The sequence below is a fragment of the Triticum dicoccoides genome, chromosome 4A (genome assembly GCF_002162155.2).
Source record: "Triticum dicoccoides isolate Atlit2015 ecotype Zavitan chromosome 4A, WEW_v2.0, whole genome shotgun sequence".
In the NCBI taxonomy this organism is placed as follows: Eukaryota; Viridiplantae; Streptophyta; class Magnoliopsida; order Poales; family Poaceae; genus Triticum; species Triticum dicoccoides.
This window is the reverse complement of record NC_041386.1, coordinates 91,104,875-91,176,963: the sequence shown is the minus strand read 5'-3', so window position 1 is coordinate 91,176,963 and position 72,089 is coordinate 91,104,875.

Below are 72,089 nucleotides of genomic sequence, written 5' to 3'. Positions count from 1 at the left end.
CTGGTTGTGGAGGAGGGTTGTTTATCTCCTTTACAGCCTGGCGCAGCTCCTGCGATGAAATCGCTAGACTGAATACTTAACTATGGGAATACGAAACGAATGGGCGAGAAAAGTCTCCGCTTACCTAGCTCGGAGGATTGTACATAGAAAATCACCCTGCGGGTTGACACAAAGGAATTCCTCCTCTTCTCCCTTGTACAAAGTGGATAAGATCTTTATTAGATCAGCAGCCGATCCCGGCCCTTTGCAGCCGTGGCGGGTGGCGTCATCCTCCCCGTTGAAATCCCACATGGGGCGGCCTCTATATTGAAGTCGCTGCACCCCCCGCATAATACATATGGCCATGACCTCGATCATGGTCAATCCGGATCGAGCTAAAAAACTTATCCGGCTCATCAGGTAAAGGACGTCCCTGTCATCTTCCTCCAGGGAGCTCCATGGACGCCAGCTCCGGCGCTTCTTCAAAGGGGCGTTGTCGAACTCAGGAAGGCTGATTCTAATAGGATCCGGGAGGGGGATGTCTTCTATATAAAACCATTCCGAAGGCCAGTCTTCGGACATCTTCTTTGGGGTTCCGGACAGGAATCCGGTCCCGGCAATACGCCACACTTCGGCTCTGCCCACTTGATATATTGACCCCTTCTGAGAACGCGGCACAAGGCAGAACAGCTTCCTCCACAGAGCGAAATGAGCCTCACAGCCGAAAAACAACTCACAAAGGGCTACGAATCCCGTGATATGCAGCATGGAGGCAGGTGTAAGGTTATGCAACTGGAGGCCGTAGAACTCCAGGAACCCCGAAGAAACGGATGAATTGGAAATCCAAGCCCTCTTACCGAATAAGGGACAAGGCATACCCGCTCTCCCTTGGAGGGATTGGGAAGGCTCTCCACTTGCTCTCTGCCATTATAGGTGGCAAGCCCGGCTCGAACAGGCCATGAAGGGCTTTATAGTCCGGCTGTGGCCTGGCGACGCCCTTCCGAACAGCTACTTCGGCCTGGTGAGGCAGCTTGTAGACGCCTGCCCACGGCTGGAGGTCGTCAAGCGGTCTGTCTGCATCGAAGGTGCACGCCGGGCTTTCGCCCGCGTGAAGGTGCAATGGGCCAAGCTAGACGCCGTGAAGCTGATCAAGGAGGGACCGCCGCAGGGAAAGGAGCATCGACCCCCGAAATTTATTATGAGGGTGTCCTGAAGGGTGCCCGTCTTGTAGCGAACGAATGTTTTCAAAGGATGTAATATTTGAGTAAACTTGCTCGTGTGATTGAGGGAGTCCTGGATTAGGGGGTCTCCGGACAGCCGGACTATCTCCATTGGCCGGACTGTTAGACTATGAAGATACAAGATTGAAGACTTTGTCTCGTGTCCGGATGGGACTCTACTTGGCATGGAAGGCAAGCTAGGCAATACGGATATGGATATCTCCTCCTTTGTAACCGACCTTATGTAACCCTAACCCTCTCCGGTGCCTATATAAACCAAAGGGTTTTAGTCCGTAGGACAACAACCACAACATACAATCATACCATAGGCTAGCTTCTAGGGTTTAGCCTCTCCGATCTCGTGGTAGATCTACTCTTGTACTACCCATATCATCAATATTAATCAAGCAGGACGTAGGGTTTTACCTCCATCAAGAGGGCCCGAACCTGGGTAAAACATTGTGTCCCCTGCCTCCTGTTACCATCCGGCCTAGGCGCACAGTTCGGGACCCCCTACCTAAGATCCGCCGGTTTTGACACCGACAGTGATCCTGTATGATGAAAACTTGTTTCATGTGCGCTATGCAACGCTTGTTTGAATTTAAAATATTACCTTCTGTTTGGCTGTTTATCCAATCTGAGAGATGGCTAGTCCTCAGCTTCTGCCCCCATGCCGCGAGTGCTAGGGTGTTTGGGATAAATCTGAGCACTCTTGTTCCCATTGTTGGGTCCTTCGAGGGAGGTGCTCAGCACAGCGAACGAGGCAACCGGACTAATAATGCTTTATCACTCTCACTTAGCCATAGAATTCTATAATTTTAAATTTCGGCGAAGCCCCTGGTATTCGGAAGGCCGAATTCGGGGCGCGATACACGCCTTTAAGACGGACAGGACCGGCTCCTCGCTCTAAGCGGCATAAGTCTTTAGGGACTCGAAACCTCGCCGAACAGCGACCAGTCTCTCGCCTTATCATGACAGTCAGTTTTAGGTTTCTCTACTGAGGTGCTTAGCACGGCAGAACCAGGGCACAATCATAGTAGTTCTCCTAGCGCTACCTTAGCCGATAGAGCGGAACGTAAGGTACCAAAACATAGGAGCCGGGCAAACCCAACATTTGACCAAAGACATGATTCGGAGCTGATGCATATAATGCTATAAGTTTGGGGTGCCGCACTTGTGAAAGTGTTCGGACTTCTCACACCATATTGTGGGGTACTTAAGCCCCTGGTGTGTTGGCCGTACCAAAGTGTACAGTTGCAAGGCATCATTAATGAACACATATATATAATAATAATGCCATAATAGTCATAATGTTATGCGTTGTTTATTCAAAGAGGTGCGTTAAAGCAGAATGATACAAATAGTGCGATAAGCAAAAAGTAGGACTATGTCCCTTCCAAGGGCAAGCTAAGGAATAGTATTAAAGCAAATATTTCACTTGTTATCGTAATCCACCTGGGAGTTCCATGGTGCGGCGTAGCTTTCTGCCTCTCTTGGTTGTTGCATCATGTGTTCGGCAATCATGCTGTCGGACATGGTTTCCAGAGATTAAAGTCCTGAAAGAGAAAAATAACAAAGCGGGAAGCCCCTAGTGCGGTTTAGGCCGCGTCTTGGAGCGTGCCGTAGTTGTGCCCCCCTCCCCACCTGTGCCCATGGTATTTTTAATGCGTAATTATGTACGCGTGGCACAAATTTCTCTGTTTGGCTTGGGCCGGGGTGGGGGCCGCATTGCTACGCGAGCTCAGACCGTGCCAGGCGGTCTAGTTGCCGATTACTCCGAGCGCATTTAAAGGTGTCCGGGTCTTGAAACGCCGAACTGGTGGATTGCCTTGGGAGGCTGCTTTGCGCTTCTGCTGCGAGGGCCGCAGTGTGCTCCTCCGTGCGAAGAGAGCGCTCTGTGTTTCCGTTAACTGTGATGACCCCCCGGGGTCCTGGCATCTTGAGCTTGAGGTATGCATAATGCGGTACCGCATTGAATCTCGCAAATGCGGTTCGCCCGAGCAGTGCATGATAGCCACTACGGAACGGGACTATATCGAAGATTAATTCTTCGCTTCGGAAGTTATACGGGGATCCAAAGACCACTTCCAGTGTAATTGAGCCTGTGCAATGGGCCTCTACACCTGGAATGACGACTTTAAATGTCGTTTTTGTGGGTTTGATCCTTGAGGGGTCTATACCCATTTTGCACACTGTGTCCTGGTAAAGCAGGTTCAGGCTGTTGCCGCCATCCATAAGGACTCGAGTGAGGTGAAATCCATCAATGATTGGGTCTAAGACCAGTGCGGCGAATCCGCCGTGACGGATACTAGTGGGGTGGTCCCTGCGATCGAAGGTGATCGGGCAGGAGGACCATGGGTTGAACTTTGGGGCGACTGGCTCCAACGCATATACGTCCCTTAGCACACGCTTCTGCTCCCTTTTGGGGATGTGGGTTGCGTATATCATGTTCACCGTCCGCACTTGTGGGGGGAACCTCTTCTGTCCTCCGGTGATCGCCTACCGGGGCTCCTCTTCGTCATCGTTGTGTGTCCCCTTATCTTTATCTTCGGCAATTAACTTGTCGGCCTGCTTGAACACCCAGCATTCCCTGTTGATGTGGTTGGCTGGCTTGTCAGGGGTACTGTGTATTTGACAGGAGCGATCGAGTATGCGGTCCAAACTGGACGGGCTCAGAGTGCTTCTTTTGAATGGCTTTTTCCGCTGACCGGGTTTAGAGCCTTTAAATCCGGCATTGACTATCGTATCCTCAGTATTATCGCTGTTAATGCGGCGCTTATGTTTGTTGCGACGTGACCTGCTATTGCCGTCCTTGGTATTCGAAGTACCATGGTTTTTTGATATGTTGTTACTGCAAGCCAGCTAGGTGTGTTCTCCCGCACAAAAGCGGGTCATGAGTGTCGTGAGGGCTGCCATAGATTTCGGCTTTTCCTGTCCAAGGTGCCGGGCAAGCCACTCATCGCGGATGTTATGCTTGAAGGCTGCGAGGGCCTCTGCATACGAACAAGCGACGATTTGATTTTTCTTTGTTAGGAACCGTGTCTAGAATTGCCTGGCTGATTCTTCTGGCTGCTGAATTATGTGGCTCAAGTCATTGGCGTCTGGTGGTCGCACATAAGTGCCCTGAAAGTTGTCGAGGAATGCGGCTTCCAGATCTTCCCAACAGCTAATGGACTCTGCTGGCAAGCTGTTAAGCCAATGTCGTGCTGGTCCTTTGAGATTTAGTGGGAGGTATTTGATGGTGTGTAAGTCATCGCCACGGGCCATGTGGATGTGGAGGAGGAAATCCTCGATCCATACTGCAGGATCTGTTGTGTCGTCATATGATTCAATATTTATGGGTTTGAAACCCTTTGGGATTTGATGATCCATTACTTCATCTGTGAATCATTGGGGGTGTGCGGCGCCTCTGTATTGGGCTATATCACGACGCAGCTCGAATGGGTCTTGCCCGCTGTGTTCGGCCCGGCCGGATTGACTTTTACTGTATCTGGTGTGACGTTTATCGTCTTGCATAGTGGCGCGCCCTCGTGATCCGTAGATCGATCTTGCATGTTTTGCTTTGTCCTCCAATACGTCTCGCAGGTCTGGCGTATTTCCCCATGCCTTTTTATTTGAATGGCGTCGGGGTGCAGGCTGAGTTTTTGGCTGGAATGCCTCTCTATCGCGGCCACGAGGTGGCTGATCAGCCGCGTCATATGCTTCTTCCTCCAGTCGGGGTAGCAACCTGCATTTTGGGTAACTCTTGGAGGGGCGCTCGGGTTTATATTCCTCGGCCGCGAGGACTTCAGTCCATCTGTCAGCTAGTAGATCTTGATCAGCTTGAAGCTGCTGCTGCTTTTTCTTAAGGCTATTCGCTGTGGCTATAAGCCGGTGCTTGAAGCGCTCTTGTTCGACGGGATCCTCTAGCACGGCGAATTCGTCATCGCTGAGGCTTGCCTCGTCTTCGGAGGGGGGAATGTAATTATCATCCTCCGCTTCTCCATCTGCCGCTCTCTCAGGAGGGCTGGCTCCTCCATCCTCCTGCCCTAAATCTTGCTGGAGGGGATTGTTGTTATCTTCGGCACTATCCGGAGTGTTATTATCTCCTATGCTGGTATCACCACTTTTGCTTTGGCGGGACTTAGAGCGGCGCCACTGACATTGGCGCTTGGGTTGCTTATTGGAGGGGTCATCCACTGCTGTCTCGTCGCCGTTGCCTTCTTTGGGTGTGTCCACCATGTATATGTCGTATGATGAGGTGGCTGTCCAGTGCCCTGCGGGCAGTGGTTCATCTTCGTCTCCCGCATCGTCGTCCATACCGTCGATGTATTCGGAGTCAAAGTCGAGCATGTCGGTTAAGTCATCGACAGTGGCTACTAAGTGGGTGGTGGGTGGGCCGCGAATTTCTTCGTTGTCCGCATCCCAATCCTGCCGGACATAGTTCGGCCAGGATCCTCCTGACAAGGAGCGAGACCTTAACGAGTTCAGTATGTCACCAAAGGGGGAGTGCTGAAAAATATCCGCGGAGGTAAACTCCATGATCGGAGCCCAATCGGATTCGCTAGGAATGGGCGCACGCGGTTCGGAGTCCGTGGCCGGAGAGAGATCCGGCAGTTTGTCAACACGGCTCTTGTGTAGAGTAAGGTCGATGTTCGGCTCGATCGCTGATGAGGGTAAGGCCTCCGTGGCGGGGTCCATCCACCCGTCCATGGATGGCGCAACTGGCTCCAAATTGAGGGTCGGAGCGGCTGCCGGTGTGATCTCCTGAACACTGTCGGATGGTAGAGCTAAATCGTACTCATCATGACCGCGTGACGCACAAGGTAGAGGCTCGAATCCGTCGAAGAACAAGTATCCGCGGATATCGGCCGTGTAGCTTAAGCTTCCAAACCTGACCTGATGGCCAGGGGCGTAGCTTTCAATCTGCTCCAGATGGCCAAGTGAATTGGCCCGCAGTGCAAAGCCACCGAATACAAAAATCTGTCCGGGGAGAAAAGTCTCACCCTGGACTGCATCGCTAACGATGATAGAAGGAGCCATCAAGCCTAACGGCGACGACACAGAGGAACTCTCAATGAAAGCACCAATGTCGGTGTCAAAACTGGCGGATCTCGGGTAGGGGGTCCCAAACTGTGCGTCTAGGCGGATGGTAACAGGAGGCAGGGGACACGAAGTTTTACCCAGGTTCGGGCCCTCTTGATGGAGGTAAAACCCTACGTCCTACTTGATTAATACTGACGATATGGGTAGTACAAGAGTAGATCTACCACGAGATCAGAAAGGCTAAACCCTAGAAGCTAGCCTATGGTATGATTGTATGTTGTCCTACGGACTAAAACCCTCCAGTTTATATAGACACCGGAGAGGGCTAGGGTTACACAAGGTCGGTTACAAAAGAGGAGATATACATATCCATATTGCCTAGCTTGCTTTCCACGCCAAGTAAAGTCCCATCCGGACACGAGACGAAGTCTTCAATCTTGTATCTTCATAGTCTAATAGTCCGGCCAAAGGATATAATCCCGCTGTCCGGAGACCCCCTAATCCAGGACTCCCTCAACCCCCTCAAGAAAACCTCCTTCAAAAATAGAATCTAAAACTTGCTTGAATGAAGAGGGTAAGCCAACATAAAAGCTTTTTAGGTATATCTCAATTTGATATTGGGGCACATAGCTAGCTCGGATCCTCAATAACCTATCCCAAGCGTCTTTCAAAGACTCGTCAAGCAAATAACGAAAAATTTCCATGATCATCTTCATCGAAATTATCCAAACTCTCATTGATAACCCCGGTAGGTCTTTCCATAGCATCATTATCTATGAGCTTAGAAAGGACAGAGGGTCTATCCAAAGTACTAGAACTCAGGAGAGAACCCTTACCCCTTTTCGATTTGGCCATGGTGAAAGAAAGGCAAACGGGAAAGAGGCAAATAAAACAGCAAGGTTGAAGTGGGGGAGAGGAAAACGAGAGGCAAATGGCAAATAATGTAATGCGAGGGATAAGAGTTTGTGAAGGGTACTTGGTATGTCTTGACTTGAGTGTAGATCTCCCCGGCAACGGCGCCAGAAATCCTTCTTGCTACCACTTGAGCATGCGTTGGTTTTCCCTCGAAGAGGAACGGGTGATGCAACAAAGTAATGTAAGTATTTCCCTCAGTTTTTGAGCACCAAGGTATAAATCCAGTAGGAGACTACACGCAAGTCGCCTAGTACCTGCACAAACAAATAAGTACCTTGCAACCAACGCGATAAAGGGGTTATCAATCCCTTCACGGACACTTGCAAAAGTGAGATCTGATAAAGATAATAAGATAACTATTGTTGGTATTTTTGTTGTATAGATTAGAAAATAAAGATTGCAAAATAAACAGTAAACTAGAATTGGAAATTGGAAACTTATATGATGTAAAGTAGACCCGGGGGCCATAGGTTTCGCTAGTGGCTTCTCTCAAGATAGCATATATTACGGTGGGTGAACAAATTATTGCCGACCAATTGATAGAAGAGCGCATAGTTATGATGATATCTAGGCATGATCATGAACATAGGCATCACGTATGTGTCAAGTAGAGAAACGATTCTGCATCTACTACTATTACTCCACACATCGACCGCTATCCAGCATGCATCTAGAGTATTAAGTTCATAAGAATAGAGTAACGCATTAGGCAAGATGACATGATGTAGAGGGATAAACTCAAGCAATATGATATAAAACCCCATCTTTTTATCCTCGATGTCAACAATACTATACGTGCCTTGCTGCCCCTGCTGTCACTGGGAAAGGACACCACAAGATTGAACCCAAAGCTAAGCACTTCTCCCATTGCAAGAAAGATCAATCTAGTAGGCCAAACCAAATTGATAATTCAAAGAGACTTGCAAAGATATCAAATCATGCATATAAGAATTCACAGAAGAATCAAATATTGTTCATAGATAATCTTAATCATAAGCCCACAATTCATCGGATCTCGACAAACACACCGCAAAAAGAATTACATCGAATAGATCTCCAAGAACATCAAGGAGAACTTTGTATTGAGATCCAAATAGAGAGAAGAAGCCATCTAGCTAATAACTATGGACCCGAAGGTTTGTGGTAAACTACTCACACATCATCGGAGAGGCTATGGTGTTGATGTAGAAGCCCTCTGTGATCGAATCCCCCTCCGGTAGATTGCTGGAAAAGGTCCCTAGATGGGATCTCATGGGTAGAGAAGGTTGCAGCAGTGGAAAAGTGGTTTCATGGCTCCCCTGGATGTTTTCAGTGTATAAGTGTATATATAGGCGAAGGAAGTAGGTCGCTGGAGCTACGAGGGGCCCACGAGGGTGGGGGGCGCGCCGCTCTACCTCGTGGCCGCCTCGTTGCTTCTTTGACCTCCACTCCAAGTCTCCTGGATTGCGTTTGTTCCAAAAAAGATCCTCGCGAAGGTTTCTTTCCGTTTGATATTCCGTTTCTGCGAAACACTAAAATAGGAAAAAAACATCAACTGGCATTGGGCTTCCGGTTAATAGGTTAGTCCCAAAAATAATATAAAAGTGCATATTAAAGCCCATTAAACATCCAAAACAGATAATATAATAGCATGGAACAATCGAAAATTATAGATATGTTTGATCTCTCTCTCTCTCTCTCTCTCGTGTTGTTGATTCAGCATGATCTTGATGTATCACGAGCTTTGCTATTCTAGTTGGATCTTATGATGTTTCTCCCCCTCTACTCTCTTGTAATGGATTGAGTTTTCCCTTTGAAGTTATCTTATCGGATTGAGCCTGATAACCCACAAGTATAGGGGATCGCAACAATTTTCGAGGGTTGAGTATTCAACCCAAATTTATTGATTCGACACAAGGGGAGCCAAAGAATATTCTCAAGTATTAACAATTAAGTTGTCAATTCAACCACACCTGAAAGACTTAATATCTGCAGCAAAGTATTTAGTAGCAAAGTAATATGGAAGCAGCGGTAATGGTGGCAAAAGTAATAGTATTGGTTTTGTAGTGATTGTAACAGTGGCAATGGAAAAGTAACTAAGCAAAGATCAATATGTGAAAAGCTCGTAGGCAATGGATCAGTGATGGATAATTATGTCGGATACGATTCCTCATGCAACAGTTATAACATAGGGTGACACAGAACTAGCTCCAGTTCATCAATGTAATGTAGGCATGTATTCCGAATATAGTCATACGTGCTTATGGAAAAGAACTTGCATGACATATTTTGTCCTACCCTCCCATTGCAGCGGGGTCCTACTGGAAACTTATGGAAAACTAACTCGATTACATGATAAATCTCATCCAACCCATCATCGTCCAGCAAGCCTATGATGGAATTACTCACGCACGGCGGTGAGCATCATGAAATTGGTGATGGAGGAAGGTTGATGATGACGATGGCAACGGATTCCCCTCTCCGAAGCCCCGAACGGACTCTAGATCAGCCCTCCCGAGAGAGATTAGGACTTGGTGGCGGCTCCGTATCGTAAAACACGATGAATCCTTCTCCCTGATTATTTTTCTCGTGAACGTGAATATATAGAGTTGGAATTGACGTTGGTGGAGCCTCAGGGGGCCCACGAGGCAGGGGGCGCGCCCTGGACCCTCATGGACAGGGTGTGGGCCCCCTGGTGTTGATTCTTTCGCCAGTATTTTTTATTTATTCCAAAACGTGTCTCCGTTGATTTTTAGGTCATTCTGAGAACTTTTATTTCTGCATAAAAATAACACCATGGCAATTCTGCTGAAAATAGCGCCAGTCCAGGTTAGTTCCATTCAAATCATGCAAGTTAGAGTCCAAAACAAGGTCAAAAGTGTTTGGAAAAGTAGATATGTTGGAGACGTATCAACTCCCCCAAGCTTAAACCTTTGCTTGTCCTCAAGCAATTCAGTTGACATACTGAAAGTGATAAAGAAAAACTTTTACAAACTCTGTTTGATCTTGTTGTTGCAAATATGTAAAGCCAGCATTCAAGGTTTCAGCAAAGATGATGAACTAACCAGATTCACAATAACATTTAGATCTCATGTTTACTCATATCAATGGCATAATCAACCAGCGAGCAATAATAATAAATCTTGGATGACAGCACTTTCTCCAAAAAATCATAACATGATTAAACAAGATGGTATCTTCCTAGCCCTTTCTGAGACCGCAAAACATAAATGCAGAGCACCCCTGAAGATCAAGGACTGACTAGACATTGTAATTCATGGTAAAAGAGATGCAGTCACAATCATACTCAATGTAAATTAATAGCAATGCATGCAAATGACAGCGGTGCTCTCCAACTGGTGCTTTTTAATAAGAGGATGATGACTCAACATAAAAGTAAATAGATAGTCCCTTCGCAGAAGGAAGCAGGGATTTGCAGAGGTGCGAGGGCTCGAGTTTTGAAACAGAGATAAATAATATTTTTAGTGGCATACTGTCATTGTCAACATAACAACTGTTGGGGATATGACTACCAGATATGACCCGCCCAGGAGGGGCCGGGTCAACCACAATGGCGGTTTACCTAAATGAAGCCCAACAGTATATAAGATGACGGTTCACAGTTAGGCTTATAATAGGCCCAAGCCCAGAGGCGGCTTGAGGCCCGTAGGTATAAACCGCCATGTATGAATAGACTTGTAATGTAAGGCATGTAAGATACGTCACCGAGCCGGACACGTTGTATGAGCCGGTCGGGACTCTGTAGGCCGCAGGGCTTCAACCCGTGTATATAAGGGGACGACCCGACAGCGGCTTAGGACAAGAAACAACAGATCGAGAGCCAGGTTAAGCGTATTCGCTCCTTGGTCATCGAAACCTAGCAATATCATCTCAACTGGACTAGGCGTTTACCTTCACTGCAAGGGGCCGAACCAGTATAAACCTCTCATGTCCTTTGTCCCGTTTAACCCCTTTAAGCTTCCTAGTTGCGATGGCTCCACGATTAAGTCCTTTCACCATGACATCTGCCGTGACAATTCCACGACAGTTGGCGCCCACTGTGGGGCCAGCGCATGGTGGATTTGAGTTCTTGAAGGGCAGCTTCGAAGGGCTCAAGGGATACGCTGTGGGTCGGATGACCAAGAGTCGTCGCGGCAAGCTCTACATCAACGACGCAGGCTGGGGCCCCGATGCCGGCTCAATTGAGTACGGGTATCGGGTCCCCTTCAGCGGGATCCACGTCTTCATCGGCCGGATTGGCGAGCCGGGCCCTGAGCAGGACATCTGCACCGACATCGTCGAGACGGCTCAGCGTGCGAGACCCGCCCGGGCTCAGCGTGCGAGACCCGCCCAGGCTCAGCCGGCCGTGAAGCGTGCCTTCATGGGATGCATCCATGGAGGGGAATTTTCTGAAAGATTTGTGTCTGGTGGTGAGACGGCCGTCCAATCTGATGGCGAGTCATCCACGGGTGAGACAGATTCATTGTATCAACTGCAACATGGTGGGCTTGGGGGCTGTTCCGATGGCAGCAGTATTCCGGACCCCTTTGATCCGCCGAGCAGAGCAGGGATCTTCATGACTGGCATGCAGCCCATTCAAAACTCTACGGCTGCGGCAGCGATAACCACCGGGTCAGCAGCGGCCGAGGCAGGAGGCCCTGCGCACCCGTCGACTCAGGTGTTGATGGATCTCATGGATAGGATGACAGCACTATTGACTGTCGTGGTTAACCCGACAGATCAGGCTCAGCATGATGCAGAAGTGGCACAGTTATGTGAGGAGGTAGTACAAGCCAAAGAATACCTAGCAGCGGAGGACGTCAGGATGGCTACAGAGTGGGCGGCTTTGGACGCTCGAGCTTAGCAGCTTCAATCAGAGGCTTTTCAGCTCACAATGGATCTAAACGCATCAAATGAGGTCATGAGGAGAAGGCACCAGAAGGCTCATTCATGTCTGCCTCTGACTTACGATCCTAGAAACCTCTTCCGCACACCCGGTGCAGGCCCCAGTGACCCGCCAGAGGTGAACCGGGTTGCAACGCCCGGGGCTGGGGCGCCGGTTCAGCCACGGGTGATGGAACCACCTTGTGTGAATACTGCTACACCTCATTATGTACCAACACCACCAGGTCATTATTCTAACCCTTTGGAGAACATGATCGTTGCGGCGATGCGATTGGCGGCTCTCCTAGTGGAGGGTGACTCTCCGACGGTGATTAAAACCCGAAGGGTCAGAGAACTTCTCCAGACGGCTCTGGCGCAATAGGAGGCTTATTCTTATAGTCGAGACAAGATTCATTCGACCCCTCACCCAAGCCAGAGCCCGAATTATAGCAGACACATGGATTCAGCAGCTGTTTCAAGCAACGCTCGGCGCCATGACCAGCCAGGCGGGCATGACCCGACGCGTGATGGAGCTCTCAATTTGGTTAACCAGGACAGGATACGCCAAGAAGCTAAGCGCGCGGTTCAGTAGGCGGCTGAGCAGGCGGCTCAGCGGGCGGCTTACCAATCTTTTTCGGTTTATCCGACGGTTTCTGTCGAAGCAGGCGTAACCGTGAGGACTGGAGGTGTCCCTTGTTTGGTGTCGGCTCTGCATAATGAGCGGTTACCCAAGGATTTCAAGGGGCCTCGAAAGGTACCCAATTATACGACCGATTTACAGCCCGGGGCATGGATTGAGAGCTATGAGATGGCCATGGATCTACTGAAGGTCAGTGATGCGGCAATGGCCAAGTACTTCACTATGATGTTAGATGGAACATCTCGCACTTGGTTGAAGGGGCTGGCACCCAATTCCATTGGCTCATGGGCAGAATTAAAAGCCCGATTTATTCAGAATTTTAAAGACACTTGCAAGCAGCCCATGTCAACTGTGGATTTAACTAACTATAAACAAGAGGAAGGAGGGTCCACGACCCATTGGGTGCGCCGGGTCAAAGCCATAATACATTCATCTGATAAGATGGATGCTGGCTCTGTAGTCTTAATGTTGGAGAAAAATTGTCGTTTTACGCCTCTAAAATAGAAGCTGGGGCAGCTCAAACGCGATTTTAATGACATGGGCTAGCTGATGGCAGCTCTAGTCAAGTATGCCGACTCTGATAGTACCAAGGATCCCGAGTCTGACGAGGAGAAGACAGGGAAGGGGAAGAAGAACGACAAGGGTCATCAGCATAACCCAACAAATCAGGGAGGCAATAATAAGCGTAAGGCTGGCGATAGTTTGGAGTTTATGGCTAACACCAATACACAGGGCAACAATCAGCGACGTAAGGGGAGGCCACCTCCTCGGTCCGGCGGGTCAGGTCCAACTCTTGAGCAGCTGTTAAATGAGCCTTGTCCAAGGCACGGTACTCAGCAGAAACCGGCCACTCATCTATGGAAGGACTGTACGATCATGAAGGCTTTCAAAAACTCTAACATGTTCGACGGCAATCATGGGCCAGGCAGTGGCTCAGGTGGCAGCGGTTTTCACGGCCCGGGCAGTGGTTCAAATTCAGGCTTTCAAGGCTCTCAAGGAAATCAAGGTGGCTATAACCAGCAATCTGGTCAGGGAGGTCAGCAGCAGTAGCAGCAGTCTGGATATCAGAGCAACCCAAAGCAGTTGAACAGTGGACAGTGTCATGTGTTCACCACCAGTTTGTGCAAACGGGACCAGAAGCTTCATAAGTGGGCTGTAAACGCTGTTGAGCCGGTAGTTCCTCGTTATTTAAGATGGTTTTAGCAGCCTATTCTATGGAGTAGGGCAGATCACCCTCCCTGGGTTGGCAATCCGGGTCACTTGGCTTTGGTAGTGGCGCCTCAAGTTGGTGGATATAAATTCACTAAGGTGCTCATGGACGGAGGTAGTAGCATCAACATCCTCTATTATGAGACTTTCCGACGTATGGGGTTGACTGATAAAAACCTTAAGACGTCTAACACTATTTTCCATGGAGAAGTGCCTGGTAAGTCGGCGTATCAAGTGGGGAAGATTGAGCTGGAGGTAGCCTTTGGGGATGAGCATGATTCTAGGGCTGAGAAATTAACTTTTAAAGTGGTCAAAATCAAGAGCCCGTACCATGCCCTGTTTGGACGGTCGGCTTATGCCAAGTTCATGGCACGACCTTGTTATGTTTATTTGCACCTTAAGATGCCGGGTCATAAGGGTACTATCACCATGCATGGGAGTCGGAAGATAGCCTTGGAATGTGAGGAAGGTGATGCTGCCTATGTCGAATCTGTGTGTGCGACAAAGGAATTGAAATTCTATAAGGACAATGTTGACCCGACAGACATGACGTCTTTGAAGAAGCCAACCACAGAACATGAGCCGGTGTTAAAGTTTAAATCGGCTGATGAAACCAAGCTTGTTGATTTTGTTCTAGGCGACTCATCTAAGCAGTTCAGTATCGGTGCTAATTTGGATCCTAAATAGGAAAGCGCGCTCATCGAGTTCATCCGTGAGAACTGGGACATCTTTGCATGGAAACCTTCTAACATGCCGGGTGTATCGAGAGAACTCGCTGAGCACACTCTCAATATTGATCTGAAGTTTAAGCCGGTCAGCTAGTTTCTTCGCGGTTCAATGAAGAAAGACGCAAAGCTATTGGTGAAGAAGTGGACCGGCTCTTGGTGGCTGGGTTCATTATTGAAGTCTTCCATCCAGAGTGGTTAGCTAACCCGATGCTCGTGCTTAAAAAGAACGGCACCTGGCGTATGTGTGTGGACTACACGGACTTAAACAAAGCTTGTCCGGCTGATCCTTTCGCTCTTCCTCGTATTGATCAAATCATTGATGCTACGGCAGGTTGTGAGCACTTGATTTTTTTGGATGCTTATTCTGGGTATCATCAGATCAAAATGGCGGCTAAGGACCAGGAGAAGACGAATTTTATTACTTCGTTCGGAGCCTTCTGCTATGTATCTATGCCTTTTGGGCTTAAGAGTGCCCAGGCGACTTATCAGCGGTGTGTGCAGAACTGTCTTCACAGTCAGATTGGGCGCAATGTTCATGCTTATGTGGATGACATCGTAGTGAAGTCTAGAAAGAATGAGGCCTTGATAGATGATCTGAAGGAAACCTTTGATAACCTCCGGGTCTCCAAGATGATGCTTAATCCGGCCAAGTGTGTTTTTGAAGTACTAGCGGGCAAGCTTCTGGGTTTTTTGGTTTCTAACAGAGGCATCGAGGCTAACCCGGAGAAAATCAAAGCGATTACGTCTTTGGCTAAACTAGCATGCATCAATGACGTTCAGCGATTGGCAGGTCGTGTTGCAGCTTTAAGCCGATTCATAAGCCGGTTAGGTGAGAAGGCTATAGTGCTATATCAAATGATGAAGAAGACAGATGATTTTGTCCGGAGTGATGCTGCTAACTCTGCCTTTGAAGATCTGAAAAGACAGCTCGCTGAGCCGCCGATTCTTGCTACTCCCATTGATAAGGAGCCATTATTGTTATATGTGGCTGCTAACACACATGCTGTCAGTGTGGCCATTGTCATAGAGCGCAAAGAGGCTGGCAAGGAATATCCGGTTCAACGGCCGGTTTACTACATCAGTGAGGTGCTCATTGAGTCCAAACAGAGATATCCACATTGGCGGAACTTGTTTATGGGGTGTTCATGGCGAGCCGGAAGCTTAAGCATTATTTCCAGGGTCATCCTATCACTGTGGTCAGCTCTGCTCCTTTAGGAGATATTATTCAAAATAGAGAATCCATAGGACGAGTTGCCAAGTGGGCCATTGAGCTTGCGCCTCATGGTTTAAAGTATGTACCACGTACTGCCATCAAATCTCAAGCACTAGTGGATTTCATCAATGATTGGACAGAGCTGCAGATGCCTGAAGAGAAGCCGGACAACACATATTGGACTATTCATTTTGATGGGTCCAGGCAATTAGAGGGCTCGGGGGTTGGAGTTGTTTTAGCTTCCCCTCGAGGTGACAATTTTTTTTATGTACTACGGTTGATGTTTCCCTGTACTAACAACGCAGCTGAGTATGAGGCTTTGCTCCATGGTCTTCGGATGGCTAAGGAGATGAGCTTGAGCCGGGTAAGGTGCTTTGGCGACTCGGATTTGGTGGCCCAACAAGTATCAGGCAAGTGGGATTCCAAGGATCCTCTCATGGCGGCTTATCGCCGCGAAGTTGATGCCATTGCTGGACACTTCAAGGGTTACCAAGTGGAACACATTGATCGCAAAAAGAATGAAGCAGCTGATGCTTTAAGCCAGCTGGGGTCTCAGCGTAAGTTGGTGCCACCTAACACTTTCTTAGATGTTCTGCATAGCCCTTCTGTCAAGGTGCCTACAGAGGAAGACTTGGTTGTTCCAGACCCGGAAGCACAATTGGTGGCAGCTCTTCACGTCATCCCGGATTGGACAGTGCCATATTTGGCTTATATGACCCAGGGTGAGTTGCCTGAGGATGAGACCTTGGCTAGACGGATAACCCGGCGGTCTAAATCAATGACAATTGCCAATGGTGAGTTGCATCATCGCAGTGTCATCGGGGCATTTCAACGTTGTGTCTCTCCTGAGGAAGGTCAAGAAATTCTTTGTGAGATCCATGAAGGAGATTGTGGCCATCATGCCGGGTCAAAGTCTCTTGTGGCCAAAGCTTTCCGTCATGGTTTTTACTAGCTGACGGCTCACGCTGATGCGGAGGATTTGATTAGTATGTGTGATGGTTGTCAGAAATTCGCACGACGGGCGCACGTGCCGGCTCAAGAATTGCGGATGATTCCAAATACTTGGTCGTTTGCAGTCTGGGGGCTCGATATGGTTGGACCTTTCAAAAGATCCAAAGATAAAAAGACACACCTTTTGGTGGCAGTTGACAAATTCACGAAGTGGGTTGAGGCAGAGCCGGTTAGTAAGTGTGATGCAGCCACATCGGTTCAATTCATGAAAAAGGTGATCTTTCGTTTTGGCTTTCCACACAGCATTATAACTGACAAAGGTACTAATCTATCCAAGGGTGCTATGGAGGAATTTTGTCAACGTGAGCATATCTGGCTTGATGTTTCATCAGTAGCTCACCCCCAATCCAATGGTCAAGCTGAAAGAGCAAATCAGGAAATCTTGAAAGGTCTCATGCCCCGACTTATGGTTCCTTTACAACGGACGCCGGGTTGTTGGGTGGAGGAGTTACCCTCTGTGATATGGAGCATCAATACTACCCCTAACAGGTCTACGGGTTATACGCCTTTCTTCATGGCTTATGGAGCAGAGGCAGTCCTGCCTAGTGACATCCTTCATGACTCGCCCCGCGTGGCTGCTTACGTTGAAGCTGACAATGAACAAGCCCGCCAGGATGCACTTGACCTATTTGATGAAAAGTGTGACTTTGCAGCAGCCCGCTCGGCGATTTACGAACAGGACCTACAGGTCCTGCACCGTTATCACAGCCGCGGGGTTAAGCTCAGAACCTTTCAGGAAGGTGACTTGGTGCTCCGGCTCATCCAGGACCAAACAGATGCACACAAATTATCCCCACCTTGGGAAGGACCCTTTGTGGTCAGCAGGTGAGGGAGTCCTGGACTAAGGGGTCCTCGGGCGTCCGGCCTGTTATCTATGGGCTGGACTAATGGGCTGTGAAGACATGAAGGCCAAAGACTGCACCATGTCCGGATTGGACTCTACTTGGCGTGGAAAGCAAGCTTGGCGACAGAAGATTCCTTCTTATGTAACCGACTCCATGTAAACCCTAGATCCCCTCAGTGTCTATATAAACCGAAGGGGGTAGTCCGGAAAGGACACCATATATACTCATTACAATACCCCCATAGGCTAGACTTTTAGGGTTTAGCCATTACGATCTCATGGTAGATCCACTCTTGTAACACTCATATTCATGAATATCAATCAAGAAGGATGTAGGGTTTTACCTCCATAGAGAGGGCCCGAACCTGGGTAAACATTGTGTCCCCCGTCTCCTGTTACCATCGATCCTAGACGCACAGTTCGGGACCCCCTACCGGAGATCCGCCGGTTTTGACACAGACATTGGTGCTTTCATTGAGAGTTCCACTGTGTCGTCGACAAAAGGCTCGATGGCCCGCTCGATCATTAATAATTATGCTGTCCAAGGAGGAATCTTCCTTCCCGGACAGATCTTCGTATTCGGCGGCTTCGTACTGCAGGCCAACTCACTTGGCCATCTAGAGCAGATCGACAGCTATGCCCCAGGCCATCAGGTTGGATTCAGAAGCTTGAACTACACCACGGGCATCCGTGGAGACCTGATCTTCGAGGAATCAGAGCCCGCGACGATCACTCCCCCTCATCCCGATGAACGTGACTTAAATCTGTCATAGGATCACACCCAGGAGATGGTTCCTGAGGCTGGAACGACCTTAGAGCCGAAGCAGATCAAGCCATCCGTGGCCTTAGAGTCTGCGGTGTTGGAGCCGCACATGGACTCGACACCCTGCAATATTCGGTTTAACGGAACTTCAGACTCGTCTCCGGCTATAAGCTCCGGACTGTGTACGCCCGTGGACACCGAGCTAGATCGGTTATCGACCTTCGAGTTCAGCACCGCTGATGTTTTCCAGCACTCGCCCTTGGGTGATGTGCTAAAATCTTTAAAGAATCTGTCCTTGGAGAAGGACTCCCAGCCAAACTATGTCCGGTTCGAGCTAGAGACGGATGATGAGGAATTCTGCTTCCCACCCGCCACCCACTTCATAGCCACGGTCGATGACTTAACCGATGTGCTTGACTATGGCTCCGAAGACATCAACAGCATGGACGACGATGCCGACAAGGAGCAAGGCCAAGACCCGGCATTCACTGCACGTTGGACGGCTACCTCTTCGTACGACGTGTACATGGTTGATACACCTAAAGGATCTAGCGACGACAAAGAAGAGCCGGATGCGAACAAAACCTCTGAGACACAGTCCAAGCGTCGGCGGCCCAAACGCCGCCCTAAGCCCCGTCGCTCAAAGGACGGCAACACTGGCACCGGAGAAAATAGTACTTCGGGCGCCGCTGAAAACAATGAAGACCCCGCCGGGGCTACATCCGAACAGGACAACGACAGCAGGCAAGACAACATCGACGAACAGGCCATAGAAGATGAACCGAAGGATGATAGTTACCGTCTACCCTCCAAGTAGGAGACAAGCCTTGGCAACAAAGACTTCATCGTGCCTGAGGATCCTCTCGAGCAGGAGCACTTCAAGCTTCAACTCATAGTCACTGCAAGGAGCCTGAAAAAGAAACAACGACAGCTTCAAGCTGAACAAAACCTGCTCGTCGGCAGATGGACTGATGTCCTGACAGTCGAGCAATACGGCCTCCACCGCCCAGCCAAGAGCTACCCGAAGCGCAGACTGCTACCTCAATTCGATGAGGAGGCGCCGGAGCACATATCTCCCTCGTGTAGTATGGACCGACCACCACGTGGTCGGGACAGGGCGACTGAACGGCCACCCTGTGGTCGGGATAAAGCGGCAATTCAGGCCAAACAACAGCCCGCCCCATCGCCTCGCAAAAACAAGGATAGACCAGCTCGAGACCGTACATACGATCTTCGACAGGAATTGGACAATAGAGCAGGACACAACAGATCTATATACGGATCACGAGGACGTTTCCATACTCGGGACGACAACTACCTATTCGGACGTGACAAACTTAATCACACCCGTGTCAATAACTACAGACGAACATCATCGAAGACACGCCGGGATGCGACCTGCTATAGAGGTGCCGACACCCTCTCTATTTCACAAACGAGGTGCTGGACCATGAATTCCCCGAGGGGTTCAAGCCTGTAAATATTGAATCATACGACGGAACAACCGACCCCGCAGTGTGGATCGAAGATTTTATTCTCCACATACACATGGCGCGAGGAGATGACCTCCATGCCATCAAATACCTCCCATTAAAGCTCAAAGGACCAGCTCGACACTGGCTAAATAGCCTGCCTGAGAACTCCATCGGCAGCTGGGAGGACTTAGAAGAAGCCTTCCTTGACAACTTCAAAGGTACATATGTCTAGCCACCCAATGCCGATGACTTAAGCCACATAGTTCAACAACCTGGAGAATCAGCCAGAAAATTCTTGACTAGGTTCCTAACCAAAAAGAACCAGATCGTTGACTATCCGGATGCCAAAGCCCTAGTGGACTTTAAGCATAGCATCCGTGACGAATGGCTCACCCGCCACCTCGGCCAAGAAAAGCCGAGGTCCATGGCAGCCCTCACGACACTCATGACCCGCTTTTGCGCGGGAGAGGACAGTTGACTGGCTCGCAGTACAAACATAGCCAACGAAGCAGGCCCCTCCAAGGCCAAATGCAGCACCAGCAAGCTCCGGCGCAACGGACACAAACGCCGAAGGAATGGCGATAACACCGATGACACTACCATTCACACCGGATTCGGTGGCTCCAAGTCCGGCCAGCGAAAGAAGCCCTATAAAAGGAACGGCGGAGGGCCATCCAGCTTGGACCGCATACTCGACCGTCCTGCCAGATACATGGCACCCCAGACAAACCGGCCAACCATACTAACAGAGATTGCTGGGTCTTTAAGCAAGCCAGCAAAGTAAACAACGTAAACAAGGAAGGGGAATCACAGAGCGAGGATGAAGACAAGGAACCCCGGCAGCCGAACACTGGGGGGTAGAAGAAATCCCCACCTCAAGTCAAAACGGTGAACATGATATATGCCACACACATCCCCAAAAGGGAGCGCAAGCGCGCACTCAGGGACATTTATGCAGTAGAGCCAGTCGCCCCCAAATTTAACCCATGGTCGTCAGTCCCGATCACCTTTGATCATCGTGATCATCCAACTAGCATCCGTCATGGCGGTTCGGCCGCATTGGTACTCGACCCAATCATCGACGAATTTCACATGACACGAGTCCTAATGGACGGTGGTAGCAGCCTCAACCTGCTATATCAGGATACAGTATGCAAGATGGGCATTAATCCCTCACGAATCAAACCCACAACAACTACCTTTAAAGGAGTCATACTAGGCGTAGAGGCCCAATGTACAGGCTCGATCATGCTAGAGGTGGTCTTCGGTCCTCCGGATAACTTCCGAAGTGAAGAACTAATCTTCGATATCGTCCCATTTCGTAGCGGCTATCATGCCCTGCTCGGACAAACCACATTTGCCAGATTCAATGCGGTACCACATTACGCTTATCTCAAGCTAAAAATGCCCGGCCCACGTGGCATCATTATAGTAAATGGAAACATGGAATGCTCCCTTCGTATAGAGGAGCACACTGCCGCCCTAGCAGCAGAGATACAAAGCGGCCTTCTCAAGCAGCATTATAATTCGGCTGTCGAGCCCCCGGACATCATCAAGAGGGTCCGGACCACACTGCAGCAGGACAACTCGGCTCGACAAGAGCCGAATTAGCAATATGACCTCCGTCCCAGCCCCGATGAGGCAATGGCACTAATACCGCGTGTACATAAACTACGCACTCAAAACACCACGGGAATCGACGGAGGCATAACTCGTCCGCAATCCACCGTACGGCTCGACCGACACCAGGATTCACACGCCTTTACTTCTGCTTTTTATTACAGGTTTTTTCTCTTTTCGAGGTCTATGCGGATGACTCATTTGCAGAACACGCCAAGGAGGCAAGGAGCTCTGGCATACAAAGGAACGCCCAGGTGGTCTCTATTAACAATCGCCATACTTGTTTTACATACCCTCACGCAGCCCGCCCCCGGTTACGGCATGATAAATAGCTTTACTCGCCTATTGCATTATTTGCACAAAGTACGCGTCGACGTACCAATTACAATGGTGAATGAATGGTGGCGTCAACTTATTACCTAATTTCCCTGTTTTCTCACCTTTGTACATATTACTTATTGCACACGTACACCATGGTACGTATCACTGCGCCAGGGACTTCATTACACCCAACACTACAGCAATAAAAAGTCCAAACACTTTTATAGTATAGTTCGGCACCCTGAACTTATAGCATTATATGCATCGGCTCCGAATCATGTCTTTGGTCAATAGTTGGGTTGCCCGGCTCCTGTGCTTACTACCTTACGTTCCGCTATATCGGCTAGGGTAGTAAAGGGAGAACTACTGCGATTGTGTTCCGGTTCTTCCGGACGAGCACCTTAGTAGAGAAAGCCGAAAACTGACTGTCATGATGCGACGAGAGCTGGTCAGCTATTCGAGAGGTTCCAAATCATTAGAGATTTTTTCTGCTTTACGCGAAGAATCGGTCCCTCCGATTAGGCATGTATAGCGCCCCTAGTTCGGCCTTCCGAATACCAGGGGCTTCGCCAAACTTTTTTGTCAAACTCCTATGGCTAAGTGAGGGCGGTAAAGGCCGCATAGTCTGATTGTCTTGTTCATTGCGCTAAACACCTCCTTTAAGGACCATAATGTGGAGTAAAGAGTGTTTAGATTTATCCCGAACACCCCCGTACTATCTACGTGGGGACAGAAGCCGACGACTAGTCAACCCTCAGATTTCATAAACGGCCGCACAGGAGGTACAATGTAAATCATAAGTATTATTATACATAACATCACTGCTCCATATTACAGGATAGTATAATACAAATGTTCTCATGGGAAAATGATATCCTTCAAACATTGTTCCGCCACAAGGCGGGACCCCTCCAAGACGCCATCAAAATAGAGCTCGGGTCGACGATGCTCCTTGCCCTCTGGCGGTCCCTCGGTCATCAGCTTCTTGGCATCCAACTTTGCCCAATGCGTCTTGACGCGGGCAAAGGCCATACGCGCACCTTCGATGCAGATCGACCGCTTCACGGTTTCAAGCCGTGGACAGGCGTTAACAAGCCATTTTACAAGTCCGAAATAGCTGCTAGGTACAGGCTCGGCAGGCCACAACCGGACTATCAGGTCCTTCATGCCTAGCTCCGCTCACTTGTGCAACTCAACCACCTGCTTTAGCTGGCCAATGAAGGGCAACGGATGTTCGGGTCCAAGATATTGGGACCAGAATAGCTTCTCCGTAGACATTCCTTCTTCGGCTCTGTAATACTCAGCAGCGTCAGATATACTGCGCGGAAGATCCGTAAATGCCCCTGGAAAACCCAAATTCAGATAAGTACAAGGAACGTTTCTTACACACATCTGCTATGCAGGGTGAAAGATTTACCCGCCATAATCTTCTTACCGCCTTAATCTCCTAGAGAGTGTCCTGGGCTTCGGCTCGTGCATCATGTGCGCTCCGGCGGGCCTTCGCTAGTTTGGATTCCTGCGCCTTACAATCGCGCTCCAAGGACTCAAATTTATCAATCACTCCCTGGAGCTGTTGCTGTGCCTCGGCAACCTGGGCCTCGTGCTTCTCGCGCGTGGTGCGTTCCATGGCCGCTTTGTTCTCGGCCTCGGCTAACGCCTTCTTAAGTGCCGCCACCTCGGTCGTGGCCACTAATAAAGTATATGACACTTTAGTCCGGCTGGACTGCTCATTTTTTTCGAAATATACCCATAGGTTACTGCATACCTTGGCTATCGTCCAGCTGCTTCTTCACGAGGCCAAGCTCCTCCTCGGCCCGCTCCAGTTTCTGCTTCAATCCGGAAACTTCCGCATCATGAGCAGTGGCAGCCTGCAGCGATACCTTCTTATTCACATAGACAACTCATGTTAGACTCCTGCGATATTTATTCTCGATCCTTTGTTTGGCTTTTCCTCCCGAACACCAAACAAAGCATCAGGGGCTACTGTCTATACGGCGATATTTTTCCTACAATCACATTAATCACCCCAAAGCCCGTTAGAAGGATGGTCTAGGCTTCGGTCAGTCCGCTTTTGACAAACCGAACCTTCTCTATCACCGTGTCTATAAGAACACGATGCTCATCCACGATAGAGGCGCCTTGTAGCGCCTCCAGCAGATTATCCGGTGCCTCTGGTTGGACAGAGGTCACCGATGGAACAGGCACATTCCCTCCTTGGGGGGAATGCCGTTCCCGGGACCCCGAAGCCATGTAGATCTCCGGACTGGTATCCGGCTGAGGCCCGAAGGGAACTCGGGCCCCGTCACCGGTCCCCGTGGGGACCTTTTCCCCCGTATGTCCGGCGGCCGAGGAGTCATCCTGGGGCGTCACCCCGATGGTCTCCGGAATCTCCCCCCGGCCTGGGAAAGTCTTTTTGGACGCCACCTCGTTGTCACCCTGGGGTGAGATGGAATGAGCAGGTGGCGGAGACATGCTAGCCATCTCCTTTGAGTCCAGCGAATCCTCTGTTGAGAATCGCGGGGAGCCGTCGCGTGCCGGACTACAACGACAAGGTTTAATACACGTAAATATTACAAACCAAGAAGGTGGGATGTTTTTGATTCTGGTACTCACGAGGCGGCCCGAGGTTTGGTCCGATGAGGTCGCTCCGGACTGCTATCAACATCCCACACAGAGTTATCCGCGAAGGAGCCTCTCCCCCTCTTGGGCGCCTCCACCTCCAAACTCGTAGAGGCCTCCCTTTTCTCCCTTCCTCTCGCAGGAGGGAAGTCGCCTCGCTCCTCATCATCATCGTCGGCGGCTGAGGGGCCTGTCTCATCGTTAGACGAGATAACCAAGGTGCTCCTTTGGCGAAGCCCACGCCTGGTCCCCTTGACCGTGGTTTTAACCTTCTTCTCTGGCACGTCGTAAGGCGCCGGAAATTGCATCTTGGTAAGAAGTGTGGTTTCCTCATCTTCGGGCAGCGGAGCCGGACTATTAATTCGTCCCGCTAGATTGACCCAGGCCTGAAAAAGAAATTGACAAGCAGGCTTAGTATCCTTCGCTGAAGTATATCCTTAAAGACTACACCTTGACGACTTACCGAATTGGCCTGGCGCTTAAAGTTGAGCCCACGATCTTTGGTCAAGGGAGGTGGCGTCTCGCTGCCCTTGAAGAGCACCTTCTAGATATCTTCGTGCATCATGCCAAAGAGCCTTAGCAGTGTCCGGTGCTCGGCCGGATTGAACTCCCACAAATAACAGGTCCGGCGCTGACATGGAAGGACCCGGCGTACAAGCATGACCTGGATCACATCAACGAGCTTGATCTTCCAGGTTATCATATTCTGGAGGCATGTTTGGAGCCCCATGATCTCTTCCAAAGATCCCCAGGCCAGGCCCTTCTCCTGCCAGGAGGTAAGCCGCATCGGGACTCCGGATTGGAAGTTGGGAGCCGCCACCCAGTCGGCGTCGCGTGGCTCGGTGATATAGAACCACCCCAATTGCCATCCATTCACCGTCTCTATGAAGGAGCCTTCAAGCCAGGTGGTATTGGGCATCCTGCCCACCATGGCACCTCCGCACTCGGCCTGTCGGCCGCGCACCACCTTTGGCTTTACGTTGAAAGTCTTCAGCCATAAGCCAAAGTGAGGTGGGATGCGGAGAAAGGCTTCATGCACAAGTATGAATGCAGAGATATTGAGGATAATATTGGGGGCCAGATCGTGGAAGCCCAGCCCATAGTAAAACATCAATCCACAGATAAATGGATGAAGAGGGAATCCCAGCCCACATACGAAGTGTGTGAGAAACACAACCCTCTCGTGGGGATCGGGGACAGGGATGATCTGCCCTCTTTCTGGGAGTCGGTAAGCAATCTCATTGGCTAGATAGCCGGCCTCCCGGAGCTCCGTGATGTGCTTCTCCTTAACGGAGGAGACCATCCACTTGCCTCCAGCTTCGGATCCGAACATGATTGGAGTGTCTTCTTATACAAGGAAAAGCCAAAAGCTTGGGCGCTAGAGCTCAAGGACGGAAGGACTGGAGATGAAGAAGGGTGTGGGTGAAGGAAGAGTGTCCTTATCCCCTTATAAAGACCACGAATATCAAGCGCCTCCCCGCTCGCCTATTCCCGAGAGCCGTGCAAAATGGCACGGTTGGGTTACCCACGCCCGTATTGATGAGAATCCCGTGATAAGGGGGGCATGATCTTTGCTTTGACAAGACGTGCCAATGACAACCGCGTCTCACAACGTGGAGCGGTAGACGAAAAACGGTTTGAAATTACGGCCGGACAAACGCGATGTCATATTGTAAAAGCTGTCAGCGGATTAGACTCGTGTAAGAATGTATATTCTCTCTGCGGTTATATATGGCGTGTGTGACAGGTCCAGATACAGTTATCGCATCCGAAGACTATCTTGAAGTTCGGAAAGAAGGGAACCCGCCTTGCAATGCCGAAGACAAATCTGCACGCCGGACTCCGTCATTGAAGCCAGGTTCAGGGGCTACTGAGGGAGTCCTGGACTAAGGGGTCCTCGGGCGTCCGGCCTGTTATCTATGGGCCGGACTGATGGGTTGTGAAGACATGAAGGCCGAAGACTACACCGTGTCCGGATTGGACTCTACTTGGCGTGGAAAGCAAGCTTGGCAACCGAAGATTCCTTCTTATGTAACCGACTCCATGTAAACCCTAGATCCCCTCGGTGTCTATATAAACCGAAGGGGATAGTCCAGAAAGGACATCATATATACTCATTACCATACCCCCATAGGCTAGACTTCTAGGGTTTAGCCATTACGATCTCGTGGTAGATCCACTCTTGTAACACTCATATTCATAATATCAATCAAGCAGGACGTAGGGTTTTACCTCCATAGAGAGGGCCCGAACCTGGGTAAACATTGTGTCCCCCGTCTCCTGTTACCATCGATCCTAGATGCACAGTTCGGGACCCCCTACCCGAGATCCACCGGTTTTGACACCGACAGCAGGAACTTGAACAATGAGTCATACTACCTCATCGATGTTCGTGAGCACAAGGACTCACGTAAGTCAGAGGAAGAGACCCGCCGGTCATGGAATATCGCTCATCTTCGGCCTTACTATACTTGAGCCACCGGCTCTCATAATGTACACACTTTGACGTTGTATATATTATGATAAGTAATAAAGCAGGACCTCTGTCCTTTTCATTCTCAATAATCACATGCCTTTATCATTATACTTTCAAAATGACCAATTAGGGGCTGATTGTGTTCAAATCTAGCTTAACCCTTTGGTCCAGCTCATGATCGTATTCAAATCTAGCCGTTAAACCTTATGATCACTAGGGGGCTTCTTGTTTAAACCTAGGTCGTATTCGAACCAAAGAGAAAATAGCTGTCGGTACCCTCTTAATCGGCGCAATGCCAAACTCACTAGGGGGCTTCTTGATTGTATTTGAATCATAGCTTAACCCCTTTTGGGTCCGACTTGGATCATATTCGAATCAGGGTCGTTAAAAACCTCTCAAGGTCATTTGGGGGCTTCTTGTTCAAACATAGGTCGTATTCGAACCAAAGAGAACATAGTTGTCGGTACCCTCTTGATCGGCGCAATGCCAAAGCCACTGGGGGCTACATGATCGTATTCGAATCCTAGCTTAACTCCTTTGGTCCGGTTTACTGATCATATTCGAATCAGAAGCCTCCAAATTTTTCTTGGTGTTTGAGTTATGTTGTTTGAAAGACAATCTTTTGTTTTTTGCGGTTTTATCGTCAAGATCTAAGTGTAAGTATGGTTTCAATTTAAACCGGCTTGGTTTTTTGATGATGAATCGCCAGTGTATGACAGTCATCATACATATGGAGGTGTTGGATTCTAGAGATTGGGTTATCACCCTTGCCGTCCGGGTCACATAAGCCGGCAATTCAGATTCAAGATCAAAGGTATGATATTGTCGTTAAAATTCATAACAGGCTTATCTGTATTTTCTTCAATCAGAGGCTTTCCAGCCTTAATTATCCTTACATCCAGCCTTGATTATACAGTTATGTTGGTTTCCATGGTTGTATACTGGGCGTTTTGACCCGTCCGGTGATAAACCGCCAGGACATTTTTCATATTTTACATACAGGAACAGATTCAAACACTACTGATATTGTAAAGGATGTAAGGCATATGTTCACATGACGGATAAAAGTGTTGTACGCAGCACAATATGCATGATGGCATAAGCAGAACATGAAGTTTTAATCTAGCCTATTACAAGGCGCTTGGAGCCCAAAGGGATAATACTGTTTTTAAACTCTCATAGCAGATGATAAACTAAAGCCGGCTCATCAATCCTGGTCGGGTTGATTGGATGGTTATGACTCATCCCTTGCCGATTCATCCTCCTCCACCGTTTGGAAATTGGGATTGGACCAATCAAAGCCATGAATGGCGACGAACTCAGCCTCATCATCAATTAGACCAGACAGGTCAATTTCTGGGGCGAAGGTGTCCTGTCGGACCGGCGGGATTAGATCCGTCACTTTATACGATGGAGTCACCATCTTTTTATTTTCAGCATCAAAACCCGGCTGATATTTGGTAAGATTGGTTTCCTCGGCAATGATGGTGGCATGAGGACGAATCTCTTTTACACAAGCAGCAAAGGCTTCTTGGTCGAAGGGACTCCCATCTTCCTTAAAGCTGGGGTACCCCTTGGCTACGTCCATCGGGTCTAGCTCCGGTACCCAGGCTTTGGAGCAGCTTAAAGCAGTTACGGCTCCGGCTCTGGCACAGGAACACTTGACTTTTGAAACCTGGCGGGTAAGATGGATAGCTTCTTCAAAACATCACTCAATAGGTGTGGTCCTTGGTTAGCTGGGGAGATAATGGCAAGAGCCCGTTGAGCTCCAGTATATAGTTGCTCCACAAGGGTGTAAACCTCCTTGAGCTTTATTGATGTCTACTACACAACCTTCTTCTTATAGACGTAGTTGGGCCTCCAAGTGCAGAGGTTTGTAGGACAGTTGCAAATTTCCCTCAAGTGGATGACCTAAGGTTTATCAATCCGTAGGAGGCGTAGGATGAAGATGGTCTCTCTCAAGCAACCCTGCAACCAAATAACAAAGAGTCTCTTGTGTCCCCAACACACCCAATACAATGGTAAATTGTATAGGTGCACTAGTTCGGCGAAGAGATGGTGATACAGGTGGTATATGGATGGTAGATAAAGGTTTTTGTAATCTGAAAATATAAAAACAGCAAGGTAACTAATGATAAAAGTGAGCGTAAACGGTATTGCAATGCGTTGAAACAAGGCCTAGGGTTCATACTTTCGCTAGTGCAAGTTCTCTCAACAATAATAACATAATTGGATCACATAATTATCCCTCAACATGCAACAAAGAGTCACTCCAAAGTCACTAATAGCGGAGAACAAACGAAGAGATTATGGTAGGGTACGAAACCACCTCAAAGTTATTCTTTCCAATCAATCCGTTGGGCTATTCCTCTAAGTGTCACAAACAGCCCTAGAGTTCGTACTAGAATAACACCTTAAGACACAAATCGACCAAAACACTAATGTCACCTAGATACTCCAATGTCACCTCAAGTATCCGTGGGTATGATTATACGATATGCATCACACAATCTTAGATTCATCTATTCAACCAACACATAGAACCTCAAAGAGTGCCCCAAAGTTTCTACCGGAGAATCATGACGAAAACGTGTGCCAACCCCTATGCATAGGTTCATGGGCGGAACCCTCAAGTTGATCACCAGAACATACATCAAGTGAATCACGTGATATCCCATTGTCACCACAGATACGCACGACAAGACATACATCAAGTGTTCTCAAATCTTTAAAGACTCAATCCGATAAGATAACTTCAAAGGGGAAACTCAATCCATTACAAGAGAGTAGAGGGGGAGAAGAAACATAAGATCCAACTATAATAGCAAAGCTCGTGATACATCAAGATCAAGTCAAATCAAGAACGCGCGAGAGAGAGATCAAACACATAGCTACTGGTACATTCCCTCAGCCCTGAGGAAGAACTACTCCATCCTCATCATGGAGAGCACCGGGATGATGGAAATGGCCATCGGAGAGGGATTGCCCCCTCCGGCAGGGTGCCGGAACGGGTCTAGATTGGTTTTTGATGGCTACAGAGGCTTCTGGCGGCGGAACTCCCGATCTATTGTGCTCCCCGGTCGTTTTAGGGTATATGGAGATATATAGGCGGAAGAAGTACGTCAGGGGAGCCACAAGGGGCCCACGAGGGTGGAGGGCGCGCCCTAGGGGGTGGGTGTGCCCCCTGCCTCGTGGCCTCCTCGTGGCTTCCCTTACATGGACTCCAAGTCTCCCGGGTTGCTTTCCTTCCAAAAATAAGTTCTGTGAAGTTTCAGGTCAATTGGACTCCGTTTGATTTCCTTTTCTGCGATACTCTAAAACAAGGAAAAAACAGAAACTGGCACTGGGCTCTAGGTTAATAGGTTAGTCCCAAAAATAATATAAAAGTGTATAATAATGCCCATAAACATCCAAAGTTGATAATATAATAGCATCGAACAATAAAAAATTATAGATACATTGGAGACGTATCAGCATCCCCAAGCTTAATTCCTGCTCTTCCTCGAGTAGGTAAATGATAAAAACAGAATTTTTGATGTGGAATGCTACCTAACATATTTATCCATGTAGTTCTCTTTATTGTTCCAAGAATATTCAGATCCATAAGATTCAAGACAAAAGTTTAATATTGACATAAAAATAATAATACTTCAACCATACTAACAAAGCAATCATGTCTTCTCAAAATAACATGGCCAAAGAAAGCTATCCCTACAAAATCATATAGTCTGGCTATGCTCCATCTTCACCACACAACATATTTAAATCATGCACAACCCCGATGACAAGCCAAGCAATTGTTTCATACTTTTGATGTTCTCAAACCTTTTCAATCTTCATGCAATACATGAGCGTGAGCCATGTACATAGTACTATAGGTGGAATAGAATAGTGGTTATGGAGGAGACAAAAAGGAGAAGATAGTCTCACATCAACTAGGCGTATCAACGGGCTATGGAGATGCCCATCAATAGATATCAATGTGAGTGAGTAGGGATTGCCATGCAACAGATGCACTAGAGCTATAAATGTATGGAAGCTCAACAAAAGAAACTAGTGGGTGTGCATCCAACTCGCTTGCTCACGAAGACCTAGGGCATTTTGAGGAAGCCCATCATTGGAATATACAAGCCAAGTTCTATAATGAAAGATTCCCACTAGTATATGAAAGTGACAACATCGGAGACTCTCTATCATGAAGATCATGGTGCAACTTTGAAGCACAAGTGTGTTAAAAGGATAGTAGCATTGCCCCTTCTCTCTTTTTCTCTCATTTTTTATTTGGGCCTTTCTCTTTTTTTATGGCCTCTTTTCTCTCTTTTTTATTTGGGCTTCTTTGGCCTCTTTTATTTATTTATTTTCGTCTGGAGTCTCATCCCTACTTGTGGGGAATCATAGTCTCCATCATTCTTTCCTCACTAGGACAATGCTCTAATAATGATGATCATCACACTTTTATTTACTTACAACTCAAGAATTACAACTCGATACTTAGAACAAAATATGACTCTATATGAATGCCTCCGGTGGTGTACCGGGATGTGCAATGAATCAAGAGTGACATGTATGGAAGAATTATGAATGGTGGCTTTGCCACAAATACAATGTCAACTACATGATCATGCAAAGCAATATGACAATGATGGAGCTTGTCATAGTAAACGGAATAGTGGAAAGTTGCATGGCAATATATCTCGGAATGGCTATGGAAATTCCATGATAGGTAGGTATGGTGGCTGTTTTGAGGAAGTTATATGGTGGGTGTATGATACCGGCGAAAGGTGCATGGTATTAGAGAGGCTAGCAATGGTGGAAGGAAGAAAAGTGCGTATGATCCATGGACTCAACCTTAGTCATAAAGAACTCACATACTTATTGCAAGAATCTATTAGTTATCGAAACAAAGTACTACGCGCATGCTCCTAGGGGGACAGATTGGTAGGAAAAGACCATCGCTCGTCCCTGACCACCACTCATAAGGAAGACAATCAATAAATAAATCATGCTCCGATTTCATCACATAACGGTTCACCATACGTGCATGCTACGGGAATCACAAACTTCAACACAAGTATTTCTCAAATTCACAACTACTCAACTAGCATGACTCTAATATCACCATCTTCATATCTCAAAACAATTATCAAGTATCAAACTTCTCATAGTATTCAATGCACTCTATATGAAAGTTTTTATTATATCCCTCTTGGATGCCCATCATATTTAGGACTAGTTTCATAACCAAAGCAAACTACCATGCTGTTCTAAAGACTCTCAAAATAATATAAGTGAAGCATGAGAGTTCAACAATTTCAACATAAAACCACCGCCGTGCTCTAAAAAGATATAAGTGAAGTACTAGAGCAACAACAAACTATTCCGAAAGATTTAAGTGAAGCTCAATGAGTAGTCGAATAATTATGCAACTATGTGAAGACTCTCTAACATTTAATAATTTCAGATCTTGGTATTTTATTCAAACATAAATCAAAACTAAATAAAATAAAATGATGCTCCAAGCAAAACACATATCATGTGGCGAATAAAAATATAGCTCCAAGTAAAGTTACCGATGAACGAAGACGAAAGAGGGGATGCCTTCCGGGGCATCCCCAAGCTTAGGCTCTTGGTTGTCCTTTAATATTACCTTGGGGTGCCTTGGGAATCCCCAAGCTTAGGCTCTTGCCACTCCTTATTCCATAGTCCATCGAATCTTTACCCAAAACTTGAAAACTTCACAACACAAAACTTAACAGAAAACTCGTAAGCTCCGTTAGTATAAGAAAATAAATCACCACTTAGGTACTATTGTGAACTCATTCTAAATTCATATTGGTGTAATATCTACTGTATTCCAACTTATCTATGGTTCATACCCTCCGATACTACTCATAGATTCATCAAAATAAGCAAACAACACATCGAAAACAGAATCTGTCAAAAACAGAACAGTCTGTAGTAATCTGGATCAAACGTATACTTATGGAACTCATAAAATTCTCAAATAAATTGATGGAGGTGTGGAATTTATCTATTAATCATCTACAAAAAGAATTAACTCAATAGCACTCTCCAATAAAAACTGGCAGCAATTCTCGTGAGCGCTAAAGTTTCTGTTTTTTACAGCATCGCAAAGACTTTCCCCGAGTCTTCCCAAAGGTTCTACTTGGCACAAACACTAATTAAAAGCATAAAAACACATCTAAACAGAGGCTATATGAAATATTTATTACTAAACAGGAGCAAAATCAAGGAACAAAAATAAAGTTGGGTTGCCTCCCAACAAGCGCTATCGTTTAACGCCCCCAGCTAGGCATGATGATTTCAATGATGCTCATATAAAAGATAAGAATTGTAACATAAAGAGAGCATCATGAAGAATATGACTAACACATTTAAGTCTAACCCACTTCCTATGCATAGGGATTTTGTTAGCAAACAACTTGTGGGAACAAGAATCAACTTGCATAGAAAGGTAAAACAAGCATAACTTCAAAATTTTAAGCACATAGAGAGGAAACTTGATATTGTTGCAATTCCTACATATGTTCCTCCCTCATAATAATTTTCAGTAGCATCATGAATGAATTCAACAATATAACCAGCACCTAAAGCATTCCTTTCATGATCTACAAGCATTGAAATTTTATTACTCTCCACACAAACAAAATTCTTCTCATGAATAATAGTGGGAGCAAACTCAACAAAATAATTATCATGTGAGGCATAATCCAATTGAAAACTAAAATCATGATGACAAGTTTCATGGATATCATTATTTTTTATAGCATACAAGTCATCACAATAATCATCATAGATAGCAACTTTGTTCTCATAATCAATTGGAACCTCTTCCGGAATAGTGGAATCATTACTAAATACAGTCATGACCTCTCCAAATCTAGTTTCATCAATATAATCATCATAAATAGGAGGCATGCTTTCATCATAATAAATTTGCTCATCAAAACTTGGGGGACAAAAAATATCATCTTCATCAAACATAGCTTCCCCAAGCTTGTGGCTTTGCATATCATTAGCATCATGGATATTCAAATAATTCATACTAACAACATTGCAATCATGCTCATCATACAAAGATTTAGTGCCAAACATTCTAATGCATTCTTCTTCTAACACTTTGGCACAATTATCAGAATCCTTATTTTCACGATAAATATTAAAAAGATGAAGCATATGAGGTATCCTCAATTCCATTTTTTATAGTTTTCTTTTATAGACTAAACTAGTGATAAAACAAGAAACTAAAAGACTAGATTGCAAGATCTAAATATATACCTTCAAGCACTCACCTCCACGGCAACGGTGCCAGAAAAGAGCTTGATGTCTACTACACAACCTTCTTCTTTTAGACATTGTTGGGTCTCCAAGTGCAGAGGTTTGTAGGACAGTAGCAAATTTCCCTCAAGTGGATGACCTAAGGTTTATCAATCCGTAGGAGGCGTAGGATGAAGATGGTCTCTCTCAAGCATCCCTGCAACCAAATAACAAAGAGTCTCTTGTGTCCCCAACACACCCAATACAATGGTAAATTGTATAGGTGCACTAGTTCGGCGAAGAGATGGTGATACAAGTGGTATATGGATGGTAGATAAAGGTTTTTGTAATCTGAAAATATAAAAACAGCAAGGTAACTAATGATAAAAGTGAGCGTAAACGGTATTGTAATGCGTTGAAACAAGGCCTAGGGTTCATACTTTCGCTAGTGCAAGTTCTCTCAACAATAATAACATAATTGGATCACATAACTATCCCTCAACATGCAACAAAGAGTCACTCCAAAGTCACTAATAGCGGAGAACAAACGAAGAGATTATGGTAGGGTAAGAAACCACCTCAAAGTTATTCTTTCCAATCAATCTGTTGGGCTATTCCTATAAGTGTCACAAACAGCCCTAGAGTTCGTACTAGAATAACACCTTAAGACACAAATCAACCAAAACACTAATGTCACCTAGATACTCCAATGTCACCTCAAGTATCCGTGGGTATGATTATACGATATGCATCACACAATCTCAGATTCATCTATTCAACCAACATATAAAACCTCAAAGAGTGCCCCAAAGTTTCTACTGGAGAATCACGACGAAAATGTGTGCCAACCCCTATGCATAGGTTCATGGGCGGAACCTGCAAGTTGATCACCAAAACATACATCAAGTGAATCACGTGATATCCCATTGTCACCACAGATACGCACAGCAGGACATACATCAAGTGTTCTCAAATCTTTAAAGACTCAATCCGATAAGATAACTTCAAAGGGGAAACTCAATCCATTACAAGAGAGTAGAGGGGGAGAAGAAACATAAGATCCAACTATAATAGCAAAGCTCGTGACACATCAAGATCGTGTCAAATCAAGAACATGAGAGAGAGAGAGATCAAACACATAGCTACTGGTACATACCCTCAGCCCCGAGGGAGAACTACTCCCTCCTCGTCACGGAGAGCACCGGGATGATTAAGATGGCCACCAGAGAGGGATTGCCCCCTCCGACAGGGTGCCGGAACGGGTCTAGATTGGTTTTCGGTGGCTACGGAGGCTTATGGCGGTGGAACTCTTAATCTATCGTGCTCCCTGATCGTTTTAGGGTATATGGAGATATATAGGCAGAAGAAGTATGTCAGGGGAGCCACGAGGGGCCCACGAGGGTGGAGGGCGCTCCCTAGGGGGGTGGGCGCCCCCCTGCCTCGTGGCCTCCTCGTGGCTTCCCTTACGTGGACTCCAAGTCTCCCGGGTTGCTTTCCTTCCAAAAATAAGTTCCGTGAAGTTTCAGGTCAATTGGACTCCATTTGATTTTCCTTTTCTGCGATACTCTAAAACAAGGGAAAAACCAGAAACTGGCACTGGGCTCTAGGTTAATAGGTTAGTCCCAAAAATAATATAAAAGTGTATAATAAAGTCCATAAACATCCAAAGTTGATAATATAATAGCATGGAACAATCAAAAATTATAGATACGTTGGAGACGTATCATTTATCAAGCTATTTTGACTCAGATTGCTGCTCCGGGGACCTATGAGGTATTTCCAATAGGTTAAGAAGGCGGCTCACATTATGATGGAAAAAATAGACTTAAAGTAAATAATAAGGTGACTGACGGAAGATTGCAGAGACCATCTAAGACACACGGTTCTTCAAACCGGTGAGTTCAGCGGTAACTTCCTTGAGAGCCGCCTCGGCCGTTTCAGCACGCTATGTCAGGGCAGTCTTTCCATCGGCCCAAGATTTTTTCTCTGCATTAAAACTGGTCTTCAGTTTCTCTGCTTCAGACATGCTCAACTGGAGTTTGGATTCAATCTTCTTTGTTTCAGTCTCCTGAGTCGACAACCGGGTCTTGGCTTCAGTCAACTGGTATTCCAATTCCGCGGTTGCAGCCTATATACAGAATGAGGTTGTTAGTTTCATGGCAGATTATAAAAGCAAGTCCCAAGTGTTTTTGCAAGCAATAACACTTGGCACTTGGGGGCTAATGTCTGTCAGCGCAATCTTATTATCAAAGGAATTGGATTTTTTTTCCAGAAGTCCCAAGTGCTTTGCAAGCAAGACCACTTGGCACTTGGGGGCTAATGTATATTGCTGTTTTTTCCTACTTAAGAACCAGTTCATTCATACTGATTAAACCGACCCTTGGGGACTACAAATGCAACGGTTATGCTATCATCAGAATCCGGGTTTACAGTATATACACCGAACATGGAGGGAGTCTAGGACAGAAGCTTCTAAACATTTCAAAGTCTACAGAATATTCAAGTTTTTTCATAATCAGAAGACTTGGGGACTGACAGGATGTATATATAAGCCGGATGACATACCTCATATTTCTGATACAACTGTTTGACCATTTCAATTTCTGAGTCACGGCTGCAGTTGACTTGGCTAAGATAGCCAGATAATACTTCGCTAATACTTAGATGGGTGTAGTGGGTGACGTCAAACCTCACTTTCTGCCTCTCCATGACCTCTTGCTTGGCGGAGTGTCTTGCCAGCACAGTTTGATTACCCGGTTCAATGAATCTGCTACCAGTGATTAAAACATCATTGCCGTAATTCTCCGGCGGGTTAGCTGAGCTTGACGGCTCAGCAATGGGTGAATTGAGAATGGTTTCGTCAACAAACGGCTCAGGAATATCTGATTGAACATGGACAACGGGGTCTTCCGGTGCTTCAGGTTGTTCCGAGGCAAGAGCCGGCTGCACTGGTTCAGCGACTTTCGGGTCTTCAGCCGGTTTGGCCAGCTTGGCCTTCTTGGGCTTTGCTTGACCACTAAGAAGAATTTAAAGAGTCAGTATAAACAATACATGCATAGAGGTGCAGAAGAAGGATAATTACCTTTACCCGGGGGCGGTCTTAAAAGCCGGTAGCTGAGTTTGGGAGGAATCACCGGAGGAGGAACGAGCAATCTCCTGCAAAAAATGGAATTATGGTTGAGTGATTTATAAAAGTGACTCGTTCATCAGATTTAAGATGTAAAAGAACCTCATTCTGGCATTTCCGAGGAGTTTTTGGTAAGCCGGAGGGTAACTCCTCATCTCCACTGGTCCGGGTCTGACAGCGGCTCTCATGTTGCCGCTTTTTCAAAAGAAAATGAGGATCTAAATAAGCCAAGGGGTGTGAAAACCTTAATTTCCGGGTTACCCGCCGAGGTTTCTGCCTTGGCAAAGGTTCTGAGTCGGAGGAAATAATAGTTACCTCTTCTTCTACTACCTGGCTGGCCCCGTGTCATCCTGGTAATAGTCAGTGTCAATAAGGTTGTTAAAAAGCAGGCCAAGAGAGCCAAGGGCTACCTCCGACTCAGAGACGTCATCCAACTTGAACATGTTAGGAGCAGTTGGTTTCTTCTTAGATTTTCTGGCTGTCTTCTTGGCGGCTATTGCGGCGGCTCTAGCTTTTTTGGCAGCCTCATGATCATATTTGGCCTTCCAAAAGTCAGATTTAGCCTGTAGGAAAATAACAGGTTGAAACTCATGTAAATACTTAACTGCTGAAGAAAAAGGAGTGAAGGGGATGTACCTCTGGTGCCGGATTAAGTTTGCAGAAATGATTCGATCCTACTTTGTTGCAGTCTTCATATTTGCTATTGACGAGGGTGGTTGACATTTCAACAATGGCCTCTTCAGTCAGATGTAGGGAGCTGTAGCGTAACGGATCGTCTACTCCTCCGGTGTAGTTATACATCAAATCAGATCGGCGGCTCAGAGGGATGATCCGCCATGAGATCTAACAGCGGATCAAGTCAACTCTAGTTAAGCCGTTTCCTAGCAAGGCTTGAACCCTTTTGATGGTTGGAATGAGTTTCTTACGTTCAGCAGCAGAAAGCTTATCAGGGAGGGAATACTTAGCGTCAAGACGCTCAGCGCGGTAACCCGACATTGGCTTTTCATCAGCTGGCGATGTGTCTTTACAATAGAAACAAGTTTGGTTCCAGTCCTTTGGATGGCTTGGCAAGACTACTAAAGGAAAGACAGCATCCCGTCTGCGCTGAATCGAAATCCCACCAAGTTCCAAGCCAGGGCCATTGCTGTATTCATTCTGGCGGTTCAAATAGAAATACTCTCTGAAGAGTTCAACAGTAGGTTCTTCTTGAAGATAAACCTCGCACAGAACTTGGAAATTACAGATGTTTGATATGGAATTGGGTTCAATGTCTTACAGATGAAGCTTGAAAAAATGCAGGACCTTTCTGAGGAATTTTGAGCCAGGCGGTGAAAACCAGTTCATATGATCAGTAAAGACGATGATTTCACCATCTTTTGGCTGAGGCTTTTCTTTGGCCTGGTCAGGGGCGCGCCAGGACATGACACTCTTCTCTGGTAAATACCCAACGGTGACAAAATCCTTCAGAGTGTCCTCAGTGACTGTGGAAGGGACCCAGTTGCAAACTGTCGTCGTCTTTGGCGGCATGGCGAAAAGACAAGCTAAAAAGAAAGCAATTTGCCGGTTCAAGTTAATTGGTGGAATCACAAGTTAATGATTGCAATACAGATGTGTAATGGCGGCTTAAATAAGGGCTAATGGTATATGAAGGAAAAATAAGCCGACACGGTAAGCCGCCATGACTAAGGATATTCAAAAGTTGCCAGCGAAAAAAATTGGTTAAGTACTGAGGTAAACAAGTTTTACAGACTGTAGATATTACTTTGGATCAACGACTATTCAGAAAATAAAAATAAATCTTGACCTAAAAATCAGTACAGATGAGTTCATGAGCTTGCACAAGATTTTTCTTCCAAAGAAAGGGGATCTACTGATATTGAAAGTGGAAATAAAACAGCTACCGCATCAGTTTAATACCGTTCTCAGATCAAAGAGGCTCGTGGTATAGCCTGGAGGATGAACTACGATGAACTCCGAAGAACATGAAGAAGCTTGCAAACCCTAGTGCGGATCTAAGGTACGAAAAAGCAGAAACTTACAGCTGCAGATCTGCTGTGGAGGGTCGCCGCCGTTATCTGGATCGACTCAGGTTGATGCAGCGGCCGAGGTTGAGGAAGACGAAGTGCTTTGCGATGGCGGTGGAGCTCGAGCGTCAGAGGGGTTGCGAGACAAGTAAGAAGGAGAAAGATGGGAGATGGTTTTCGGATCCTATTTATAAGGAAAGGGGCGGTAGGCAGGCGCGAAAGACGAGGAGGCCAAAATGAAGATTATCCAGCTAATTGGATGCCTCGATTTTTAGAAGTCATTTAAGATAAAGATCCGTTAAGGTGAAGTCGTGGCGGGTTTCCAAAAATTCCTGGAGATGACGTCATGTCGGGTTACAAAGCTTTCACAGCAGTGGTAGATGGATTTTTTCTAAGTGTTGGAGATTGACATGAACAAAGTTCAAATCAACCTGGGGCCTAATGTTAGGGATATGACTACCATATATGACCTGCCCAGGAGAGGTCGGGTCAACCACAATGGTGGTTTACCTAAATGAAGCCCAAGAGTATACAAGATGACGGTTCACGGTTAGGCTTATAATAGGCCCAAGCCTAGAGGCGGCTTGAGGCCCGTAAGTATAAACCGCCATGTATGAATAGACTTGTAATGTAAGGCATGTAAGATACATCACCGAGCCGGACACGTTGTATGAGCCGGCCGGGACTCTGTAGGCTGCAAGGCGTCAACCCGTGTATATAAGGGGACGACCCGGCGGCGGCATAGGATAAGAAACAATAGATCGAGAGCCAGGTTAAGCGTATTTGCTCGTTGGTCATCGAAACCTAGCGATATCATCTCAACTGGACTAGGCCTTTACCTTCACCGCAAGGGGCCGAACTAGTATAAACCTCTCGTGTCCTTTTTCCTGTTTAACCCCTTTAAGCTTCCTAGTTGCAATGGCTCCATGATTAAGTCCTTTCACCAGGACATCTACCGTGACAATTCCATGACAACAACCAAGCGATCTCGATATCTTCCATGCTACACACATTATAGGTGGTTCCCAAATAGAATGGTAAAGTTTATACTCCCTCACCACCAACAAACATCAATCCATGGCTTGTTCGAAACAACGGGTGCCTCCAACTAACAACAATCCTGGGGGAGTTTTGTTTGCAATTATTTTGATTTGAGCATGGGACTGGGCATCCCGGTTACCGGCCATTTTCTCACGAGTGATGAGCGGAGTCCACTCATCGTGAGAATAACCCACCTAGCATGGAAGATATAGATAGCCCTAGTTGATACATGAGCTATTCGAGCATACAAAACGGAATTTCATTTGAAGGTTTAGAGTTTGGCACATACAAGTTTACTTGGAATGGCAGGTAAATACCGCATATAGGAAGGTATGGTGGACTCATATGGAATAACTTTGGGGTTTATGGAAGTGGATGCACAAGCAGTATTCCCGCTTAGTACAAGTGAAGGCTAGAAAGAGACAGGGAAGCGACCAACTAGAGAGCGACAACAGTCATGAATATGCATTAAGATTAATCAACAATGAGTGCAAGCATGAGTAGGATATAAATCACCATGAATATAAATATCATGGAGGCTATGTTGATTTTGTTTCAACTACATGCGTGAACATGTGCCAAGTCAAGCCACTCGAATCGTTCAAAGGAGGATACCATCCTATCATACGACATCACAACCATTTTAATAGCATGTTGGCACGCAAGGTAAACCATTATAAACTCCTAGCTAATTAAGCATGGAATGAGCAACTATAATCTCTACTTGTCATTGCAAACATGTTTCCTTCATAATAGGCTGAATCAGGAACGATGAACTAATCATATTTACAAAAACAAGATAGGTCGAGTTCATACCAGCTTCTCTCATCTCAATCAGTACATCATATATCGTCATTATTGCCTTTCACTTGCACGACCGAACGGTGTGGATAATAATAATAGTGCACGTGCATTGGACTAAGCTGGAATCTGCAAGCATTTAATACAAGGGAGAAGACAAGGTAATATGGGCTCTTGGTTAGATCAACAATAATGCATATGAGAGCCACTCAGCATTTTCATCATGGTCTTCTCCTCTCTACCCCCGAAGAAAAGAAATAAAACTATTTACACGGAAAAGGTCCCAACAAGCAAAAGAAGAACGAGAAATCTTTTTGGATTTTCTTTTAATTACTACTATTACAAGCATGGATAGTAAACTAGCTAAAAGCTACAAGTATTTTTTTGTTTTTATTAAGGTTTTTCAAACACACAAGAAGAATGCTGGAAAAGAAAATAAACTAGCATGGATAGTACAATGAAAAAGTATGAGCACCGACAACTGGAATGAGTGTGTGAACATGAATGTAATGTCGGTGAGAAATATGAACTCCCCCAAGCTTAGGCTTTTGGCCTAAGTTGTCTATGGCCACTGTTGGCCCGGTGGATATCCAAAGTTGTAGTTGGGGTCATACTGAGATGCAACAGCTACTGCCTGACGATCTGCAGCTTGGAGGTGAGCTGCCTCCGTCCTCCTCTCATATTCGTTCCCTTCTTCCCTGGTTACAACATATCTCCTTTTTGCCTGAAAGGCAAAGAAAGTAGGAGTAGGAAGGGCAATATGGACGGTGCATCGTCTGTCAAAGATTAGTCAGTACTGGAGGAATTGTTCATTCCTATGAACAAACTGATGGCGAAACATGGCATTATAATCTAGGTAAGCATGAGGTAACTCTATATCATTTCCATGTACGGGTATATTGAGATAATTAGCTACACGAGTTGCATAAATTCCACCAAACAAATCTCCACTTACACTGTTGTGATGCAACCTTCGTGTAACAATGGCCCCCAAGTTATATTGTTTATCACCTAATACCGCACTCTTGAGGACACTAAGATCAGGAACGCACATGTGACAAGCCTCATCTTTACCGTTAATGCATCTACCAATGAAGAGAGCAAAATAATGTATGGAAGGGAAATGAATGCTCCCTGTGGTAGCTTGTGTGATTTCCCTAGATTCCCCCACAATAATACTAGCAAGAAAGTCTTTATATTCAGATTTGCGAGGTTCACTAACATTGCCCCACTGCGGGAGTTTACAAGCAATATTAAAATCTTCTAGGTCCATGGTATATGATTTATCATAAAGATCAAATAAAACAGCATGACAATTGCGCGAGGATGTAAATTTAAACCTTCTCACAAAGGAATCAGTTAGGTAGCGGTACTGTCGGCACTTATCTGACATGAAGTCCTCAAGATCAGCATTACGCACATACGCGTTAAATTCATCCTTGATGCCTGCCTGGACCATAAACTCCTCTGACAGCCATTCACAAGGCCGCACTTGAGCTTCCCTCGATGGTTCGTCGTCTGGCTCACGTACCGCGAGCCTTGGTCCTTGCTTCCTTGAGGAACCACCTTGGTACATTTTCCTAAACATTTTTCTTCCTCTGAAAATTTCTGAAATTTTTAGTGACTCAAAATAAAAGTGAACCAAACTCAACAAGATTGATAGCAACTACTCCTACAAGTGCCTAGAGGCCATATCATGCATTAAAACTACTTTTGACCACATAAATTTTACATGCAAGCTCAAGAACAGGGTCACCTAAGAAGCAAAAAATGCAATAAATAAAGCACTAGAACAAAAACTAATTGGACCATTGGAGGAATCACATACTGAAGAACAATCCCCCAAAGCAGTTTTATGAATGGAGCTTTGAGCAAGGAGATCGAAAAATGGCAAAAAGATGAGCTAGAACTCGGGTTTGAGCTGTGGGATGATTTTTTCTGGGGGAAGACGAAGTGTGTGGGTGCTGGAATAAGTGGAGGGGGCCCACGTGGGGTCCACAGGCAGGGGGCGCACCCAGGGGGTGGGCGCACCCTGGACCCTCGTGGCCAGGTGGTGTGGCCCCCAGGTGTGTTCTCAGTGCCAATAATTCCTAAATATTCTACAAAAAATCATATATCATTTTCAGGACATTTGGAGAACTTTTGTTTTTGGGGTATTTTTTTATTGCAAGGATAATTCAGAAAACAGACAGAAAATACTATTTTTGCTTTATTTAATCTAAATAACAGAAAGTAAAAGGAGAGTACAGAGAGTTGTGCTTTCTAACTTCATCCATCTCATGCTCATCAAAAGGAATCCACTAACAAGGTTGATCAAGTATTATTAACAAACTCTTTCCGAATAACATGAAACCGGAGAATTTTCGAATAACAGTAAGTTACCTCAACGGGGATATGCATGTCCCCAACAATAAGAATATCATATTTCTTCTTGACAGTAGGGAGAGGAAATTCAAAACCTCCAATAGTTATCGTTGAAAATTTTCCAATAGAATTGACATTGTTGACTTGAGGTTGTTTCCTCGGAAAGTGTATCATATGCTCACTACCATTAACATGAAAAGTGACATTGCCTTTGTTGCAATCAATAACAGCCCCTGTAGTATTCAAAAAGGGTCTACCAAGAATAATAGACATACTATCATCCTCGAGAATATCAAGAATAACAAAGTCTGTTAAAATAGTAACGTTTGCAACCGCAACAGGCACATCCTCACAAATACCGACAGGTATAGAAGTTGATTTATTGGCCATTTGCAAAGATATTTCAGTGGGTGTCAACTTATTCAAATCAAGTCTATGATATAAAGGGAGAGGCAACACTAACACCGGCTCCAAGATCACATAAAGCAGTTTTAACATAGTTTCTTTTAATGGAGCATGGTATAGTTGGTACTCCTGGATCTCCTAGTTTCTTAGGTATTCCACCTTTAAAAGTATAATTGGCAAGCATGGTGGAAATTTCAGCTTCTGGTATCTTTCTTTTATTTGTAACAATATCTTTCATATACTTAGCATAAGGATTCATTTTAAGCATATCAGTCAAACGCATACGCAAAAAGATAGGTCTAATCATTTCAGCAAAGCGCTCAAAATCCTCATCATCCTTTTTCTTGGATGGTTAGGAGGAAAAGGCATGGGTTTATGAACCCATGGTTCTCTTTCTTTACTGTGCTTCCTAGCAACGAAGTCTCTCTTATCATAACGTTGATTCTTTGATTGTGGGTTATCAAGATCAACAGCAGGTTCAATCTCTACACCATTGTTATTGCTAGGTTGAGCATCAACATGAACATCATCTTTAATATTAGCACTAGGTTTATGTTCATTACCAGATTGTGTTTCAGCATCAGAAATAGAAATATCATTGGGATTCTCAGGTGTGTCAACAACTGGTTCACCAGAAGCATGCAAAGTCCTATCATTTTTCTTTTTCTTCTTTTTAGAAGGACTAGGTGCATCAACATTAGTTCTCTGAGAATCTTGCTCAACTCTCTTAGGGTGGCCCTCAGGATACAAAGGTTCCTGAGTCATTTTACCCCCTCTAGTCACAACTCTAACAACATTATCATTTTTCGTATTATTTAATTCATTGAGCAAATCATCTTGTGCTTTAAGCACTTGTTCTACTTGAGTGGTAACCATAGAAGCATGTTTACTAATAAGTTTAAGTTCACCTTTAACTCTAGACATATAATCACTCAAGTGTTCAATCATATAAGCATTAAGTTTCAATTGTCTACCAACATAAGCATTGAAGTCTTCTTGTTTAACAATAAAATTATCAAACTCATCCAAGCATTGGCTGGCAAACTTAGTAGATGGGATTTCAACTTTATTAAATCTATAGAGAGAATTTACCTTTACTACCTGTGCCGGGTTATCAAGACCATGTATTTCTTCAATAGGTGGTAAATTCTTAACATCTTCAGCTTGAATACCCTTTTCTTTCATAGATTTCTTTGCCTCTTGCATATCTTCAGGACTGAGAAATAGAATACCCCTTTTCTTTGGAGTTGGTTCAGGAAGTGTTCAATCATTATCATTACTCAACATATTATTCAATAGCAATTCAGCTTGATCGACAGTTCTTTCCCTGAAAACACAACCAGCACAACTATCCAGGTGGTCTCTAGAAGTATCAGTTAGTCCATTATAAAAGATATCAAGTATTTCATTTTTCTTGAGAGGATGATTAGGCAAAGAATTAAGTAATCGGAGAAGCCTCCCCCAAGCCTATGGGAGACTCTCTTCTTCAATTTGCACAAAATTATATATTTCCCTTAAGGCAGCTTGTTTCTTATGAGCGAGGAAATATTTAGCACAGAAGTAATAAATCATATCCTGGGGACTACGCACACAACCAGAATCAAGAGAATTAAACCATATTTTAGCATCACCCTTTAATGAGAGCGGAAATAACTTAAGGATATAGTAGTAACGAATTTTTTCCTCATTAGTGAATAGGGTGGCTATATCATTCAATTTAGTAAGATGTGCCACAACAGTTTCAAATTCATAGCCATAAAAAGGATCAGATTCAACCAAAGTAATTATCTCAGGATCGACAGAGAAATCCTAATCCTTATCAGAACTACAGATAGGTGAAGTAGCAAAAGCAGGGTCATATTTCATTCTAGCATTCAAAGATTTTTCTTTCAGCTTAGCCAACAGTTTCTTAAGATCATATCTATCTTTGCAAGCTAAAAGATCTCTAGCAGTTTCTTCATCCATAACATATCCCTCAGGCACATCAGGTAATTCATATCTAGGGGGAGAATCTTCATCATCACTTTCATCAATATTATCAGTTTCAATAATTTCATTCTCTGTAACCCTAGCAAGTTGTTCATCAAGAAATTCACCTAATGGCACAGTATTATCAAGCATAGAAGTAGTTTCATCATAAGCATCATGCATAGCAGAAGTGGCATCATCAATAACATGCGACATATCAGAATCAATAGCAGGTGTAGGTGTTGCGAGTTTACTCAAAACAGAAGGTGAATCAAGTGCAGAGCTAGATGGTAGTTACTTACCTCCCCTCGTAGTTGAGGGAAAAATCTTGGTTCTTCCATCTTTCAAGTTCCTCATAGTGATCAACAGATATAAATCCCAAGTGACTCAAAGAATAGAGCTATGCTCCCCGGCAATGGCGCCAGAAAATAGTCTTGATACCCCACAAGTATAGGGGGTCACAACAGTTTTCGAGGGTAGAGTATTCAACCCAAATTTATTGATTCGACACAAGGGGAGCCAAAGAATATTCTCAAGTATTAACAGTTGAGTTGTCAATTCAACTGCACCTGAAAGACTTAATATCTGCAGCAAAGTATTTAGTAGCAAAGTAATATGGAAGCAGCGGTAATGGTGGCAAAAGTAATAGTATTGGTTTTGTAGTGATTGTAACAGTGGCAATGGAAAAGTAACTAAGCAAAGATCAATATGTGAAAAGCTCGCAGACAATGGATCAGTGATGGATAATTATGTCAAATGTGATTCCTCATGCAACAGTTATAACATTGGGTGACACAGAACTAGCTCCAGTTCATCAATGTAATGTAGGCATGTATTCCTAATATAGTCATCTGTGCTTATGGAAAAGAACTTGCATGTCGTATTGTGTCCTACCCTCCCGTGGCAGCGGGGTCCTATTGGAAACTAAGGGATATTAAGGCCTCCTTTTAATAGAGTACCAGAACAAAGCTTTAACACTTAGTGAATACATGAACTCCTCAAACTATGGTCATCACCGGGAGTGGTCCCGATTATTGTCACTTCGGGGTTACCAGATCATAACACATAGTAGGTGACTATTGACTTGCAAGATAGGATCAGGAACTCACATATATTCTGAAACACCCTCGATGCGGCTATATCTCCCACGTGTCGAAGCACGACTTAGAGGCATAACCGCATTGAAAGCAATGCCGCAAGTGAGGTAATCTTCACACAACCCATGTAATACATAAGGGAAAGAGATACATAGCTGGCTTACAATCGCCACTTCACACAATACATGAATATAACATTACATCATCCAAAAACAATCAAGGTCCGACTACGGAACCCAAAACAAAAGAAGACTACCCCAAAAGCTACACAGATCCCCGATCATCCCGACTGGGCTCCACTACTGATCAACTGGAAACGGAACAACATAACGAACACGATCTTCAACTAGCTCCTCCTTGAGCTCGGTTGCGTCACCTGCACGGTATCATCGGCACCTGCAAACTGGTTTTGGAAGTATTTTTGAGTCACGGGGACTCAGCAATCTCACACCCTCGCGATCAAGACTATTTAAGCTTATAGGTAGGGTAAAAGGTATGAGGTGGAGCTGCAGCAAGCGACTAGCATATTTGGTGGCTAACATACGCAAATGAGAGCGAGAAGAGAGGGCAAAGCACGTTCGAGAAATCTATGATCAAGAAGTGATCCTAGAACAACCTATGTCAAGCATAACGCCAACACCGTGTTCACTTCCCGGACACCGCCGGAAAGAGACCATCACGGTAACACACGCGGTTGATGCATTTTAAATAAGTTAAGGTTTCAGGTTTTCTACAACCAGACATTAACAAATTCCCATCTGCCCATAACCATGGGCATGACTTTCGAAAGTTCAAAACCCTGCAGGGGTGTCCCAACTTAGCCCATCACAAGCTCTCACGGTCAACGAAGGATATTCCTTCTCCCAAGACAACCCGATCAGACTCGGAATCCCGGTTACAAGACATCTCGACAATGGTAAAACTAAACCAACAAGACCACCCGCTGTGCCGACAAATCCCGATAGGAGCTGCACATATCTCGTTCTCAGGGCACACCGGATAAGCTAAGCACACGGGACCCAACGTAACCCAAGTTGCCAAGGGACGGCCCCGCACGGTGCTCTGGGTTGGACCAACACTTAGAGAAGCACTGGCCCGGGGGTTTAATAAAGATGACCCTTGGGCAGGCCTACCCAAGGGAAAGAAAAGGCTAGGTGGCAAATGGTAAAACCAATGTTGGGCCTTGCTGGAGGAGTTTTATTCAAGGCGAACTGTCAAGGGGTTCCCATTATAACCCAACCGTGTAAGGAACGCAAAATCCGGGAACATAACACCGATATGACGGAAACTAGGGCGGAAAGAGTGGAACAAAACACCAGGCATAAGGCCGAGCCTTCCACCCTTTACCAAGTATATAGATGCATTAATTAAAATAAGAGATATTGTGATATCCCAACAATAATCATGTTCCAAACATGGAACAAACTCCAATCTTCACCTGCAACTAACAACGCTATAAGAGGGGCTGAGCAAAGCGGTAACATAGCCAAACAACGGTTTGCTAGGACAAGGTGGTTAGAGGCTTGGCTTAACATTATGGGAGGCATGATATAGCAAGTGGTAGGTATCGCAGCATAGGCATAGAAAAAGAGCGAGCATCTAGCAAGCAAAGATAGAAGTGATTTCGAGGGTATGGTCATCTAGCCTGAAATCCCGCAAGGAAGAAGAACGAGTCCATGAACAAGACAAACGGACATAGACGAATGGATCCTCACAAACGCGACGTTACCGGATTACCAAGAAGAAGCAACACCAGAAAGAAGCAAACAACATAGTAAACAACCATCACATAAGCATGGCACGATGCGCAAACAAGTATGACGCGTGTCCGGTTTAATGAGGCATGGCATGACAAAATGCACAAACAATCCTACAAATTAAGTGGGGCTCAACATGCAACTCTGTTGCATATTGACGAAACATCATGTCAAGTATTTAGTTCCTCTCGTTTATGTACCCAACAATATTAAATGTTGATTAACAAGACAAGGGGTGAAACACAACAAAACTACCTATCTAGGCAAGTTTAAATGAGGCCGGTAATAACAAACACCAATTCCGAAAACTCCTCATGTGCATATTTTAGGTTTGGTATTGTTCTGCCCTAAACACAATTTTAGAGTTATTAAACATGCAAAGTAAAGCCACCAAGTTAAACTATGCATTTTCTACCCCATTTACATATAAAGTTTGTTAGGTTTGGAGCTACGGTTATTTAGTTATGAATTAAATCATTTTAGCATGGCATAGGAGCAAAGTTTAAACAAACAACATTTTAAGCATTTTAAACATAGAAGAAAGTTGCAAATTATTAAACTAGATGAAATTCTAGTCAAGTTACATATATGACATGTTTTAATCGGATGCACGGTTAATTAGTTATTAAATGCATGAACAGCAAGGGGTAATCTGTAAATGTGCAGTTTTTCTGTAAATAGCAAAATTCGTTCATAGCAAAAAATATATATATCAGGCCGAATCTATTCTTGGGCGAACAGAGAGGTGTTGGGGAGCAGCTCACCCCTTGGGCTTCGGCCCGGTTCGCTGGAGAGGCCAAGGCAGGCCGCAGCGGGGTGCTGGCGCGCTGGGCCTTGGCTGGACCGAACGAGGTGGAGGGGGCATGATCAACGGGAGAGACGCTGCTGCTCTCGTTTCTGAAGAACAGAAGCAACATCAGGCGATGTAGAAGACGGCGACAGGGGTCCTGGCGACGGGGTCGGCGGGAACCGGGTGGAACCGGGCACGGGGAGGCGGAGCTTGGCGCGGATCCATGGCGACGAGGAGGGGCGCGGTCAACACGCTCGAGGCAGGGGATGGGAGCAGGTCAACAGGGACGAACCCACATCGCTCGATGCAGAGGAACAGGAGGCAGAGGCGAGGCGGCGCCATGGGACTTGGGAGCGATGCAGGAGGCGCCGGCAGCGCAACGACGGGAGGTCGACGAAGGCCGGGAACTGGCGGCAGCGCTCCAGGGTTGCAGGATTTGGCGACAGAGGGAGTTGGCGGGGTCGCGAGCGTACCGCAGTTGTGACAGAGTCTCCTGCTGAATAAAGAGAGAGGGTTCAGAGAGAGAGAGAGAGAGAGAGAGAGAGAGAGAGGGAGGAATAACTGCCGGAGGAAGAAGGAGAAGAAAGGGAAGGCACCGGGCACGGGGAACCTCGGGAGGTTGCCGCTTGGTGGTCCAGCGAGGTCCTGCGGGGGCGCTCGAGGCAGCAGGGGGTCGGGACGGCCATGGCAGTTCCTGTCAGCGGCAAGAGGTCAGGCCACAGGGAGAGGTAGGGGCAACAAGAAGAAATAGGGGAGAAAAGGAGACGGGCGGTGACTCATCTGCTAGCTGATTCGGACGCTCGGGAGGAGCTCGTCTCCCCGGGTCGACGAGGAGAGCGAGGAGGGAGAGGATCGATGGGCTTGGGTGGATCGAGGGGAAGCAGAGGCTGGTTGGTTCGGTGGTGAAATCGAGGAAGGGAAGGAGATGGCGCTGGTTGGGCAGGTGGATCGGGGTGGATCCCGATGGGGATTTGGGAGATAAGTGCGGCGGCGGCGGCAGGGACAAGTCCCTAGTTTCTAGGGTTGGGTCCGTATATATATAGTAAGTGGGTTTTTGGGTAGGGGTATTCGGTCCCTCCGATCGAAATCGAGTGGATGCGAATAAATGGGTTAGGGATCCCAATTAAGAAAACGGAGATGTTTCGTAGATGTTTGGGGATGATCTGAGTCCAACGGTGACAACTGTCCGGGTCGGGTCCGGGACAGCTTTCGAACGCACGTGCGAGGAGGGCCGCAGGCTGACGAGAGAGGTTAGGTTGGGCCTGGCGGTGGTAGTGTACTGTGAGGAAGGCCTCAGGCTGAGAAAAGAGAAGAGAGAGACCCGGCGACTGTTTCCGGAGACCGAAAACGTCCGACGATAGACCGGCTACTATTGCCGCTATAGTTTAACGGTTGGGCTATCAAACGAACTCCGAATGCGATGAAACTTGACGGGAGGTCTATCTACACTATAATAAGATCACACGCCAACTTTCAACCCAATCCGAGAACATTTTCCAGCCACTTATAAAATAATATTTCGGACATGCCGCGGGCGTGTGCAAGGGTGTCTGGGCTCAAGACGGACAACGGACGGAACGAGGAGACCGGGACGGATGCAAGTTTTGAAAACATGACGATGCAATGCACATGATGACATGATATGAAAAACATGACACGCAAGCAAATGACAAGGCAACAACAGCGAATAACCGGAAGACACCTGGCACATCGATCTCGGGGCGTTACATATTCATGAAAACATAATAGGTTCAGATCTGAAATCATGGCACTCGGGCCCTAGTGACAAGCATTAAGCATAGCAAAGTCATAGCAACATCAATCTTAGAACATAATGGATACTAGGGATCAAACCCTAACAAAACTAACTCAATTACATGATAAATCTCATCCAACCCATCACCGTCCAGCAAGCCTATGATGGAATACTCACGCACGGCGGTGAGCATCATGAAATTGGTGATGGAGGAAGGTTGATGATGACGATGGCGACGGATTCACCTCTCTGGAGCCCCGAACGGACTCTAGATCAGCCCTCTCGAGAGAGATTAGGGCTTGGCAGCGGCTCTGTATCGTAAAACGCGATGAATCCTTCTCCCTGATTTTTTTCTCCTCGAACGTGAATATATAGAGTTGGAATTGATGTCGGTGGAGCCACAGGGGGCCCACGAGGTAGGCTGGGGCACGCCCTGCACCCTCATGGACAGGGTGTGGGGCCCCTGGTGTTGATTCTTTCGCCAGTATTTTTTATTTATTCCAACACGTGTCTTCGTTGATTTTCAGGTCATTCTGAGAACTTTTATTTCTGCACAAAAGTAACACCATGGCAATTCTGCTGAAAACAGCATCAGTCCAGGTTAGTTCCATTCAAATCATGCAAGTTAGAGTCCAAAACAAGGTCAAAAGTGTTTGGAAAAGTAGATATGTTGGAGACGTATCAGAGTCTTTAAGGATTTGAGAACACTTGATGTATGTCTTGCATGTGCTTATCTGTGGTGACAATGGGATATTCACATGATCCACTTGATGTATGTTTTGGTGATCAACTTGCGAATTCCCTGACCTCGTGAACTTATGCATAGGGGTTGGCACACGTTTTCGTCTTGACTCTCCGGTAGAAACTTTGGGGCACTATTTGAAGTTCTTTGTTTTGGTTGAATAGATGAATCTGAGATTGTGTGATGCATATCGTATAATCATACCCACAGATACTTGAGGTGACATTGGAGTATCTAGGTGACATTAGGATTTTGGTTGATTTGTGTCTTAAGGTGTTATTCTAGTATGAACTCTAGGATAGATTGAACGGAAAGAATAGCTTCGTGTTATCTTACTATGGACTCTTGAATAGATCGATCGGAAAGAATAACTTTGAGGTGGTTTCGTACCCTACAATAATCTCTTCGTTTTTTCTCCGCTATTAGTGACTTTGGAGTGACTCGTTGTTGCATGTTGAGGGATAGTTATATGATCCAATTATGTTATTATTGTTGAGAGAAATTGCACTAGTTAAAGTATGAACCCTGGGGCTTGTTTCCAAGCATTGCAATACCGTTTGTGCTCACTTTTATCATTAGTTACCTTGCTGTTTTTATATTTTCAGATTACAAAAACCTATATCTACCATCCATATTGCACTTGTATCACCATCTCTTCGCTGAACTAGTGCACCTCTACAATTTACCATTGTATTGGGTGTGTTGGGGACACAAGAGACTCTTTGTTATTTGGTTTCAGGCTTGTTTGAGAGAGACCATATTCATCCTACGCCTCCCACGGATTGAAACCTTAGGTCATCCACTTGAGGGAAATTTGCTACTGTCCTACAAACCTCTGCACTTGGAGGCCCAACAACATCTTCAAGAAGAACGTTGTGTAGTAGACATCACTCCCTCCTTGACTTGATCACGGGTGGAGTTGAAGCGTCTCTTGATGTGTTTGGTTCTTTTGTGAAATCTGGATTCCTTCGCCAAGGAAATTGCCCCAGTATTATCACAAAAGATTTTCATTGGACCCGATACACTAGGTATTACACCTAGATCGGATATGAACTCCTTCATCCAGACTCCTTCATTTGTTGCTTCCGAAGCAGCTATGTACTCTGCTTCACACGTAGATCCTTCCACTACGCTCCGCTTGGAACTGCACCAACTGACAGCTCCACCATTCAATATAAATATGCATCCGGTTTGTGACTTAGAGTCATCCAGATTAGTGTCAAAGCTAGCATCAACGTAACAATTTACGACGAGCTCTTTGTCACCTCCTTAAACGAGAAACATCCTTAGTCCTTTTCAGGTACTTCAGGATGTTCTTGACCGCTGTCCAGTGATCCACTCCTGGATTACTTTGGTACCTCCCTGCTAAACTAATAGCAAGGCACAGATCAGGTCTGCTAAACAACATAGCATACATGATAGATCCTATGGCTGAGGCATAGGGAATGACTTTCATTTTTTTTCTCTATCTTCTGCAGTGGTCGAGCATTGAGTCTGACTCAACTTCACACCTTGTAACACAAACAAAAACCATTTCTTTGACTGATCCATTTTGAACTTCTTCTAAACTTTATCAAGGTATGTGCTTTGTGAAAGTCCTATTAAGCATCTTGATCTATCTCTATAGATCTTCATGCCCAATATATAAGCAGCTTCACTGAGGTCTTTCATTGAAAAACTTTTATTCAAGCATCCTTTTATGCTATGCAGAAATTCTACATCATTTCCAATCAACAATATGGCATCCACATATAATATTAGAAATGCTACAGAGCTCCCACTCACTTTCTTGTAAATACAGGCTTCTCCCAAAGTCTATATAAAACCATATGCTTTAATCACCTCATCAAAGCGTATATTCCAATTCTGAGATGCTTGCACCAGTCCATAGATGGATCGCTGGAGCTTGCACACTTTGTTAGGACCTTTAGGATCGACAAAACCTTCTGGTTGCATTATATACAACTCTTCTTTAAGAAATCCATTAAGGAATGCAATTTCGACGTCCATTTGCCAGATTTCATAATCATAAAATGCGACAATTGCTAACATAATTCGGACATACTTAAGCATCACTACGGTTGAGAAAGTATCATCATAGTCAACTCCTTGAACTTGTCGAAAACCTTTCGCGACAAGTTGAGCTTTGTAGACAGTAACATTACCATTAGCATCAGTCTTCTTCTTGAAAATCCATTTATTCTATATGGATCGCCGATCATTCGGCAAGTCAACCAAAGTCCACACTTTGTTCTCATACATGAATCCTATCTCAGATTTCATGGCCTCAAGCCATTTATTGGAATCTGGGCTCATCATCGCTTCTTCGTAGTTCGTAGGTTCGTCATGGTCTAGTAACATGACTTCCAGAACAGGATTATTGTACCACTCTGGTGCGGAACGTGCTCTGGTTGACCTACGAGGTTTGGTAATAACTTGATCTGAAGTTTCATGATCATTATCATTAGCTTCATCTTTAGTTGGTGTAGGCATCACGTGAACGGTTTTATGTGATGAGATACTTTCCAAATCTAGAGAAGGTACAATTACCTCATCAAGTTCTACTTTCCTCCCACTCACTTCTTTCAAGATAAACTCCTTCTCCAGAAAGTTTCCATTCTTGGCAACAAAGATCTTGACTTTGGATTTGTGGTAGAAGGTGTACCCAATTGTTTCCTTAGGATATCCTATGAATACGCACTTCTCCGATTTGGGTTTGAGCTTATCAGGCTGAAGCCTTTTGACATAAGTGTCGCAACCCCAAACTTTAAGAAACGACAGCTTCGGTTTCTTGCCAAACCACAGTTCATATGGTGTAGTCTCAATGGATTTAGACGGTGCCATATTTAACATGAATGCAGATGTCTCTAATGCATAACCCCAAAACGATAGTGGTAAATCGGTAAGAGACATCATAGATTGCACCATATCTAATAAAGTACGGTTACAACGTTCGGGCACACCATTATGCTGTGGTGTTCCATGTGGCGTGAGTTGTGAAACTATTCCACATTGTTTTAAATGAAGGCAAAACTCGTAACTCAAATATTCGCCTCCGCGATCAGATCATAGAAACTTTATTTTCTTATTACGATGATTCTCCACTTCACTCTGAAATTCTTTGAACTTTTCAAATGTTTCAGACTTGTGTTTCGTCAAGAAGATATACCCATATCTGCTCAAATCATCTGTGAAGGTCAGAAAATAACTATACCTGCCGCGAGATTCAACACTCATCGGACCGCATACATCGGTATGTATTATTTCCAATAAGTCATTAGCTTGCTCCATTGTTCCGGAGAATGGAGTTTTAGTCATCTTACCCATGTGGCACGGTTCGCAAGTATCAAATGATTCATAATCAAGTGATTCCAAAAGCCCATCTACATGGAGTTTCTTCACGCGTTTTACACCAATATGACCTAAATGGTAGTGCCACAAATATGTTGCACTATCATTATCAACTTTGCATCTTTTGGCATCAATGTGTATCACCACAATCGAGATTCAACAAAAATAGACCACTCTTCAAGGGTGCATGACCATAAAAGATATTACTCATATAAGTAGAACAACCATTATTCTCTGATTTAAATGAATAACCGGCTCACACTAAACAAGATCCAGATATAATGTTCATGCTCAACGCTGGCACCAAATAACAATTATTCAGGTCTGAAACTAATCCCGAAGGTAGATGTAGAGGTAGCGTGCCGACAGTGAGGAGTTGGATGAGATTCATCATGTAATCAAGTTAGTTTTGTTAGGGCTTGATCCCTAGTATCCACTATGTTCTAAGATTGATGTTGCTATGACTTTGCCATGCTTAATGCTTGTCACTTTGGCCCGGATGCCATGATTTCAGATCTGAAATGTTTATGTTATCACCATTATATCCATGTTCTAGATCCGATCTTGCAAGTTATAGTCACCTACTACGTGTTATGATCCGGCAACCTCGGAGTGACAACAGTCGGGACCACTCCCGGTGATGACCGTAGTTTGAGGAGTTCATGTATTCACCGTGTGTTAATGCTTTTTTTCAGTTCTCTGTTAAAAGGAGGCCTTAATATCCCTTAGTTTCCAATAGGACCCTGCTGCCATGGGAGGGTAGGACAAAAGATGTCATGCAAGTTCTTTCCATAAGCACGTATGACTATTTACAGAATACATGCCTACATTATATTGACGAACTGGAGCTAGTGCCGTATCGCCCTAGGTTATAACTGTCTCATGATGAATATCATCTAACAAGACACCGATCCAATGCCTACGAATTTATCTTATATTGTTCTTGCTAAGTTACTACTGCTATCATCACTGTTACACTTGCTACAAAATTACTGCTATCACTGTTACCGTTGCTATTGCTGCTGTCACTACTATCAAAACTATCATACTACTTTGATATTGATCACTTTGCTGCAGATAATTAATCTCCAGGTGTGGTTGAATTGATAACCCAGCTGCTAATACCTTCAAATATTCTTTGGCTCCCCTTGTGTCGAATCTATAAATTTGGGTTGAATACTCTACCCTCTAAAAATGTTGTGATCCCCTATACTTGTGGGTTATCAGTCCTCTACTTTGTTGTTGCAAGTTTTACGTGGCTTCTAGCAAGAACCGTTCTTACCTACGCATCAAAACCACAAGGACCGGCCGCAGTCAAATTCGATTCAACTAGAGTAGGAGAAACAGACACCCGCCAACCACCTTTATGCAAAACTAGTTGCATGTCTGTCGGTGGAACCGGTCTCATGAACGTGGTCATGTAAGGTTGGTCCGGACCGCTTCATCCAACAATACCGCTGAATCAAAATAAGACATTGGTGGTAACCAGTATGACGATCACCGCCCACAACTCTTTGTGTTCTACTCGTGCATATCATCTACGCATAGACTTGGCTCGGATGCCACTGTTGGGGAACGTAGCATGCAATTTCAAAAAAATTCCTACACTCACGCAAGATCTATCTAGGAGATGCATAGAAACAAGAGGGGGAGAGTGTGTCCACGTACCCTCATAGACCGAAAGCAGAAGCATTTGACAACGCGGTTGATGTAGTCCAACTTCTTCTAGATCTGACCGATCAAGCACCGAACATACGGCTCCTCCGAGTTCTACGCACATTCAGCTCGATGACGTCCCTCGTCCTCTTGATCCAGCAAAGGTGTTGAGGAAGAAGATGAGTTCCGTCAACACGACGGCGTGGTGATGGTGATGGTGAAGTGATCCGCGTAGGGCTTCACCTAAGCACTACGAAGATATGACCGGAGGCGTAAACTGTGGAGGGGGGCGCCGCACACGGCAAATGATTGTTGTTGTGTGTTCTAGGCACCCCCTCCGCACGTATATATAGGTGGGAGGGGACGGGAGCAGCCATGGGGCACCCCAAGTAGGAGGAATCCTACTTGGGGTCCTATCCCAATTCGCCCCCCCCCCCTTCCTTATTTCACTCGAGAAGAAAAGGGAAGAGGGAAGGGAGGAAGGAAAGGGAGGGACGAACCCCCTCTTCCTTCTCCAATTCGGCCTCCTGCCTAAAGGAGGGCGCGCCACCCCTTGTGGGTTGGTGTGCTCCCCTCTTATGGCCCATAAGGCCCATTATTCCCACCGGGGGTTCCGGTAACCCCCTTGGTACTTCGATAAATACCAGATACTATCTGAAACACTTCTGGTGTCCGAATACTATCATCCTATATGTCAATCTTTGCCTCTCGACCATTTCGAGACTCCTCATCATGTCCGTGATCTCATCTGGGACTTCGAACAACATTTGATCACCAAATCACATAACTCATATAATACTGAATCGTCATCGAATGGTAAGTGTGTGGAACCTACGGGTTCGAGAACTATGTAGACATTACCGAGACACCTCTCCGGTCAATAACCAATAGCGGAACCTGGATGCTCATATTGGCTCCTACATATTCTACGAAGATCTTTATCGGTCAAACCGTAATGACAACATACGTTATCCCCTTCGTCATTGGTGTGTTATTTGCCCGAGATTCGATCCTCGGTATCTTCATATACCTAGTTCAATATCATTACCGACAAGTCTCTTTACTCATTTGTAATACATCATCTCGCAACTAACTCATTAGTCACTTTGCTTGCAAGGCTTCTTATGATGTGTATTACCGAGAGGGCCCATAGATACCTCTCCGATACTCGGAGTGACAAATCCTAATCTCGATCTATGCCAACCCAACAAACACCTTTGGAGATACCTGTAGAGCATCTTTATAATCACCCAGTTACGTTGTGACGTTTATAGCACACAAGGTATTCCTCCGGTATCCGGGAGTTGCATAATCTCATAGTCAAAGAAATATGTATATGACATGAAGAAAACAATAGCAATAAAACTGAACGATCAATATGCTAAGCTAAGAGATGGGTCGTGTCCATCACATCATTCTCCTAATGATGTGATCCCGTTATCAAATGACAACTCATGTCCATGGTCAGGAAACCTTAACTATCTTTAATCAACGAGCTAGTCAAGTAGAGGCTCACTAGGGACACAGTGTTTGTCTATGTATTCACACATGTATTAAGGTTTCCGATCAATACAATTCTAGCATGAATAATAAACATTTATCATGAATAAGGAAATATAAAATAACAACTTTGTTATTGCCTCTAGCACATATTTCCTTCAGGGTATGCCTTAGTCTGCGATGCCAAATTTGTTGATGCATTTGAATAAACTCCTCAAATGTGGCTAGATTATGGTCCAGAAGTTGGATAGGATCACCCATGTTCTCAAATTCTAGAGCTGCGGTAGCATCATCACCCTCATCCTCGACGGCCATGTTGTGCATGATCACACAACATGGTCCTTCGCACGTTCCGCGTCTTCAAGGACCGCATGCATCATCATAGTCTAATCGGAGTGCTCTTCCTCATCCCACGAGCCATCGAACGACTCAACATATTGCTCGTATATGTACTCCAAATCAGAATCCATTGCTAAAAATAAGAAGGGACAACTATTTTCAGCTCCGGCGATTCATCGAACAATTGCCAGGTACAGTAGAGGATGGTACCTGGCGAGGCGGTTGGAGGACAGGGGGTTGAACGGAGACAGAGGAGAAGCAGTGAGGAGCCTTGCTGGAGCGCTGGAGGTGACGAAGACGCAGATTTCCAGCAAGTGTGTGGCGTGGTGCCCGGGGTGGTGGAGCAACGACGGTGGCAAGAGAGAAATAAGGAAGGAGAGAAAATGGGGAGGATGGAGTCACGGGGCAGGGGAAGGGTTTTGGGTTTTGGGTGGGTTAGGGGTGTCGGATTTGTATGTTTTGCCTGTCTGGACTCCCGCAAAGCTCCCCCACTCTTGTCCCTGTTTTGCGGGAGAAATCACATCCGGACCTCCCTACGGACCTATAAATGACCACATTGGATGGCTTAGGCGATATGGACATCACGACCCAGACGGTTGCGGGAGGTTTACGGGTCCGCCTTGGAGATGCCCGCCTTGCACTATGGCAAGTTGAGGAGAGAGTGAAGGAAATATGCCCTAGAGACAATAATAAAGTTATTATTTATTTCCTTATATCATGATAAATGTTTATTATTCATGCTAGAATTGTATTAACCAGAAACATAATACATGTGTGAATGCATAGACAAACAGTATGTCACTAGTATGCCTCTACTTGACTAGCTCGTTGATCAAAGATGGTTAAGTTTCCTAGCCATTGACATGGGTTGTCATTTGATTAACGGGATCACATCATTAGGAGAATGATGTGATTGATTTGACCCATTCCGTTAGCTTAGCACCCGATCGTTTAGTATGTTGCTATTGTTTTCTTCATAACTTATACATGTTCCTATGACTATGAGATTCTGCAACTCCCGTTTATCGGAGGAACACTTTGTGTGCTACCAAACGTCACAACGTAACTGGGTGATTATAAAGGTGCTCTACAGGTGTCTCCGAAGGTACTTGGTGGGTTGGCGTATTTCGAGATTAGGATTTGTCACTCTGATTGTCGGAGAGGTATCTCTGGGCCCTCTCAGTAATGCACATCACTTAAGCCTTGCAAGCATTGCAACTAATGAGTTAGTTGCGGAATGATGTATTACGGAACGAGTAAAGAGACTTTTCGGTAATGAGATTGAACTAGGTATTGAGATACCGACGATCGAATCTCGGGCAAGTAACATACCGATGACAAAAGGAACAACGTATGTAGTTATGCGGTCTGACCGATAAGGATCTTCGTAGAATATGTGGGAGCCAATATGAGCATCCAGGTTCCGCTATTGGTTATTGACCGGAGACGTGTCTCGGTCATGTCTACATAGTTCTCAAACCCGTAGGGTCCGCACGCTTAACGCTTTGATGATAGTTATATTATGAGTTTATATGTTTTGATGTACCGAAGGTTGTTCAGAGTCTCGGGTGTGATGACGGACATGAAGAGGAGTCTCGAAATGGTCGAGACATGAAGATTGATATATTGGAAGCCTATGTTTGGATATCAGAAGTGTTCCGGGTGAAATTGGGATTTTACCGGGGTACCGGGAGGTTACCGGAACCCCCCGGGAGGTTAATGGGCCTTAGTGGGCCTTTACGGAGAAGAGGAGAGGCGGCCAGGGTTGGGTCGCGCGCCCCTCCCCCTAGTCCGAATAGGACAAGGAGAGGGGGGCGCCCCCCCTTCCTTCCTCTCTCCCTCTTCTTTCCCCCTCCCAAGTCCTAATCCAACTAGGAAAGGGGGGGAGTCCTACTCCCGGTGGGAGTAGGACTCCTCCTGGCGCGCCCTCTCTCCTGGTCGGCCGCACCCCCCCCCCCTTGCTCCTTTATATACGGGGGCAGGGGGCACCCTAGAGACACAACAATTGATCAGTTGATCTTTTAGCCGTGTGCGGTGCCCCCCTCCACCATAGTCCACCTCGATAATACTGTAGCGGTGCTTAGGCGAAGCCCTGCGTCAAGAGAACATCATCATCATCACCACGCCGTCGTGCTGACGAAACTCTCCCTCAACACTCGGCTGGATCGGAGTTCGAGGGACGTCATCGGGCTGAACATGTGTTGAACTCGGAGGTGCCGTGCGTTCGGTACTTGATCGGTCGGATCGTGAAGACGTGCGACTACATTAATCGCGTTGTGCTAACGCTTCCGCTTTCGGTCTACGAGGGTACGTGGACAACACTCTCCCCTCACGTTGCTATGCATCACCATGATCTTGCGTGTGCGTAGGATTTTTTTTGGAAATTACTATGTTCCCCAACAGTGGCATCCGAGCCTGGTTTTATGCGTAGATGTCATATGCACGAGTAGAACACAAGTGAGTTGTGGGCGATATAAGTCATACTGCTTACCAGCATGTCATACCTTGGTTCGGCGGTATTGTTGGATGAAGCGGCCCAGACCGACATTATGCGTACGCTTACGCGAGACTGGTTCTACCGACGTGCTTTGCACACAGGTGGCTGGCGGGTGTCAGTTTCTCCAACTTTAGTTGAACCAAGTGTGGCTACGCCCGGTCCTTGCGAAGGTTAAAACAGCACCAACTTGACAAACTATCATTGTGGTTTTGATGCGTAGGTAAGAACGGTTTTTGCTAAGCCCGTAGCAGCCACGTAAAATTTGCAACAACAAAGTAGAGGACGTCTAACTTGTTTTTGCAGGGCATGTTGTGATGTGATATGGTCAAGACATGATGCTAAATTTCATTGTATGAGATGATCATGTTTTGTAACCGAGTTATCGGCCACTGGCAGGAGCCATGTGGTTGTCGCTTTATTGTATGCAATGCAATCGCCTTATAATGCTTTACTTTATCACTAAGCGGTAGCGATAGTCGTAGAAGCATAAGATTGGCGAGACGACAACGATGCTACGATGGAGATCAAGGTGTCGCGTCGGTGACGATGGTGATCATGACGGTGCTTCAGAGATGGAGATCACAAGCATAAGATGATGATGGCCATATCATATCACTTATATTGATTGCATGTGATGTTTATCTTTTATGCATCTTATCTTGCTTTGATTGACGGTAGCATTATAAGATGATCCCTCACTAAATTATCAAAGTATAAGTGTTCTCCCTGAGTATGGACCGTTGCGAAAGTTCTTCGTGCTGAGACACCACGTGATGATCGGGTGCGATAGGCTCTACGTTCAAATACAACGGGTGCAAAACAGTTGCACACGTGGAATACTCAGGTTAAACTTGACGAGCCTAGCATATAACAGATATGGCCTCGGAACACGGAGACCGAAAGGTCAAGCGTGAATCATATAGTAGATATGATCAACATAGTGATGTTCACTGTTGAAACTACTCCATCTCACGTGATGATCGGACATGGTTTAGTTGATATGGATCACGTGATCACTTAGAGGATTAGAGGGATGTCTATCTAAGTGGGAGTTCTTAAGTAATATGATTACTTGAACTTAAATTTATCATGAACTTAGTACCTGATAGTATCTTGCTTGTCTATGTTGATTGTAGATAGATGACCCGTGATGTTGTTCCGTTGAATTTTAATGCGTTCCTTGAGAAAGCAAAGTTGAAAGATGATGGTAGCAATTACACGGACTGGGTCCATAACTTGAGGATTATCCTCATTGCTGCACAGAAAAGTTACGTCTTGGAAGCACCGCTAGGTGTACCACCTGCACCAGCAACTGCAGACATTGTGAATGCCTGGCAGTCACGTGTTGATGACTACTCGATAGTTCAGTGTGCCATGCTTTACGGCTTAGAACCGGGACTTCAGCGACGTTTTGAACGCCATGGAGCATATGAGATGTTCCAGGAGTTGAAGTTGATATTTCAAAAGAATGCCCGGATTGAGAGATATGAAGTCTCCAATAAGTTCTACAGCTGCAAGATGGAGGAGAATAGTTCTGTCAGTGAAAATATACTCAAGATGTCTAGGTACTGCAATCACTTGATTCAACTGGGAGTTAATCTTCCGGATGATAGCATCATTGACAGAATTCTCCAATCACTGCCACCAAGCTACAAGAGCTTCATGATGAACTATAATATGCAAGGGATGGATAAGACAATTCCCGAGCTCTTCGCAATGCTAAAGCTGTGGAGGTAGAAATCAAGAAGGAGCATCAAGTGTTGATGGTCAATAAGACCACTAGTTTCAAGAAAAAGGGCAAAGGGAAGAAGAAGGGGAACTTCAAGAAGAACAGCAAGCAAGTTGCTGCTCAGGAGAAGAAACCCAAGTCTGGACCTAAGCCTGAGACTGAGTGCTTCTACTGCAAGCAGACTGGTCACTGGAAGCGGAACTACCCCAAGTATTTTGTGGATAAGAAGGATGGCAAGGTGAACAAAGGTATATGTGATATACATGTTATTGATGTGTACCTTACTAATGCTCGTAGTAGCACCTGGGTATTTGATACTGGTTCTGTTGCTAATATTTGCAACTCGAAATAGGGGCTATGGATTAAGCGAAGATTGGCTAAAGACGAGGTGACGATGCGCGTGGGAAATGATTCCAAAGTTGATGTGATCACAGTCAGCACGCTACCTCTACATCTACCTTCGGGATTAGTATTAGACCTAAATAATTGTTATTTGGTGCCAGCGTTGAGCATGAACATTATATCTGGATCTTGTTTGATGTGAGATGGTTATTCATTTAAATCAGAGAATAATGGTTGTTCTATTTATATGAGTAATATCTTTTATGCTCACGCACCCTTGAAGAGTGGTCTATTTTTGTTGAATCTCGATAGTAGTGATACACATATTCATAATATTGAGGCCAAAAGATGCAGAGTTGACAATGATAGTGCAACTTATTTGTGGCATTGTCGTTTTGGTCATATCGGTGTAAAGCGCATGAAGAAACTCCATACTGATGGATTTTTGGAACCACTTGATTATGAATCACTTGGTATTTGCGAACCGTGCCTCATGGGCAAGATGACTAAAACGCCATTCTCTGGTACTATGGAGAGAGCAACAGATTTGTTGGAGATCATACATACAGATGTATGTGGTTCGATGAATGTCGAGGCTCGTGGCGGATATCATTAGTTTCTCACCTTCACAGATGATTTAAGCAGATATGGGTATATCTACTTAATGAAACATAAGTCTGAAATGTTTGAAAAGTTCAAAGAATTTCAAAGTGAAGTTGAAAATCATCATAACAAGAAAATAAAGTTTCTACGATCTGATCGTGGAGGAGAATATTTGAGTTATGAGTTTGGTCTTCATTTGAAACAATGCGGAATAGTTTCGCAACTCACGCCACCCGGAACACCACAGCGTAATGGTGTGTCCGAACATCGTAATCGTACTTTACTAGATATGGTGCGATCTATGATGTCTCTTACTGATTTACCGCTATCATTTTGGGGTTATGCTTTAGAGACGGCCGCATTCACGTTAAATAGGGCACCATCAAAATTCGTTGAGACGACGCCTTATGAACTATGGTTTGGCAAGAAACCAAAGTTGTCGTTTCTGAAAGTTTGGGGCTGCGATGCTTATGTGAAAAAGCTTCAACCTGATAAGCTCGAACCCAAATCGGAGAAATGTGTCTTCATAGGATACCCAAAGGAGACTGTTGGGTACACCTTCTATCATAGATCCGAAGGCAAGACTTCTGTTGCTAAATTCGGAGTTTTTCTAGAGAAGGAGTTTCTCTCAAAAGAAGTGAGTGGGAGGAAAGTAGAACTTGATGAGGTAACTGTACCTGCTCCCTTATTGGAAAGTAGTTCATCACAGAAACCGGTTTCTGCGACACCTACACCAATTAGTGAGGAAGTTAATGATGATGATCATGAAACTTCAGATCAAGTTGTTGCTGAACCTCGTAGGTCAATCAGAGTAAGATCCGCACCAGAGTGGTACGGTAATCCTATTCTGGAAGTTATGTTACTAGACCATGACGAACCTACGAACTATGAAGAAGCGATGGTGAGCCCAGATTCCGTGAAATGGCTTGAGGCCATGAAATCTGAGATGGGATCCATGTATGAGAACAAAGTGTGGACTTTGGTTGACTTGCCCGATGATCGACAAGTAATTGAGAATAAATGGATCTTCAAGAAGAAGATTTACGCTGACGGTAATGTTACTATCTATAAATCTCGACTTGTTACGAAAGGTTTTCGACAAGTTCAAGGGATTGACTACGATGAGACCTTCTCACCCGTAGCGATGCTTAAGTCTGTCCGAACCATGTTAGCAATTGCCGCATTTTATGATTATGAAATTTGGCAAATGGATGTCAAAATTGCATTCCTGAATGGATTTCTGGAAGAAGAGTTGTATATGATGCAACTGGAAGGTTTTGTCGATCCAAAGGGAGCTAACAAAGTGTGCAAGCTCCAGCGATCCATTTATGGACTGGTGCAAGCCTCTCGGAGTTGGAATAAACGCTTTGATAGTGTGATCAAAGCATTTGGTTTTGTACAGACTTTTGGAGAAGCATGTATTTACAAGAAAGTGAGTGGGAGCTCTGTAGCATTTCTAATATTATATGTGGATGACATATTGTTGATTGGAAATGATATAGAATTTCTGGATAGCATAAAGGGATACTTGAATAAGAGTTTTTCAATGAAAGACCTCGGTGAAGCTGCTTATATATTGGGCATCAAGATCTATAGAGATAGATCAAGATGCTTAATTGGACTTTCACAAAGCACATACCTTGACAAAGTTTTGAAGAAGTTCAAAATGGATCAAGCAAAGAAAGGGTTCTTGCCTGTGTTACAAGGTGTGAAGTTGAGTAAGACTCAATGCCTGACCACTGCAGAAGATAGAGAGAAAATGAAAGATGTTCGCTATGCTTCAGCCATAGGCTCTATCATGTATGCAATGTTGTGTACCAGACCTGATGTGTGTCTTGCTATAACTCTAGCAGGGAGGTACCAAAGTAATCCAGGAGTGGATCACTGGACAGCGGTCAAGAACATCCTGAAATACCTGAAAAGGACTAAGGATATGTTTCTCGTTTATGGAGGTGACAAAGAGCTCATCGTAAATGGTTACGTTGATGCAAGCTTTGACACTGATCTGGACGATTCTAAATCGCAAACCGGATACGTGTTTACATTGAACTGTGGAGCTGTCAGTCGGTGCAGTTCGAAACAAAGCGTCGTGGCGGGATCTACGTGTGAAGCAGAGTACATAGCTGCTTCGGAAGAAGCAAATGAAGGAGTCTGGATGAAGGAGTTCATATCCGATCTAGGTGTCATACCTAGTGCATCGGGTCCAATGAAAATCTTTTGTGACAATACTGGTGTAATTGCCTTGGCGAAGGAATCCAGATTTCATAAGAGAACCAAGCACATCAAGAGACGCTTCAATTCCATCCGGGATTTAGTCCAGGTGGGAGACATAGAAATTTGCAAGATACATATGGATATGAATGTTGCAGACCCATTGACTAAGCCTCTTCCACGAGCAAAACATGATCAGCACCAAGGCTCCATGGGTGTTAGAATCATTACTGTGTAATCTAGATTATTGACTCTAATGCAAGTGGGAGAGTGAAGGAAATATGCCCTAGAGGCAATAATAAAGTTATTATTTATTTCCTTATATCATGATAAATGTTTATTATTCATGCTAGAATTGTATTAACCGGAAACATAATACATGTGTGAATACATAGACAAACAGTATGCCACTAGTATGCCTCTACTTGACTAGCTCGTTGATCAAAGATGGTTAAGTTTCCTAGCCATTGACATGGGTTGTCATTTGATTAACGGGATCACATCATTAGGAGAATGATGTGATTGACTTGACCCATTCCGTTAGCTTAGCACCCGATCGTTTAGTATGTTGCTATTGCTTTATTCATAACTTATACATGTTCCTATGACTATGAGATTATGCAACTCCCGTTTACCGGAGGAACACTTTGTGTGCTACCAAATGTCACAACGTAACTGGGTGATTATAAAGGTGCTCTACAGGTGTCCCCGAAGGTACTTGGTGGGTTGGCGTATTTCGAGATTAGGATTTGTCACTCCGATTGTCGGAGAGGTATCTCTGGGCCCTCTCGGTAATGCACATCACTTACGCCTTGCAAGCATTGCAACTAATGAGTTAGTTGCAGAATGATGTATTATGGAACGAGTAAAGAGACTTGCCGGTAATGAGATTGAACTAGGTATTGAGATACCGACGGTCGAATCTCGGGCAAGTAACATACCGATGACAAAAGGAACAACGTATGTAGTTATGCAGTCTGACCGATAAAGATCTTCGTAGAATATGTGGGAGCCAATATGAGCATCCAGGTTCCGCTATTGGTTATTGACCGGAGACGTGTCTCGGTCATGTCTACATAGTTCTCGAACCCGTAGGGTCCGCACGCTTAATGTTTCGATGACAGTTATATTATGAGTTTATATGTTTTGATGTACCGAAGGTTGTTCGAAGTCCCGGATGTGATCATGGACATGACGAGGAGTCTCGAAATGGTCGGGACATGAAGATTGATATATTGGAAGCCTATGTTAGGATATCGGAAGTGTTCCGGGTGAAATCAGGATTTTACCGGAGTACCGGGAGGTTACCGGACCCCCCCCCCCCAGGAGGTTAATGGGCCTTAGTGGGTGTCGGTGCCAAAACCGGAGGATCTCGGGTAGGGGGTCCCGAACTGTGCGTCTAAGGCGGATGGTAACAGGAGGCAGGGGACACGATGTTTTACCCACGTTCGGGCCCTCTTGATGGAGGTAAAACCCTACGTCCTGCTTGTTTTATTCTTGATGATATGAGTATTACAAGAGTTGATCTACCACGAGATCGGAGAGGCTAAACCCTAGAAGCTAGCCTATGGTATGATTGTATGTTGTCCTACGGACTAAAACCCTCCGGTTTATATAGACACCGGAGGGGGCTAGGGTTACACAAGGTCGGTTACAAAGGAGGAGATATTCATATCCATACTGCCTAGCTTGCCTTCCACACCAAGTAGAGTCCCATCCAGACACGAGACGAAGTCTTCAATCTTGTATCTTCATAGTCTAACAGTCCGACAAAAGGATATAGTCCGGCTGTCCGGAGACCCCCTAATCCAGGACTCCCTCAGTAGCCCTTGAACCAGGCTTCAATGACGATGAGTCCGGCGTGCAGTATTGTCTTCGGCATTGCAAGGCGGGTTCCTCCTCCGAATACATCACGGAAGAATTTGAATACAAGGATAGTGTCCGACCCTGCAAAATAAGTTCCACATACCACCGTAGAGAGAATAATATTTCCACAAATCTAATCTGCTGACACATTTTGGCGACATGACATTATGCCATGGCCCGGTAATTATTCGAACCGTTTCCTTTAACTTGCCCCGCACACAACGCGAGGCAGTTTCTTGACACATCTTGTCAAAGCAGAGATCGTGTTCCCCTTATTACGGGATTCTAATCAATACGGGCGTGGGTAACCCAACGGCGCCATCGATTATGGCGCTTGGGGGATAAGCGAGTTTTTACCAGGCTATGGGGGCGCATAGTTTCGGCCTCCCTTATAAAGGGACAAGGTTTAACCTTTTTCTACCCACGCCTTCTTCCTCCTTGCTCATCCACTCTTGCGCACTCGAGCTCCAATGCCCAAGCCCAAAATCCTTCCCCTCAACCTTCTCCAATCATGTCCGGAGCAGGAGGCAAATGGATGCTTCCTCCGTTACGGAGGGACACATCAAGAAGCTGCGGGGAGCCGGATACTTGGCCGCGAATATAGCGCATCGGCTACCCGCTGCGGGGCAGATCGTTCCTACCCCGGAACCTCATGAGAGGGTAGTTTTCCTCCACCACTTCCTCCGTGGACTGGGGTTTCCCCTTCATCCATTCGTCCGTGGTCGCATGTTCTACTACAGGCTGGACTTTCATGATCTGGCCCCGAACTTCATCCTCAACATTTCGGCGTTCATCGTCGTCTGTGAGGCTTTCCTCCGCGTCCGGCCCCACTTCGGCCTATGGCTGAAGACCTTTAACATCAAGCCGAAGGTGGTGGGAGGCCGACAAGCAGAATGCGGCGGAGCCATGGTGGGCAAGATGCCCAATGTCACATGGCTTGAGGGCTCCTTCGTGGAGACCATAAAGGGGTGGCAATCGGCCTGGTTCTATATCACCGAGCTGTGCGACACCAAATGGGCGGCGGCCCCGAGTTTCGATCCGGATTCCCTACACGGCTCACTTCCTGGAAAGAGAAGGGCTTGTTGTAGGGTTCATCGGTGGAGCTAGATGGACTCCAGAAATGTATCCGGAGTATGGCAAGCAAGAAGCTCAAGCTTGTCAACATAGTCCAGGTCATGCTCATCCGCCGGATCCTCCCGTGTCAACAACGGGATTTTAACTTGTGGGAGTTCGACCCGGCCCAGCACCAGACTCTGAGCGAGCTCTTTGATACGACGCACAAGGACGTCTGGAAGGTGTTGTTCAAGGGCGTAGAGGTCCCTTCCTCTCTCATCGAGGACCGTGGGTTAAGCGCGAAGCGCCGAGCGCATTCGGTGAGTTCCATACATCTGGTAGGATATCTATTTCCCCTAGCTTAACCATGTGCGGGGTCTGATCTCCATGCCTTTGACAGGACTGGGTGGAGACGTCGGGGCAGATTAACTGTCCGGCCCCTCTGCCCGAAGACACTGCGGATGCTCTCCTGACGGAGATGCTGACTCCGGCTCCTTACAAGGTGCTGGAGAAGACCAAGAAGGCCAAAGGAACCCAAAAGATCTCCCGGCGCCAGGTGTTATCGGACTCATCGTCCGATAACTCCACGACGCACTCCTCCCCCGAAGATGAGGAGGAAGATGAAGATGTTCCCCCTCCAGTCGGGGGAGACAAGAAAAGGAAGGCCGCCCCTACTGGGGGGGCGAAGGGTCCAAGAAGGGAAGGACTCTCCTTCCGGACTACTCCACCACCGCCGCCAAAGGCGAAGACGAGTGGCTGCTCAGGGCCAAGCCCCTGGCGAAGTCGTAAGTATTCGGATACCAGAGTAACTCATAGCATTCCTTTGTCACACTGCTTCTCCTAACGCCGAATTATGATTGTGCAGACCGCCCCAAACTCGTATCGACGTATCCTCGTCGGACGGCTCCCTGGGCTCGTCGGATATGGATAGCGATCCACTTCCGACCGCCACCTCCCCTTGCCCTACGGACAATGCCGAGGTGTTGTCTCAAGAGGCACTGGGTCGAGGGGAGACAGTCCCGGAGGCGCCTCAAAGCGACCTTCCGGACTCCGGGAGCAGGGGGAGCAAAGCCCCCGAGGGCTCCGAGTTCGGCCCTCAACCGAACACCGCGCCGGAACCTCCAGTGGTTCCGGACTCGGGCAGGCGGCCTCCTTCCAAGAGGGGCAAGACGCTTGTGCCGGTGTCCTCTGCCCATCCAGAGGCACCGGACAATCTGCTGGGAGCGCTTCACAGCGCTTCCATTGACGAAGAGCACCGCACTATTATGAGTGCGGTGGTCCAGAAGGTTCAGTCCGCCAAGAGCGGACTGACTAAAGCCTGTGCTAGCCTTCTAACAGGCTTTGAGGTAAGTTTTTGAAATATAGGAGAAATATTACCGCATAGATAGTAGCCCCTGATGCTCTGTTCGGTGTTCACAAAGAAAAGCCGAACAGAGGATCAAACAATATAGCAGGAGTCTAATATAAGTATGTCTATATGCGTATGCAGGCTTCGTTGTTGGCCTCTGCCGCATTGACTGCGGAGGTCGCCGCACTGAAGCAGGACCTTAAAGGGTCCAAGGAGGAGCTCGACCTTGCCAAGAGGCAGCTCGAGGAGAACAAAGGTAAGTAGTACCTAGTCTATGGATCTATATAAAAGGAAAGCGATTGCAAAATGATAGGATTATCGTAAATTTGCCAGGGGCCATGACTGAGGTGGCGACCCTGAAGCAAGTGCTATCCGAGGCCGAAAACAAAGCGGCCAAGGAGTGCACCGAGCGGGAGAGGCATGAGGCACGGGTGGGCAAGGTGCGGCAAGAGCTCCACGCTCTCGTGACGAAACACGAGGCGCTGGAGCTTGACTTGAAGACGCGAGAGTCCGAGCTTGCCACGTCCCTTGAGAGTGCAAAGAATGCCAAGGACGAAGCCCAAAAGACCCTCCAGGAGATTGATGCGATGAAGAAGATAGAGGCGGGTAAGGCATTCTATATGCAAAGCAAGCATGTGAAAGTAAATTACTTGTTACTTACCCGAATCCGGAGCTCTCCAGGAGCATTTGCAGATTTGCCCCGCAGCGTGTAGGATGCCGCAATGTTTTACCAGGCCAAGGAGGGAAGCTCAACAGAGAAGTTGTTCTGGTCCCAATATACTGGGACCGAACACCCGGTGCCTATGAGCGACCAGCTAAAGCAGCTGGTCGAGCTACACAAGGCGGCCGAACAGGCCATGAAGGGCTTTATAGTCCGGCCGTGGCCTGGCGATGCCCTTCCCGAACAGCTACTTCGGCCTGGTGAGGCGGCTTGTGGATGACTGCCCATGGCTGGAAGTCGTCAAGCAGTCCGTCTGCATCGAAGGTGCACGTCGGGCTTTCGCCCGTGTGAAGGTGCAATGGGCCAAGCTAGACGCCGTGAAGCTGATCAAGGAAGGGCCGCCGGAGCGCAAGGAGCATCGCCACCCCGAGATGTACTATGAGGGTTTCCTGAAGGGTGCCCGTCTCGTAGCGGATGAGTGTACCAAAGATACAATATTTGAGTAAACCCGCTCGTGTAATCCTGTATTCATGAAAACTTGTTCATATGCGCTATGCAATGCTTGTTTGAATTTAAAATATTACCTTCTGTTCGGCTGTTTATCAAATCTGAGAGATGGCTAGTCGTCGGCTTCTGCCCCCATGCCACGAGTGCTGGGGTGTTCGGGATAAACCTGATCACTCTTGTTCCCATTTTTGGGTCCTTCAAGGGAGGTGCTCAGCACAACGAACAAGGCAATCGGACTATAATGCGTTATCACTCTCACTTAGCCATAGAATTCTATAATTTTAAATTTTGGCGAAGCCCCTAGTATTCGGAAGGCCGAATCTAGGGTGCGATACACGCCTTAAGCTGGACAGGG